Here is a 72,089-nt window from a genome sequence, read left to right as displayed (position 1 = left end):
CCTAACCAGAGCATCGCGTAAAATTCCAAATGTAATGTCATTGAATGAAAGAGCTAGATCATGTTAATAATGCTATTTATGAGCGATAATTAGATTGTAATGTTGTGACATATGTGTAGATATTGCATGCAAAATGTGTTACATTAGCATAAACAGATGAAACATATACCAAATTCAATCTATTATCTTCATCAATGTCAGTTCTCTTAAATTGCAACAAAAAAAAAAGACAAACTTTTGGCATGTAAAAAGAAATCATTCTCCAATATAACACTGTTACAGCTTCTACAACAGTATAAAAAACATTTTATTCATTTTGAATTGTCAATCGGTGAAAAGTTGCAACGTAAAATTGCTCATAACTAACTTTTTAAAATAACTGACAGTTTGAGTGTTTATGTTCAAAATCTTTGTTTCTGCATGTTTGTTTTTGCAGGTCTTAAGCAAAAATGACACATATGAAAAACATGGTGAGAAAAATAACACATGAATGAACTTTAACAACTGGCAAGTCAGAAAACGTGAATCATTGTGACATTTTCGATTGGACATTAATATTCACCAAAAAAACACCATCAATAAATAGAATTGTAGAAAAGGTATGCATCGTTTAAAGTGTTTATTTGAGATGCATTGGAAAGCAAAAGACATTTCGACGCCTTCTTCAAATGTATTTTTTTCAGATTTTTCAGGAAACACAAAAAAATCGAACCATTTGCATCCTGAGAAGGTGATTTAAAAACGTTTAAAAAATGACCTGTTTTAAGAGGTTGGCAATTTACATTGACTGTAAAGGGGAAATATGATTTATGTCATTTTTATGAATTTTTATTTCATTGAAAAAGAAAATGAAGTTGGCAGTTTTATTACATCATACATGTCAAATTCACAATAAAGAATGTTTATCAAGTGCATGACTGGCTTTCTATTTTTTTATGCTGCTCGGCTGCAGATTCACTCATCAGAAAGAAGCCCAATTATCTCGTCCATCTCTCCTCCTCCATTTACCGTCAAACTTTCTATTCCAAATGATATTACGTGAGTTTTGTACCTCAATCTGGCAGGATCAATACATTCAGAGCAAATTCATCTTCTGCTGTGTTTATATGAATTATAATGGCAGGCTGTCGGGGCGGCTTCCTGCATAAAAGCACTCAAAAGTGGCGACAAACACGAGTGAAAAAATGCAGCTTCTATAGACATTGTCTGATTGTCAAATTATTTCGAGTTTCAATTCAAATCCGACAGACAAAGTTTTGAGGAAAAGATGGAGGCCCATCTCTTGACAGCTGAAATAAAAAGACAAATTACCACAAGGAAACACTTGAGACAGATTGCAGCTATTTGCATGCATTTCTGCTGGTGGGACCAACACATTTTATTATCCGTTTTCTCCAATCCCTCGGAATTTGGGGGAAACATTGTGAAGCCTCGGGCTCAGCTGTTTCTAGACAAAAACAAAGAGATTTGATGAGAATGTAGAAATGCAAGTTTCCAACATCAGCAAGACAAATTGAGAATTCCAGGATCACAATCCCATGGCAGGAATTTAGCTTGCGGGATTTCATGAGACGATCAGTTCAGGTTGTGACACCGAAACATTTCATTAGGTCGCCACTACTATCTGCCGTCTGTTATTGTGCAGCCGGACATTTTGCAATTTTAAGAATAAATTGACTGAAGCGAGGCTGAGTCACATAACTACAAAAGCATGGAACTGCCAAAATGGAGTAAACATATTTGCCTGGCAAGTAACTTAAAAAATTGTTTGCATAAACCTTTCAAATCTATTTAAATACGTTCAAACATACCGGTACTTGTTTTTTTTTTTCCCTCATAATGCCAAGGGGTATTGAGTTGTGCATGCAACATTATGGGAAAAATGCTAAAGAAATAATGCACTGTAGACATAATAATAACAAATCATACAAATTACAAATAAACATTGTTTACTTACTTCATTTTCTAACTTATTGGTATAAAATAGGCCAAATACAAAAAAAAAAAGTTTATGTTTGCACAACTCAATACTCATTATGGGAGTTTTTAGCATTTAGCCTACAAGTACGTTCAAATGACTGATCTGTATATATGACTGGATAGCCGATTGCCCATATACGGTCGTGCAAACCGTTAAAGGCACAGGGCGGCCATCTTACCCCTCCCATCTCGCGAGCAGACTACGGTATAAACTATACATATACGTATAGATTAGACATATACAGCTCGTAGGCTTTTAGTACAGGGCCGGGGAGCGGGTGGTCACTATTTTTTAACAAGTGGACGGTATGTGCTACTTTGAAGACCCACTTTTTCTTTATTATTTTTATCAGTTCCCTAGACCCCAACATTAGATCTGGCAGAGGCATTTTTTGTTGAATTACAGGTGTAATTATTTAATAAAAAAATATACAAGTTTCCTTCTGTAAACATCATTAAGCAGATAATTTAAATATGTATGCAAGACAAGTTGTGAAATGTCTGAAGTCCTTTTTTTTATGTTTAACAAATTTAAAACATCAGAAATCATTCTGTTTCTACTAAGTACTGTCTCAAATGTTCTCCAATTTTGATACTGTAAATGTATAGGATCGTATGCCAGGAAACGTTTCTTGGGAGGAGTAATATGGCGGCCTCGCGGCTTCAAAAGTCTTGGCCTAGCGGCTATTCAATAATATATACAGATCAGTGGTTCAAATACGTTTGAACATATTTAAACATGTTTGAACGTACTTGTAGGCTAAATGCTAAAAACTTTTCCCATAATGCCACGGGGTACTGTGTTGCGGATGCACCATTATGGGAAAAAATAACAAACAAATAATGCAGTATATATATATATATATATATATATATATATATATATATATATATATATATATATATATATATATATATATATATATTAGGGGTGTTAAAAAAACGATTCGGCAATATATTGCAATGTTACAGCGCGCAATTCTCGAATCGATTCGATTTGTGGACGAATCGATGTTTAAACATACATTTTTAATGGAAATATTGAACAAAACGTCTTACATAGATTAGGGTTCACACGTTAAGCATGGAAGAATGTTGTTTTAAACGAACATTAAGCCTTAATATTTTATTTCAATGTTGTTCAAACATGAAACAGATTGCAACAGATTGTTTGTTAAATACAGTGGATCGCAGTTATAAGCCTAATCGGTATGGAATCGAATCGGATTAATCGGGATACGGATTGAATCGCCAGGTAATTCACACCTCTAATATATATATATATATATATATATATATGTATGTATGAAGTTTTTAACATTTTGCCTACAAGCACTTTAGAAGATAGGCCTAAATGCTAAGTAGTTAACATTTTTCACCATAATGCCACTGGGTATTGAAATGCACATTGAAAAAAATTTGAATTTCTGAACAGAAATAATGCACTGCAGACATAATAATAAATCATTAAAAATGACTGTAAATAAGTGCTTACTGACTTAATTTTTTAAACTTTTGTATAAACCAAATGCTAACAAAAAAAATACCTGAAGCGACTCAATACCACGTGGCATTATGGGGAAAATGCTAAGTTCTTAGCATTTAGCTTACAAGTACATTCAAGCGTACTTGCAAATGTGTTCAACGTATTTAAATATCCTCGGACATAGAGACCTATTTGTAAATTTGTTTAAGTATTTGCCAGTGAAAAACGTTTACTTCCGTACATGACACACTCATCACTAACGGCTTTTGTTTACCTGCCCTCGCTGCAGCCGCGCACCATTCATGCAGCCCACATAAGTCAAACAAGACACACAGGCTCAAAAGTGACTACAACATGCTTCTGCCATTTTACACTGATCTGACTCATCTTTTTTTTTTTCAATTGTGCAGAAAGTGCAGTGCCATTTGAAATATTGCTACTTAAAACCTACAATAGAACCCTGACCTACAATTTAACCCCCCCCCCTTATTTGCTATCTGTTGAACTTTTTTTTTTTTTCATTTCACTCGATCAAATAAATAAATGTTTTTCATCATCACTAGGACCTGACCATAAATTTAACAGTAACTTCATCAAGTAGAAGTGGCAACCACTAATAATGAACTCACTAATGCTATGAAAGCATTTTGCATTCACCTGCTAACAATTTTGTCAAAATGCAAGAACAATCCACATATTCTGTTTTTTGGGGGACCCTATTAGCATCATTTCTTCCATCAAGCCCGATTAATTGTGAATGAATGAAAACTCCTGGCGAAGAATAAGGTCTTCAAGAGGCCTGTCATATACTTTCTCCACTTTGGGAGGACCTTTAACCTACTTAGCAGAGGGACAGAACTGTTTCAAGTAGGCCAGCATGAATGATATGCACCTGCCTGCTTTTTACTCCCACATTGCTGGGCCGCTGGAGAGAAGAAAAAGCATTTGAGCTAAATAGGGCGATGTGCACATGTGGAATTTCCTCACCAAATGCGGTTTCTTCACAAATGTGACGTTTGGAATTTTGATTTGAGGATAACGTCAAAAATGTGTTTTTTTGCTTCACGATCAAATTTCAATGTTTTGTAATCTGTTTATCTGCTTCACGATGAACTCGGCAAGTTCGATCTTTCAAATGTTAGCGGATAAAAATAATTTTTTTTCATTTTTTCATTTTCATTTTTTGAAAATGAGCTCATTTCTTTTCAAATATTTGGCCTCGTCGAAAATGGTTATGGACATGTTAATGTCAAATATTTAGACGTACCTGCCATCTATAATTTAATCACATGACTGTAGGCTATTTGGCCTAGTAATATAAATGGATGATAATAATAATAATAATAATAAAATAAACAAATACAAAATGTTTTAGTTGATAGGCACAAAAAATATATATTTTTTGGTCTAGCTTTTAATAGGGCTAATCATTTAACTGTTTGATGCAAAATAAAATTCCGTTCGCATTTGATGGGTGAGAAGAAGTAGTCAAGAGTTAAGTTGGTGATTTGAGAGCTACAAGACAAAAAAAAAAAAAAAGAAGCCTTCCCGTTTTGTGGCACTTTTTGCACGCACGGCTGTTTGCGGCGAGGTGGCAGGTCGAGACCTCAGCTCTTCAGTCGTCTCTCAACATCTCTTACGGTATTGAAAAAAAACATCCAAGTGATGGTGGAAAGTACTTAGGGCGCTTTTGGTCCTTCTATACGTCCAGAATCTATAATCCAAATTACATTAATCTATTTTTGTTTAGTTGCATCAACACGGCACGGTGGATCGAAATCCCTTATATTATGATTATGATAGAAAGTATCCGTGCGCAAGATGCGCAAAAATTGATTTGGGTTTTGGGTCATAAATACATGTTTAAAAAATGTTGATGATGGTTATTTCCTTATGACAAAATAAAATGGACCTTATCATTATTGTCTCATATTGTCTGGCCCGTAAGCAGGTTTGCTTTATTTTGTTTAAAAAAAAAAGAATAAGTAACGAATAGGCTACTTTATTTTTTAAATCAGACCTTTAGCATGAAGTTGACTGCAAGCAATCGAAATATTACAGTTTTCAAGGCGTTTTAGTGTTTGAAAAGTGCCGTGTCGTGCATAATTGAGACGGAATACTATGGAAGCAGCAGGATGTGTTATTCAAACATAAACAGGCATACACAAAATATAGTCACTTTTTGTAAAACAACACAATCGCCATCTTTAAAAAATATATAATAATTTCGCTTTCATTTTCTTCGACAATTAAGATAGCACTCAACCAACCTTCAATGGGCCTTCTGGTTCCGTTAGTTCGTTCTGCTATAGCCTCCCGAGACACAGAATGCCTCCGAAATAAGAATATCTAGATTTAAAGGAACAATTGCTCTGAAACGCCTTGCACGTAACCAACCAGCTCCAGGTTTTTATGGGATCCTAATGTGGAGGGTCTGTGCAACCGGGTCCTGCTCTCTGACTTAGTAATCCACAAGGTTGAGAGGTTTGCCTCATTTGCATAAAGTTCGAGTTCTGAGACGATCGAGGACCTCGCTTTCTTCCACAGCAACACATGCAAGCAAGATGAAACAAAATCCAGGATTTCATACTTCTCTGACTTTTTTTCTTTTCTTTTAATTAAAGATGCTTTGTTTTGCGTTTCTGACAACTCCAGCTGTTGTAGTGTGTGTGTGTGTGTGTGTGTGTGTGTGTGTGCGTGTGTGCGTGTGTGAGTGTGTTCCCCCTCCCCCGCAATAGTAAAATCCAAACACTTGATGATATATCCGAGGAGGAAATGTGTCTGCAAGCAGGATGTGCTCCAATCAGGCTAACCGGAGATTGTTTAGTGTTTCTTCACTTGTCGCCTTAATTGATGGCCGACCATGACACGTCTTCATTTGTTCAATTAGGCTGGGTAGCTCCTTTAGCTGCCACGCCACGCTAAATTGCATTAATGCTTCGATGCAGACTGACTCCAATGAAGAAAGAGGCCCGCGCGTCTATAAAATAAGGTGAGAGCGAGGAGCGGCACAAAGCACCTGCTCCCATTATCACCCGCATTGAACATTGTAGCGAATGAAGATATCATGTCATCTGACGAGAAACGTTTAAGATGCATTCAATGATTTTAATTAGCAACGTTCGGTATACCTTCTGTGCTGTGACATCACCCCCCCCCCCCCCCCCTGCACGCCCTCACCCCCCCACCCCCTGATTCCTCCCCTGGCGCCTGTCAGTTTGCTGAGAGATTACAATGTCAAGTCAAGACTGCAACAAAAGTGTCATCAATGCATGCTGGCCAGGTTTGAGGGTTAGAGGATTATGATGTCTCCAGGTCGCATTAAGTCTCAAAGCAGTTTCAGAAAGTCTTCATAATGCAACTTTACAAGGTGTCGTTTTGCCTCAATAGGTGCACAATCATATGAGATCAAATTGAAGAGCTGTGTATAAAAAATGGCTGATTGACAATGTGAAAGAATGAGGCCTATTACATTAACATCATGTTTATTAGTGTGGTGTTCTTAATGTTTTAGTTTATAGGGCAAAAGTCTGCTGAAATGATAAATTACAGTTACTGGCCACAGTTCACCACCATTATCTATGCTTATTACAATATAGCCTGTGAGGTGATTCTAATATTTTAGCTACACGTTCTGCTGATACTCGACGGAACAAAAAAATCGCACCCAAAAAAATAAAAATTCAAAAAAATTCAAAGCTATATTGTATTATAGATATCGATTAGGATAATTTTGTGATTCTGTATTTTAACCATGCTTGTGAACCAGTTAGCGAGTCATCTCTGAAATGTGCTATATAAATAAAATCTATAAATTCACTGTTTGTGGAGCAATGATAATAAAGTTTTATTCTACACACTGTATTTTAAACGAAGTCGAAATATCAACAAAAGGCAGCGAAATGCGAATTCAAAAACAACAAACATAGCTATATATTGTGGCAAAAACAACATATATTTTCAGCTTTTGAACAGCTGTTGTTGAGGCCAGTGATTGTGTCCATATTGCCGCTTGTTATCAAAAAAGAAAGAAAAGAGAAACACTTTGAGAAGCATTAAGAAGCATGATATTGTACTTCATGCGCCACTTTGATGATATGCTGGTCCAGTATCTCTTCAAAGTGCTCTCAAAGTTTGCTTTAAAAAAAAAAAACAGCTAATGTGGGTCATTGTCAGGACAAAATAAAATATTTTCCTTTCTCTTTTACGTGATCCCCTTGTTGGTGCGAAGCCAAGTTTGTTTAGATGAATTCTGCGAGTAAAGTATCAATGAGCATTGTTTGCTGCCGAAGGCGCGTGGCTCCGCCCCCCGGTGTTTGTCATAAACCTGGCTCCTGGCTCCAATAAACCCGGGCTAAGAGCGCCCTGGGCTCGCCTCCTTCTCCAAGGCGATCAATAGGATCTCAGGCGCACTCCAAGCCCTCTCTTACGTAGACACCCAACAAGGAGAGAGCCGATACAACGACACGCTTGATCTGCTCCAACACCAAAAATCTACCTGCTTTCCGAATCATGTCGTTGAGCCCAAAGCACACAACGCCTTTTTCAGTGACAGACATTTTGAGTCCAATCGAGGAGACCTACAAGAAGTTTAGCGGCATGGACGGCGCGGGGAACCTGAGCTCTCCGTTGGGAGCCTACCGGCAGCCGCAGGTGTCTCAGGGCGGCATGCAGCAGCACTCCATGGGCCACAACGGCGGCGTGGCGGCCGCCTATCACATGCCGCACTCCGTGTCCCAGTTCTCCCACAGCGCCATGGGGGGATACTGCAATGGGAGCATTGGCAACATGGGCGAGCTGCCGTCCTACCAGGAGAGCATGAGGAATAGTGCTGCAGCAGCAACAGGCTGGTACAGCACCAACCCTGATCCCAGATACTCCACCAGTAAGTGCGCTCATGCCGCGGGACTTACTCGGCACATGCAAGCTTTTTTCTTCTTCTTTTTTTTCTTTTTTCTTTTCGCCCTCTTCTGCTCTCCTGTAATCGAAATAAGCACGGTGACTTTACCAGAATTAAGCACACAAGTGGATCTACAATATTTCGATTTATTGGATTCCCACGACACAATACGAATGATATTAATGGTCCTTATTGCAAGGCTGAATCAAATGTATTATTATTATTATTATTATTATTATTATTATTATTATTATTATTATTATTATTATTATGCACACGTTTTATTAATATATGTTTAACTAATCATGCAACATCAACTTCTGAAATGTATATTATTTGCAATAATCAATTGCGTCTGCTCTATTCTCGTTTTAAATAACACACAAATCCCTGGAAAATCCACCATTTTTCTTCATATCGTAATTATAGTATAGTCGCAATTAACATGTAAAGCCTTTTTTTTTTTTTTACATTTAAGGTGTTTAAACCATTTACGCATTACATTAAATAAAATAGCAGCGCATGAGGTATCATTTATTTTTTCTATTTTTATTTCGAACATATAGGCCTATGCCAAATAGATTTTTTTAAACATAATGTTAATATTGTTTATGTATCATAATGTACAATATAATGACTTTTAACCTTTTAAAATCCCCCAAAATAATTAGACGTCCATCATTATTGGCCTATATAATTATGAAGTTTTACGAACCGATCTCATTAATTTCTCAATTACAACTTTACTCTATATTTATCTCAGAGATAAATAATAAATAATAACACAAAAAGTGTTATTATTTACATCATTATCATAAATATAATTCCTATATTGACAGCTATAGTAATATTTTGTAATGATAAATCATCTTCACTTTAAACTTGCTGGGTCCAAAAGTAACCAATTATGGTAAAAAAAAAATAAACATTGACCCGACCCGCTGCTTGGCTCAATTTGGCCCAACTTATTTGTTCAAAACAACACTTTTTTTCTTTTTTCTTTTTATTCTTTCCAAAAACAACCACCAAAATTCGGTTGGGTCAAATTGACCCAAGTAGCGGGTGGGTCCTTCTTATATATATATATATATTTTTTTTTTAATACCAACATTTTGACCCATCCGCTTTAAGAATTGACTGTATATTTTTCCACTATTATATTTTACGCGATTTAACACAAACGTGAGGCAGAACGGTGACGTCTTGTGTTGATTGAACGCACGTACAGTATATGTATGTATATGTTTAAGTTTCTAGATTGATGGGACCTTCCACAGGTATGAACATGGCGGCCATGGGCGGTCTGACGGGAATGGCGGACCCCTCCAAGTCCATGCAGACCCTGCACGCTGCGCCAAGGAGGAAGCGGCGAGTCCTCTTCTCGCAGGCTCAAGTCTACGAGCTGGAGAGGAGGTTCAAGCAGCAGAAGTACCTGTCGGCGCCGGAGAGGGAGCACCTGGCCAGCATGATCCACCTGACGCCGACCCAGGTGAAGATCTGGTTCCAGAACCACCGCTACAAGATGAAGCGCCAGGCCAAGGACAAGGCGGCGCAGCAGATGCAACAACAACAACAGCAGCAACAACAACAACAACAGCAGGACGGGACCATGTGCCAACAGGCCCAATCCCCGAGGCGCGTAGCCGTGCCGGTTCTGGTCAAGGACGGTAAACCGTGTCAGAACGCCTCCAACACGCCGACGCCGAACCAACAAGCCGTGCAGCAGAACCAACAGAGCCAACAGCAGAACGGGGCCGGTGTGGTGCTCGGCCAACACCAGAACCAGCAGCAGGTGAACGATTTGGACCTGGAGGAGATGTCGCCCAGCCCCCCCTCGCTGCACAGCCAGCTCAGCTTGGCCCAAATAGACACTTCAGCTGTAGATTACACCAGTAACATGGTCAGCTCGAACCTCCTCTACGGCAGAACGTGGTAGGACCAAGCGCAGTCAATTTTTTCTATCAACCTGCGGATGTGAGCCCATTCAACACGCACATATAGACATAAAATACAGTATATGGGTTCGATAGAATACGACAAAAGTGAGGGCCCCGCAGTCCCCGGGCCCGCGCAGGCGAGAGTACCAGCTGATCAGGGCACATTTTCTTGACATCTCTCAAGAAGGGAGTCTATTTTTGAACATTACACACATGGCTGGCCCTTGAAAAGCAATCAAGACGCTTTGGACCCCTTTTGTAATCTTTTGGACCTCCCTCATGATGTTTTAATGTTAGTCTATGTTTGGAAAAAAAAAATGAGGGGGAGCGAAAGTCACCAAGCTGGATTTTTGTCATATTGTAAATGTATTCAATTAGAATTCTTAAACGAATTAGGGACTTGTACATTTGGCTAACACAAGAATACGTTAATTGTATAATAATCGTTATTTGCGTCCACTTTTATGTTTTCTTTATTCTTTTTGTAAGTTAAAACGATCAAATGGAGCTGCTGTATATGTTTCCAACCCAAGTGAACAATAAGAATAAATAACTTGAATTGTGAGAGCGATTTCTGAAGAAGTTTTTTTTTTTTTTTTTAAGGAATCTGTTTTGAAGTGCATTTTCATTATGCTGAGACTGTGACCAAATTGAGTAGAAAAGCAAGGTCGATGAGGGAGCCAGTATTGTTCAGGTGACATTTTAGAGGGCTGGCTTTTATACTGCATCTGCAAAAATACAAGACCGGAACATACGCCCTTATAAGACATTAGCAATCATTAACCAGCAAATACTGTCTAATGTATGTATATGTGTGTATATATAATTTTCATTTTAAACCCTTATCCAACCTTGTTTTAACAGGCCTTCCTTTGCTTCAATCGAATTGGAGTTGGATTGACTGCATGCGAACTCTGGTGCACAACAAATACAAAACTAGATCATTTAAATTACATTTTTAACAGGTAGTGTGTAAATTAAATATAGAAAGGTACATTTAAAAAAGTAAATATAAATTAATGTAGCCTATGTGAGCTACAATTTGAACATATATTAGATGCTGATATTAATAATAATAATTTATGTAGTTTTTTCAAGTGTTTTGTTTTACCTATATTCTGATTTTTTTTTATTCCAATGAATAAAAGAGTTACTGTATTATATGTATTTATTACTATCACCATTCATATGCAGGTAATACAGACGCTTAGTTTTCAGATTTGTCCCGCACACGCACACGCAGGGAGACACACGCATTTTTGCGATCAATCTCTTGAAAAGATAAATGATTTGTGCAAACCAACTCCAAAGTGTTTCAGCTCATCACTCCAAAAAGCAGCGGCCGATAATGGCGTCTAACATTTCATTTCCGGTGGTCATTTAAACATGTTTGGAAATGACTTGCGGAGCCCTTTGGGTGATGGCACCCCGCCACGATGATGATGGCTATCAGTGCGTCTCAATGGAGACCTCGGAGAGCCTCCATTTTGCGAGCCCTTCACATACCTGGCAGCTGTATGTATATGTGCTATCATCGCCACTCTCCAAGGGCGATCAGAGCCAATATGCACCTGACATTTGAAATTGGCCGCAACAAGTCTGTCTGGAGGGAGTTGGATAAGAGCATTAAACAACGCCAAATGCATTCCTGGATGCACTTTGATGCCGCAAGATGTTTCGGATAGATTCGCTCCCCAAATTGAGGGCATGAATGAGCTGTCAACAAAGCTTTTGATGGTGGACCATGAAATGAAAGTGGAGGTGAAGCCATTCTTTTCTTTTTTCAATAGCCATAGTTATGGCGCTCTAATAGGCTATGCTTGGTAATCACTGCCTATTGTGTCCGTTGCTTCTTTCACATTATTGTGAGGTGGACCTCTCTTTGTAAGGAAATATGAGTCTGACCGCGTACTGTAATTGCAGTTGGAAGCATCATTTCGGTTTGGAAAGTTTTGGGGTGACGGTATCACACAATATATCGCCATGAAAATTCATTCCTCACACGCACATTCACAACTCAATGATACATTTCATAAAATTGCCTCTATTATACAAAGCAGATATTTCCATAAAGGTCAGATGGACCCTATGCTACATTTAGGTTATTATAGAGTTTGATAAGACAAGGCTAGTTTTTTAGTTTTTTATTTTTATTTTGCACGTATCTATTCTTGCCAGGTAATTGCAGGTTGCACTCCATAATGTCGTCCCTGCAGCTCTACTCCCCCCTAAGACCCCCTCCCAACTCCCTTCCCTCCCTTTATTCTACTTAATATGTCAGAAGGTCTGATCACAGACGAACCTTTTCAAGTCCTATTGATGTGTTCCTCAATTGACCATGGCGACCTAGCAACCTAGTGAGCGCTAATTGGCAAGGGCTTAACATTATTGGCTCTATAGTTTACCTACCAACATACATCTTTGCTCATATTCGTTTTTTCCCCCCACCCTGTGCTTGATATGTGAAGAGAAATGTTTTGCGGTTTTGGTCTTGGTTTGACAAAGAGATTCAAATACTGTATTGAGGCCATCTTTCCCTCTAATGATTTTCTTTCAGGCAACTCCGTTTTTATTATTATTTCTATAAAAAGGAACATGCTGCATTAACTGGTGAATTAGCTGTTAATTATTCATTTCAAAAATGATAATTAAGATGGTTTAAGAATGTTTCAAAGGGAATGGGGGGTGTTTTCTTACAAGTATGCGAATGTTACATCAAGCCTTGCTAAATAGACTACATACTAATTTGATGAATTATTCCTCCTACTGGGGATAATTGTGCACAACTGAGGCCAACGGAGTGCACTGCTGGGTCTAGTCTCAACGAGTTTGTGGTTTGAAGGAGAATCAAATGATGGCAACTCGGGCCTCGAGTTCAAAATATTCCGAGAGAGATTCTTTCATCCATCGATTGAGGCGACTGCTATTAAGTGAATAGAGCGAATTTACAAAGGTGAAGTTAGCATCAATATTTCTTGAGCATTGTCTGAAGCAGTAAGTTGTAACGACTTGATTTTTTTCTTCATGTGGAGTGTATGTTTAATGTGAAGAGATTGAATTGAATCTCTCAACTCAATCTTTCCTTGTTGTAGTAAGTTTTTCCTTTAAAAAAAAATTTTGGCCATCAAAAGTTAATAAAAGGATCATTGATTTTTAAAGGGAAGTTAGCCCAAACATTTTCTTTACAATAATACATGCTATGCAGCCCCACTAGTCTAAACAAGGTATTTTGATTAATATTACATTTGTATTTTTTTATTCATCTCAGGGGGCGGCCATCACAGTTGCTCAGGGCCAACGATTGGAAAGTACTGACATTCTCTACTTGAGTAAAAGTACAATTAATTGTATAATATACCTCTTTGGTAAAAGTATTCACTCAAATAATTAATCCTAAAAAAAAAAAAGTACAGGCTCTGAAATATACTTGATGAGTAAAAGTAAAAAATAATGTCATATACATAATAATTAAAATAATATTAGCTAACGGAGCCAGATTTGCAATTTTGTTTTTTTAGACATCGCCAAGTTGACTCTCTGGCTTTTGGGTTCTGCGTCGAGTCCACAGTGTTGAGTATCACTCGCTCATGTTGCTGATCCAAACCTAGCTGACATGATTGAGTCAGTCTGCAGCGTTTGACTTATTAAGTTCAAATTTTCCTCTGTAGTAGCGGTGCCACCTTGCCCTCATATTTACAGGTTGTTCTAATCTAGCCAATTGCACGTCATGTCACGTCATTGCTTGAGGTAGTGCCAATCACAAGCAGGGATGTAGTGAACCCGTGTGTAAATGCTGCATATGATTTGCGGATCCAGGAAACATTGACGGCTGCTTTTTCTTCCAGGTTCATAGTTTGAATCATTTTCAGGCATTTAAAACAAAGGTAATAACGTTTTGAAAACGAATCGAGTAAAAAGTACAGATACTCATGTTAAAATGTAACAAGTAAAAGTCAAAAGTAGTCTAAAAAAGAAATACTCAGAAAAGTAAAAAGTACAAAAAAACTACTCAAGTACAGTAACAAAGTACAAGTATTTTGTAACTGTAGTATTAAGTACTTTGTTACTACAGTAAAAAAGTACTTGTACTTTGCTACTGTACTTGAGTAGTTTTGTTACTTCCCATCTCTTCCCATCTCTGCTCAGGTCCGGCCAATCATCATCAGCTTGCAAACGTCACATGACCAAACTCAAAAAACAGGTGAACCGTGATTGGTCGTTAGGCTTACCTAAGCCCTGAGCAACTGTGATATTGTTTTCAATCGACAACAAGTGACAAAATGGCCACCCCCTGAAAGATATGAAAACGGATGCATTTTGCTCTTTAATTCATATACTGTATTACACGCACAATATTAATTAGGGATGTTCGATTCCACTTTTTTTAGACCGATACAGATACTACATTTTTTAGTACTCAGTGATACCGATACCAAGTGCCGATACCATTAGTACTTATGATACATAAATACATTTAAAAAAACAATGACATATAAAATAAAAAAAAGACCTATATATCCCAATTATAGCAAATTTCCTTAAAATTGCTTGAAATTAATGGCAATTACATTCTTTCAATTTGCTCATGGAAGTCATTTTGCATAGAGAACACAATAAAATGAATTTCAAAAATAGATAAATAAAATGAAACAAATAGTCCACTGGCCAGGAAAAAAAAAAAGTCCAATCAAAATATGTGGTTGTACAACTGCCTTTTAAGAAATACAGTAGAGCTGCAACTATAGAGCATTTTAGTATTCGAATGCTCGACTGAAAATACTGTCGAGTACTCAAGTACTCGGATAAAATGTATTTTTGCTTGGATAAAGAGTAATTTAAAGTACACAACAAAAAAAATAAAGACATTTTCACTTAATAATGAAAAACAAGTTGATTTAATGGTTTCCATTTTATTTTAAATCAACTGTTTCTTTTTTCAAGTTGTACTCTTACATTATATGCACCAGGGTAGTAATTGTACATTTATAAATTTGGAGCAGTTGACCAGCAGGCCTAATAAGGCAAATTAAAGAGGGTATTTTTAAGGCATTTTATAATTTCGCGTTACCGGTTTAAAAAAAAAAAAAAAAAAAAAGCTTGTGATGAATCTGCAGACATGAAACACATTAGTTATTAGAGTATTGCCCTACAAGCCGCATCTTAAATCGGGAGCCAGTTGAAATGCAACGTGGATGCCTTGACATCACGCTAAAATAAAACCTTGTTCGTCATCGCCACCATTTCCGCATTCCGAACGTCCCTTCGATTTGTCTTTAATTCCTTCGTTCCCGCTGCTTGAATCAAACAAGTAACATCCGCTTCTTCTTCCTTCCCTTGCGTTGGTGATATAAGTGGCTAAATTAAAAGTAGCCCGTGCGTCCGCTACGCTAAAGCCTTAAATAAACAAGTACTCTAGGCAGGAAAAAAACCTCGGATTTTTCGTACTTGATGTACCTGTGGCAGAATAACAATTTAAGCCGTTAGTTCCTAACCGAAAAACGGCCACAAGAGCGGGACCGATACCAGTATCTATATCCATCGCGAGTACCGATACCATGAAATATGTCTGGTATCGGTACTCACCCATCCCTAATATTGATCGGAATGCCGTGCTAAGACTAGTTTGACCCCATGCAACATATTATTGTAAAGACAATTTTTGAGTTGACTTCCCCTTTAATGACAATCTCCGATTAGTGATTATTATATGAGAATTTTCTTGATTGAGGTTGACAGAGCTCATTAGATTGCGCAGTTGTGCCTAATGTTGTGACGGGTGATTGTATATTGACCTCATTAACGCAGAGTGTGCACCAGGGAATGGATTTTATGAGAGGCGGGCAAAATTATTAGCATACAAGTGAAGTTACTAAATTGGAAACTTCTGAGTGATTCGAGAGTGGAGAGACAATCTTTCTTGTGTTTCTGATGGATTTTTTTTGTTTGAGTCCTGCATGTCTTAAAACGGAAAGGAAATGAGGCGCACATAATGAAACAGATTAACGTTTCTCTTTGAAAAAGATTTGAATGAAAATAGATACTCAACGTTTGCACACTATCATAAATTCTAATGATTTTTCAATATGAGCACGAACCCCTGAACACTGTTGACTAGTATCTGTACTAGAAAGGTTCATTGGAAGAACTGTGTGTTTGGGATGTGGGGTTGAGGCGGGGGAGCATCCCTTATTAGAAAACCATGTCACATTCTCTCCTGACTGGCTGTAATGCCAATAATCCCCCCTCCAAGTCCCCATATGCATGTTTTTCACTTGGCCATAAGTATTTAAAGAAACTGTTTTCAGTTGCCACTAATAACAAGTGACCTTCAGTGACACGGGCCAACAATGGGTTTGTCAGGCCTCAAACGCACAACCAAAGAAGCTGATTAGGAACTCAAGTGGCTTGAAGCAAGAATCAATGGCCGCTCTGTCCTGCCGTGGCGCTTCCAGCATGGCGCCGATGATTGTGGGACTTCCATTAGTTCTGCTTCATTAAGTCGCACAAACTCTTCTTTAAGAAAATTAGTTCAGCCGATCCGACAAAAAAAAAAAAAAAATCTATTGGGGCTGTCCAGCAGCGGCTCCCGCTGAGAAGCACGTGTACTGAGTCTGAAAACAATAAGATGGGGGAAACTTTGCATTAGAATAGGAGCATTAAAATTATGCTGATGTTTTAGAATGAGGTGGCGAGTGTGTTCATTTTATTTTGATGGCGAATATTGATGGGCCAACCTGCACCACCAAGAATACAGTTTATGCTAACATTCATGTTTGTTAGTGAGTCTCATTGAGTGCTCAGATTTTTATTTATCTATTTATCATACAAACTCTACAGAATGGTTATACAGGTATACTAAAAATATCTAAGTATAGTACAGATTTAAGATATTGCCGGGCTAGCCTGATTAGCATTAGTCTCTATGCTAAAAGTGACTGTTCAATGTTCCTGTGAAGTGTTTAGACAAATATACAATGATTCAAGATATTGGTAGTCTAAATTGGTTAGCATTAGCCTCTATGCTAAAAGTGTTAGCACCGTAGGAAACGTGGGTTATTTGTGTTTGTCTTTTTGTGCTCCATTTTAATCATTTTAGTTAACCAGTCACAAACTGTTTGGACTATATTTGCCATTTTTCTTTATTGTTATTTTTGCTTTAAGTAAATTTAAGGCTACTTTTAGGTGTATAGTAAAGGTAGCTGCCATAAAGTGTGTCATTGATGTAAAGGTACCACCTTCATGATTTTGTGATCGGAAGGACGCAAATGAAATTAAAGTGCAAGTTTTTTGTTCAACCACAACGGCGTCGTTCTTTCGCTGTTGTCAGTGCTGGATTGAAAGGATCGACAAAAGGAAGGCACAAGTCAGTCATTTCATGCCCTGCTGATGTAGTGACAAAAATGGTATAAAAGCATAAGTAGCATATAGTACAGATTCAATATATTGGTGAGCTAGCCTGGTTAGCATTAGCCTTTATGCTAAAAGTGACTGTTCTGTGATCTGTGCAGCTTTTCTACAAGTATACAAGTGTTAATATCATACTGAGTCAAGATATCGGTTAACATTAGCCTGTTTAGCATTAGCCGCTATGCTAAAAAATGATCGTTCAGTGATCTGTGCAGGTTATACAAATACAAATCAAGCAAACATTTTCTTTACAATATTATGTTTTATGCGCACCCACTTGTCTTAAAAGGATATTCTGATTAATTCAGCAAAATCCACCTGTTATTATTAATCTTAGAGGGTGGCCATTTTTCCACTTGCTGTCAAATGAAAATGACAACACAGTGCCTAAGGTGCTTGTGAATGTCACATGACCAAACCCAGGAAACAGGTGACCTGTGATTGGTCGTTACCTGAGTGAGTCAGCCGCAATGCAATGTGATGTCATCAGTAAGTGGCAAAATGGCCGCCCCCTGAGATGGATAAAAATGGGTGGATTTTGTTGCTTAATTCATAATCCACAAACGCTATATTAATCATTATTTTTGACTTGACTTTCTCTTTAAACACGCAGAACAAAATATTAATATTTGAAATATTTAATCAACAGTCTATTTGTATTACAAATAGTGTCAATAAATTAGTTGGTTAATTATAATGTATTTCACAAAACACAAACAAACAATTGTTCCTCACTGTTTCTTTAGGACAGTTATAATTCCATAAAAATGTTGTTTTTTTTTTGACGTTACATTACCAGTTCAAATGAATGATTAACCCCATGGTGACAATTGTATTGTAAAGGCAGGTTTTGCTACATTAAAGTTTATCATTAGGTCTCCGTTGGAGGTTCAGAGCCTCTGCAAAGAAACTCGGCAAACGTTTAACCTCACGCTGTTTGAAGTCAAACTCATTTCAAGCAGGAATATTAACATGGCTTACATTTTTACAAATGAAAGCACATTCACCTGACAATTTCTCAAATATCTACAGCAGTTTTCAATCTGTCTTTAGACGTGTGGATGAAAAGTATGACAGAGTGAAATGGTTATTGACTGTGGCCATCACTTTTGCTGTATGAAGGACAAGTGTTTCCGCGAGAGAATTGTAATCCATTCAAGAACACCTCTTTATGGTGCACTGCGCATGATATAATTATACTCCATCCTTGGAATGGGTGCCAAGCTGTCCTAAACAATACATTGAAAATGTGAATTAAAGACTTTTAAATACCAACTCAGATTACTGAAGTTTTTCTATCAGAAATATGGGGGGAGTTTAACACCGTCCTCCACAACACTTCCTTTTTTTTTTTTTGTACTTTTGAACCAGAATGCAGTTACCCCCCCCCCCCACCCCACACACTTACGGTTGCCTCGGTAATGGCCAGCTGCCAGTCTGCAGATTACTGGTTAATAGGGCCGGGCCTGGAGAGCAATGCAATGGATACAATCAGCGTGTTTAGCTTGAAAAAAACACAAACTTTTTCCTCATTCAATTGACAGTTGCAGTCATGAAAACAGCATTGTATTCAAATATAAACGATAAACTATAAATAAAACATTTTCGCAACTCGTGACTGAGGGGATTTGACAGCAAACAGTCAGAAATAGAAGCACACAAGGATTTTAACATGAATGTCAACAGACAACAGCGAGAGCAACCTTTCAATAGCTACGCCTGTCAAATTAAGCCCAGAAGGACATAATCATTTCTTCAAATATAACATTTGCCCCATTCAAAACAAGCTGGAGTCTCAATCGAACTGTCCCGGAGGGCTAGCGGGCCAAAGAGGACCACCCACTTTCTTTTCAATTATCATCTTGCGGCAACCTGTCTCCACTCCAGCATTCAGCAGGAGACACTGACTGCTCTCCAGAGGGAATTACAATTAGACTGCTTCCTTCGAATAAACTTCCAGACTGTAGCAAAGCATGTGACCCCGAACACAAACAGGATTACATCCAAATCCCACGTTTCTTTACTCCTTACTCTCTTCCTCTTGAGAAGCTGCAGTCAGGGGTCGCCCCGGTCAGAGGCAGTGAGGTGAGAAATGCTGAACGCCCATTGAAATCGGCAAATATATAAATGACTTGAAGACGAAACCACGAGTGTGTGCGGCTTTTCAGTTGCATAGCTTGCAGTTAGTAGATTTTATGAAAAATATAGAGTATATATCCAACAAAAAAGGAAGACTTTTTTCAGGGATATAGGATGAGTTTGCTAATATTATTTTTGGAACATTTGAGATTATGTTGTGTATAAAATTTGGGAATGGACGAGTACCGATACCAGGTATCAGTATTGGGCTGACATCTGACAAAAAATTGCTGTAATAAATTAAATCCACGAAGTAGCTAGCTTTAGGTTTTGTATTTATTATAAATCTTTTAATGCTCTAAAACCCCTCACCAGACAGTTTATACATTTTTCTCATTAAGGCATTTAAATTTCTCACATTTCTTTCTAGCTTAAACATTCTCAATGTTCAAACCTTTATACAATTTATAAAATAGGTACATTACTGTAAAAACAAACAAAAAAACACGCAAAATTGCACAAAAAAAATCCGCGAAAAATGAACCGCGTTATAGTGAGGGAACACTGCAATTACCGGTAGATTCGGAAAAAAAGCAATATTATGATAATTTTTAAAAATCATCAAGTGCAGCTTTATTCCTGGAACATTGTAACTTTATTCTAATTAACTATCTGTTTAGGTCCAGACACAAACAAGCCAGATACACAATCTCAAAAAAGAAATATTCAAAAATACAAGCACACCAACGTAAGAAACATCATAAAAAAAGACAGCAATATCATTGTTTCCAGAAATAGGACTGGTATCGTGTCAATGTTTGATTAGTGTGCAATGATTTTATTATTTGAGTAATTTAGCCGGCAAATAAATCCAAACACAATATGGTTAACTAATGATTTTCCAATCATGCAACCAGTCCTGCAGGCCCTCAAACACCAAACGGTGCTGCGACCCCCCCCCCCCCCTTTACTTGCATTGTTTGATGGCCATACCAGTATACCCGGATCCTTGTCAAATATTTAGGCACTCCTCTTTGATCCCATTATTAAAATAACTTCCTATGGTTAATATGGTTGAAAGCTTTGAAAACATCTAAGAAGAACAGAAGAATTCTTTATTTTATATTGGTTGACCATTCCTTTCAAAGTACCTTTACATCCAAATTGATTGTCTGCCGTATTTAAAAAGTATTTTAGCCAGAGCAACCATTTTTTCCCCCCAAGTACTTTGGACAGTACACTAATGCTAATGGTATCAGCCTATAATAATTATTACCACTAACACAAGTTTACTAAAATCAAACCGGCATTGTTGTAATAATAGAAGTTCATCTTACCATTTAAACAATTTAATACAATGGACTAAAACTATTCTCGTAAATCTAGCCTTATGATAACAAAAGTACAATTTTCATGCAGCAAGAAATACTGTAGAACAATTTAGGGTCCCTCTATAGGTGCTATAAATCCCCCAATTATTATTATCCTTTCATTCATTTTTATCTATTCATTCATTTCAGGCAGCGGTCAACATAAACAAGACAACGAAAAACATAAATTACGAACAAGTACTTGATTAAACCTGGTCTGAAAACATTAAGCTTAGGGGGGAAAAGTATTTAGCTACTACCTGTAAGCTAATAAAATTAATACAAAATAAATAAATAAATAATTTAAAATTAGAATTTATTATTGTTATTATTATTTTTATTATTATTATTATTAAATTATTCTTTCTCATTAAATTATGATTGGTGTTTCTTTTCAGTTTACATTTAAAAAAAAATTCAAAACCACATTGGTTAGACAAGCACAAAACATGTTGGAAGTTTCCAATACATTAGAAAAGCTCGTTTGAGGAAGGGAGAAGGGTAATCTACACAATTTAATGTAAATATTCAAAATTAAATCTTAATTGACTTTAGTTGCATAGTTAGATGCTTTGATAGGGCAACGGTAAGCTTTGGATTCTTGAGAGGACCGTTAAAAAGCTAAAGGCATGTTTTGGAGATTTGGAGTTCCTGCTAATCTTCTTACAAGCCAACATTGGTGTTGTATTTACTTGTAATTTGTATTTTCTCTCCATTAAAACCTCATCAGTGAAAACAACAACTTGTCTCGGCCACACCAATTAGAGTCCAATCCACATGGGAACAAAAGCTCTGTTCCAGTTGGGAATCATATAGCAGCCAGTAGATCTGGAGTGTTTATTTGGCCCTGTGTAGCCAGCTGGTCATACGAAGGCACAGAAAGGGTACATTGACTCCACCCCACAGGGGGTAGTGGCACAGCCAAAGAGAAATTGGACTCTTTTTCAGCTCGCCTTTCCACAATGCAGCAGACCCAATCAAAGCTGCAGATCCTTTTGTGGGGGTGGTAGTGAGTGGACAAGAGAGGGTGAGGGTGGGAGTGAGTTTAGGCTGGCTGCCCCCAACCCTCTCTCTCCTCCACCTCCACCGCCTCCTCCTCCTCCTCCTGCCACTGTCCTGTCTGTGCGGCCAACCACACTTCACAGCTAATTAGCGGTCAGATCCACTGGGCCCTAATCAGGCCTAATCCTGGTTTAGTGGCTCACACACACACCGCTGTCACCGCTCTACGTACTCAGCTGTATTGATTAAGGCATCACTTGGAGGTTTGCTGGTCAATACATTAAAAGTGTGTGGTGGGTTATAGATGGCCTTTGGACTCTGTTTGACTCCTGTTCATCGATGGGGAGGGAACATCCAGTGAATTTTATGTACATTTAGTAGGGCTGTCAAAATGAGTGTGTTAATTTGGAGTTAATTTAAAGTTCCTTAAACTGCACTATTTGTTTTAAATGCGCGATCAACGGCCGCACCTTATAGGGGGGGATTCCAGTCGCAACGCAGCAGACACGTCCATGTCATTTAGCAGTAATAAATGTAATAATAATGCAAATATTTGTGGAGACTTGAGTCAAGTTTTATTTCCCAATTTAAAAAATGTGCAGACTTTCACAAGTTCCTTCATGTTAAAGATTAGATAGCTCTTAATATGAAAAGAAAAACGCACTGGGCTGTCACCAACATCTTTCAAATGCAATTATGCCATCTAGTGGCAGAAAAATGACCTCAATGCAAATCAATATTACACTCGTTTTTTTTTTTTTTTTTACAGTACAGTACATCTTTTTAATCTTAACTCAATGTTATGAATTATTATGAAATGACTGTAACAATGACTAAAAGATGCAGCCCATTAGTTTAACATTTTATTCCCACTTTTATGGCAAGAGTATGGAACGTTAGAAAACAATATTTTTATTGTACATTTAGAACATATATAAAATTTACAATTAATCATGAGTTAACTATTGAAGTCATGCTTTTAATTATGATTTTTTTTTGTAATGTAATCGCCTGACACCCCTAATATATAATTTTATGTGTGTTAGATTAAATGTGTTTTAGTAATGTGAGAAGGGTAAATCTTTAAAAAAAAAAAAAAAAAGTTTTTTAAGGTCTTTCGATCATGCTCTTTTCACCTACTGCAGGTGAGTCTAAAAAGTATCCCTTGTGATAAATTAGATTCACATTTTCTTTCTTCGTTATTTGGTATCAGCAATCTCAGTTTCAAGATGAATATTTTACTGCACTTGTTTACTAATGAGCTCCCAAATAATAACTTTTGCTGCTAAGTATTCTGACATATAAATTAGATCAGTCTTTTGTCAGTTAATTGCTTTTTAATGTTAATTAGGTTTTAATGCAGAGACACTCTAAGATGGGTATGAATATTAAGGTGTTCTTATTCATGCAGATTATTCTGTGGCCGTCAATGAGTAATGAGCCTGTTTGAGCCAACCGGCACACTTTGAGTGTAATAAACCGAGCGAGTGCTACTTTAAAGTATATTCAGAATATTTGTATTAAGGCATTTCTGCAACATCTCATGTCAAATTACATCTGTGCACGCTGGTCAGCTATTCCTTTTGATTCCATTCATTTAAAGATTAGTTAGGGATGTTGATAAAAAAAAAAGAAGAAATAAAATAAATGGTTGTCAACATTGACAGCCTGAACCAATTTGAATCCAAGTGCTATACAGTGGAGAATGGATTAGGTAATTACCATACTTTTCAGCAATATAAGGCGATAAATTAAAATCTTCAACAACTTCTTAAGTGACAACTTATCTAATCAGGGGCACAATCATAAAGAGGCCTTGCTGTTTACTGATTGCTCCAATCAAAAATGGCTTCTTCAAACACAGCTAATTGGTTAGTTTGCTCACTGTGCAGCGAGGCAAATGCTGAGGGGCTACTGTTGTGATTTGAAGGACCCAAATATCTCCCATTTGCATTGAGTGCCACCAGAATACACTTGACTCCCACAAGTTATCAGCAAGCCAGACAATTATTCATCAGGCACAAATTGGCACATCAAAGTCAAATCAGAGAATTACCATCAGGAAGACCCAAAAGCAAAGGCGGAGAGAAGACAGGCGGCCTTTGATTGACCGCGCTGCCCTTCACGCCTGCTCAAGCTCTCAAGTCCTTCAAAAGTTCGACACACTACAGTAACACACACACAATTAGCAATGAGAGGGAAAAAATAGATAAGAAGATGATGGCAAAAATGTACTTTTTTATATTTATTTTCAAAGACCCCATATTAGACATGAATATGTGATTATAATTGCTCGGGAAACCCAACCAGTAGCGGAACCCAATCTGACAATGAAACTTGGACAAACCACATTATTCTAACCCAAACTGCAGATCTACCATATGGAGGAAACGGGGAGGCTCCTCCCTTGTATATGAAAAGGAAAATAATAATAATAATAATAGTAAATTATTGCCCTGCGATTGGCTAGCAACCAGTTCAGGGTGCACCCCGCCTACTGCCCAAAGCCAGCTGGGATAGGCTCCAGCGCCCCCCGCGACCCTTGTGAGGAAAAGCGGTTAAGAAAATGGATGGATGGATAGTAAATTATTCTAAAATGTCAACAATTTCATCAAAATAGTCACATTTGTGTATTTGTGTGCCCTACAGAAGTGACAGTGCAGTTTGTCTTCATATAATCAATAAACGTGTCTGACGTTCAAAAGTCTGTGTAATGTAATTCATAAATTTGTGCAACATATTTAGTTTTTCTGATCGGCCAGAAAAGCGAGATGTGAAACGTCTGGAAAATAAAAGAACAATAAACCTCTACATAAGTGATTTCTTTAATAATAATAATAATAATGATAATAACGGTAATAACAAGAATAATAATGATGATTGCCACATTTGCCACATTTGCCACATTTTTGTTCATGTCGTCCAATCTCAATTACATCATGATTTTTCTTCACATTGATTTTAAATTTATATATATATTTTTTTTTTTTTTGCGTCTGTACTGAAAAGTAAAACTAGAATGTATTTCAGCATTTTATTAACATATGAAATTTTCAAAACAAAATTAAAAAAAATGAACATAGAAAAATATCCACAGTACAACAAATATAGCATTATGTTAAAGTGAACTATTAGTGGCGTTTACATCCCGCCTGGCTATTGACAAATCCACAATATCAGTTTTTTTCATATTCAAGTGTGTTATTGTTTTTAATTGATTCCAATGACATTCACTAATCTCAGAAAAACTCAATTTCAGTGAATTATACCTCTGTGGTGTATACCAGTGATGCCATCAAGAAGTAACATGTTACTCCAAATGTGCACAACTCTTTTGACTAAGTTGACTTAGTTCTTCAATTTAAGTAATCAGGCTAGTTACTCTTCTAATATGATAGGGCGCACTTTCAGTTTATGTTGACATGCAGGTGAGATCAGTAATTTCTGATAGAGCAGGGGTGCTCATGTTCGGTCCTCGAGAGCCCCTATCAGCCTGTTTTCCATGTTTCCCTAATGCAGCACAGCTGAATCTAATGATCAGCTAATCAGCAAGCTTTGCAGAAGCCCAATAACGATCCTGATCATGAATCAGGTGTGTTAGTGGAGAGAAACATGGAAAACAGGCTGGATAGGGGCTCTCGAGGAACGAACTTGAGCACCCGTGATTGAGGCACCTTTCACCACCACAGGCAGTGTAGCTAACAGTCTGTGGGAGGCAGTAGTGAGAAATAATTGACAATACTTAAAACAGCGCATACTTCTCAGCCATGGTGCGTCCCTCTAGCACATATTGTCAAACTAATCATTAATGAATAATAAAATACAGGAGGAGGAGTTTGCGACCCATTGACATCACCAGACTGTTTCTTCCTTCAGGATGTAAAATGCAGGCTCTATTAGGGTTTTCATTCATTCTTCTGCTACCACCACGAATAAAGACTTGTAATGAAGAAAAAGATCTTTTAAAAATGATGCACAAGAAAGCCCGTAAACAGTTTGTTGAAGACAAGCAGCCAAACGACATGGATTACTGCAACCATGTGCTGTGGTCTGATGAGACCAAAATCCAATTATTTGGTTCAGATGGTGTCAAGTGTGTGTGTTGTGTGGTATTTTGAGTTACTTTTGGGGGGAGTTATTTATATAAGCTGTACACTGTACATCTTCAGTGTTGTCCCATGAAAATATATAATTAAATATCTGCAGAAATGTGAGGAGTGTACTCACTGTTGTGAGATACTGTATATAAGAAGTAAATGTAAAAACAAAAACAATCTAAACATAAACGTTTAAAGACATGAGTGGCACATCAATACAAATAGAAGCATGTCAATTTGTCTGAAAGTCTCAACAGACTCATCTTGTTTAAGGTCTCTACAAAGTAGATTAACCCTGAAGTGTGTTTAGTGTACCACAGAGAGAAAATCAGAAAATGTGTTTCAGGTCTTGTTAAAGGAAGTTAAATCGGAATGTATGTTAAGTGGTCCACAGGAAGGTAGAACATTCAACAAACAAACTCACCATTTCCTTGATGAATTTGAACAGAGAGAGGCGCTTTGTGCATTTGTACCTGGTAAAGATGTTTGTGCTTTCCCTCCCTAAAATGAGACGGAAGATGAAATTTTAATCCGTTGCGTTAAATGGTCAAAACAAACGCGATGATGAAAGATGCCGCATTGTCCAATCAGCTCGAAGTATTGTACAGCAAGTCCCTTCTTTCCAGAACAGATCTGCTGAGTGAAGTCCCAGATTGATAATGTGAAGAACTCCCTCGAGTGAATCACAATTATTAATCTGGCTTGTGAGGTTAATGGGTAGGTATACCTGATCCTACCTTAAAAGATCATTGGAGCCGGACAAAAATAATAATCCTTCATAGGTATTTTTCAGTTCTGGGATCTCTTTCTTTGGCCTTGTCTACACATAGCCGGCCGGGTATTTATAATTATATATATTTCCATCCTCCTTGTGTAGAAAAAAAGTCTGTCCACATTGCCTCGTTTGTTTAAAAAAAAAAAAAAACACAGCCACAAAAATACACACAAACGGAGAAATGCGTTTTTAAGCTCATTTACATGCATGCCAAGCCTCTAGCGACAATTACTGCTCGTCTCTTGATGCCTCTTCCACATTACGTCACACAAGCAAGAAATGTATTTATGAAAATAAATTTCCTGGAGTTGTTATTGACTATAAATGATGTCACACATAGAAAATGACAAAAGAAAAATGTAAAAAAATATATAGGGATACTCTCTAAAACAAAAGATGTCCTAAATAAGAAATCATTATACACATTATATTGTTCATTATTATTACCATATCTGACCTATTGTGCGGACATCTGGGGAAACACATATAAAACAAATACCAACACGGTTTTCAAACTGCAAAAAAGAGCCATAAGAATTATTAATCAATCAAAATATGCAGAACCAACACGTACACTAATTATTAAATTAGATACAGTGACATTTTATGACTTAGTTGTGTTTAAAATAGCACAAATAATGTACAAAGCATACAACAATCTACTCTGTTACAGTACTCAAAAGCTGTTTGAAATTAGAGAGAGTCCTTATGACATAAGGGGTACAAGTGTTTACAAAAAAATTAAAACAAGAACAACCTTTTCCGGCCCACGGAGCGAGCTCCCACGAAGCGGGGCCGAGAGCAACGCCACTCGCATCCCAGCTGGAGCGTTTACCAGGTAAAAATTGATCACTTTCCCGCTTCCATGGGTGACTTCCAGGAGCACATACAACCACTGAGAGCGGCCAGTTGATTTCCCAGAATACCTGGTTCGCCGCCCGGGTACGAGGAGGCAGCCCTCGGCCTCCTGGACTCATCCTGGAGAACCTCCAGGAGACAGAGGATTTCCAAGAATGTATCCGGGAGGCGGTGGTTCCTCTCCTGGGTAAATTGTGGGACCATGTCGGCCCTTTATCTCCGGAGCGGAATGTCGTGGAGCGACGGTACCAACATCCTTGGAAAGCTCTCGGGGAGCTACTGAGGAGCACGGACTCCACCACTACCACAATGCCTTCTGGAATAGAAACAAACGACTTGGACAACTTTGCTCACTCGCCCAGCACTTCGATCTCGTCCAACGTGGAGCCGTGTATTTTTTTTTCTTTTTCTGGAGAGCTCAGTATTGTTCGTTCGGTAATTTTACCGATTTGACATGTCATCATCATTGCTCTCTTTTTTTTTGGTATGTGGGTGAGAATGTGTATGTGCGTGTGTGCGTGCGTGTGTGCGTATTCAGTATCCACCTAAAACCTATTAAAAAATCCCATACCGTTCACCTAAACCGAACACTTCCAGCCAGAGTCGTGAGGCCGTCAGGAGACCCGAGGAAGGACCAAAGAAAAGAAAGGAAAGTGAAATCTAAAACAATGGCTAGAGTTGCTTGAGGTAGGGTGTGTAGCGATGACATAAAATTCAGTTTACTACTGTTATACGTGAACGCGCATCAGGAGAAATACACCAATCTTCACTTTGGCCGGAGTTTTTTTTTTAAACTTTCGTTATTAATGAAAAAAACAACAACTTCTCTGTCACTGCAGTGTGCATGTGTTATTTAGCAGGATGAAAAAAATGTGCTAGCCCTATTTTTAGCTTATGTGAATATGAACAGCCCTCCATACACTGCTGTAGAGGGAGCCAATTTTTATTGTGCTAATTGTCAAAATACCTCTTCTCGCACAAGCACCGCAAGACTTGAGGGCACTTGTTAGCCTCTTGTGCTTGGATGATGCAATAACACCAAACAAGTTTACAACCTCGGTGCGATAGCTCTCATTGTGTGATTTCACTCTTCCTTTTATCACTGAGAGCCAACGTGCAAACCTCTCAGCCATACAGCTGCGATCTAATGGGAACTTGCTCTCATTCTGTATATGTCACAACTCATTCACTGCCTGCCTGCCTATCTATCTATCTATCTATCTATCTATCTATCTATCTATCTATCTATCTATCTATCTATCTATCTATCTATCTATCTATCTATCTATCTATCTATCCATCCATCCGTCCATCCATCCATCCATCCATCCATCCATCCATCCATCCATCCAGTATATATAAAGGGTGTCAAAATGAATGCGTTAATTCTGAGTTAATCTAAAGTTCCTTTAACGCCAATACATTTTTAAACGCACGATTAATGACTGCCCCTCACATATCAACAATATTGTATGTTTATTCTTGTGGCTGCAGCTTTAGCGCAAATAGAACTAATTCCAGGTAGCATGTTTACCAAACGTTTGGGTGAAACCTTTTGTGTTGACTTTCTCTAAAATAGAAAAGTGTGAGCATTCGGTTCAGTTCCAAGAGCTGACCTGAATTACTTCCATTGAGTCTGAGTACGCTCACCTTGAGCTAAGCGCATGCACGACCACAACAAAAAGACATCAATTGAGTCCTAATATGCCAATTCACCATGGCAACAGAGAGAAATATGTTAAGTTACTTACCTCCCCCTTGGAATTAGAGGTGTTAATGCAGTTGTATAGTGAGTATGAAAATATATTCCGCAAAAAACAATGACAACAACGTGGCTTGGGCAGCAAAGGACTGATGAGCAGTCAGAGAGCAAATTTACGCATAGGCCAATGTGGAAGTTCAAATGCACTACTATTTGATGCTCTTACTTAACATTTAGTGGCACTTATCACAGTATTTAGATATATACAGCATATTTTGTCGAGTGGAAACCTTGCATGTCCAAATATGTTCAAATTATCTATATATATATATATATATATATATATATATATATATATATATACTGTATATCGTCTGTTGTCTGTATGCATTATTAATTCAAAATGTTGAGGATAGCTTGAGAAGAAATCTCTTAACTCTCAAAAAGAATAAAAGTATAGATGAGGTTTAAAAATACAAATTTGTATCAAGTACCTGTGTAAAGATAGTCCTCTAGTTACGAACAGCCGACTAATGAACATTCGCGGATACGAACAAAGGCTGACTGATGTCCATAAATGCCATATTTCGCTCGCAAGTTACGCACACCCAATCTTGGCGCCACACTGTGAGTACATTTCAGAAGCTCTCCAGGAAGATATTCATGAGAAGCAGCCCTCAGTCGTCTTCTTTATCAACGTAGTAGTAAAACATATAATATCTCTTCAGCTTCAAAATCAATTTAATCGGACTCAGCGGTCGCCATCTTGACTCGTCATACGCGCCAATCACATTCATGTGCACTTCATGGACAGTCGGAAAATGATTTCCTGAGAACGTTACAACCAGCAATGTCTTCCACTTCAGCAGCCTCACATGAACTCAACTCAATAACTCCTCCATATTTATTTTGTTTTTATGGCAGTGCACTGTGTAAAAATGTAATTTATTGTGAGGAAAAGTGGTTCAGATAATGGGTGGATGATGTAATTTAATGTTTTTTTTAAAATTGAATTTACGTCGTGTATAGAAAGTATATACTGCTTACAATTTAATTTGTTTCCGTTTAAAAAACATATTATTTTATTTAAAAATAATTAAAAAAATTTTTTTAAACAAAATGTAATGCCATTCAACTTACAAATTCAACTTACAACCTCTCACACAATGGGTTGTATTTGTAAGTTGATAAAATACTATTTTTGGTTTAGTAATTATAGTTGTATTTCACAATAAATTCATTAACCAGTTATTTAATTCGCTAAAGTAAATTATTCATTCTCATTAATGTTACTAAGACAGAATGATAGAGTTTGATGAAAAGCAATAATGATTGAGCAAAAGTCAATCTGGGAATGCCAGGATGTCGTTTTAGTTGTTTTGTAGTTGTGTCCGAGTATCGATGGAATTGCAGCAAAATGGAAAAGCCAAATTTGTTTCAGATTGGAGGAGACCTGTATAATTTTAGACTACAATGTGACTGACTCGAAATTACTCATAGACATCTCTCCGGGCTGGATAATTCCGACTTCAGACAGTGGATGGTATGATAAACAATGACTTCTCAGCCATGTTTTCTTGCTATGGTGCGAAAAAAAAGGATATCATTTAGATTGACTGCAAGAATCAACTGGGCGGGGCTGTCGCCATTAACCAATGGTGTAGCTCTACATGATAAGAGGGCAAGGTATGGGTCAGTAGCTTTTTTTTTCCCAACATGTTTTTCACAGTAATAAATTTGCGCATTGGGTATAACTAGCCGTGGCTTACATTGGTTTGTTTGCCTTGTGACGTTAGTGAGGGTAGTAGCTGGGCTGCCTCAGGTCACATGCTTTACACTGATTATTTTACAAAACAGTGTATAAGTTCCCTTCATGTGGTTCTACAAAACAAAACAAAAACACACACACAAAGATTAGCACAGTTCTTTTTATGTTATTTCAAAGAAGAACCCCGACAATAAACAAATCATGGCAGGCAGTTAGTGGGTTGATGTTGATCCCTTGAATCAATGCTAATGGCTGACCCTGTATTCCCAAGTGAGTGCGCTACATCCCAGATAACAGGCAGTGTTAATGACTGGGGGTCCAACCATTCCCCCAGCTGTGTCTTGGGCTAATATGCTTTGATCACCTTTTGTTAACATCTCTATCATCGACAGATTGCATCCATCAACAGTGCATTACATTAATGTCACTTGCTGTGACTCAGCTGCACAAAGCATGGATTTGTTTTCTCCTGAGAGGGAAAAGGAAGAAGGGAAATTGTGTAAAAGCAATAAAATGGGTTTTGTCATGTGCATAGAGCAGATGATCACCACATCTCTACACAGATGCTGCAACCACTCCTTCATGTCATTTAGCCTTCTTTCTGCACTCGGGGAAAGATGCAGAGCAGGAAATATGTGGATGCGTTGCAGACGGCACAGGCACGTCTCTAGTGGCTGTGGGAGAGTGAACCATGAATAAATTGTGGCGGTGTCTCATTCAATCGCACTCAATCACAATGCATAAGGTGTCAATGTTGCATCCTGTGTGCATGCAACATGGAATTATCCTCCAACATTGCTGACTTGGGGCTGTTAAGAATGGGGATCAGACTAAGGCCAAAGGAGTGCTAAATAAACTGGCCAAAATCAGAAGTCAGGCCCCAGCTTCAATATAAACCCAGTAGGGGTTTGAGGTATGCAGATTTGTGTCAATTAGTGGTGCCCAGAGTTCAAAGCAAACACGGTGAAGCTGCATTTAGTTGTTATGCTGCATGCAAATGGAATGAGCTGCCAAATGGAAGTGAAGTCAGCCCAGTGTAAAAACTCTTAAAAACTTTGCTTTTCTCCCATAATGTTTAATAATGCCTTTTAAACATTTTAAGATATTTTTTATTAGTAATTTTAGAAACCTATACTTTTATATCTTTATTTTTAAATGTTTGAACGTTGTATGTTTTGTTCTTTCAGTAATTTTGCTGTTTGGAGATGCTTTTAAGTGATCTCTCTTTCTTTGTTTGAAGCCTTGTGTAAGAAATCGGCTATATACAGTATGTCATCAATTGTGTTTTTGTGTAGATTGCATGTAGTTTCGTGTCATGTTTTCTTGTGAGTTGTTCCTGTTCTGGCGCCGTCCTACGGCCGCCAACTGACCTTACTTCGGCATTGCATGCCTTGCGGCCACCACCTTTCCTTGTTCCAGCGGCACACACCCTGCTGCCGCCACAAGACCCTGATCCAGCGACGCAAGTCCTGCGGCCGCCCCCCGACCCTGCTTCGGCAACACACAACCTGCGGCCGTCCTCCGATCGTGCTCCGGCTTAGCGCATATCCAGCGGCCGTCCTCAGCCTACTCCAGCCCGCCTCACATCTGGACCCCTGTATGCAGACCCATGTGCTTGGCTTTTGGGCTGACAAGCCGAGCCAAGTACCTCACATCTAGCATTCTGAATGCTCGCTGAAGTGGACTTGTAGGTTTCCCTGACTTCCCCTATCCCTTTGCTCTCCTGCGTCCTTTGGATCAACCTTTCCCAACCATAACAATATAAATAAAGCTGCCTTGCCTAGTCCAACTGAGAACTGTCCAAGCTATATGTGGGACCAAAGGAGCTCCATTGTCCTCTAATTAGAATGCCTACACTTCCTAATGTGGTCCATTTCGCAGTGTAGTGGTTCACATAGCTGACTTTCATGTAGCTGTTGTAGGATCAATTCCCACTCTATCAGCCATTCACACGACTGACTGACTGACGACCAGTCCAGGGTTTAGTTTGCTTTTGGCTCCAATGTTCCTTTCTCAATGCACAGCATCCACGTGGTTTTAGAATTGACACATTGCGATGTAATGTCAACCACTGTTGAATTTGTTGGTTGAGCAGATTTGTCCATGTCATATTCTTGCACCTTTTGAGGTCATATGGCTAGAATTTACACACACACACAAAAAAGAAACTCTAATGTTAGCGTACCCACTTTTGTTCCCGAGCTTCGAATGCTGCAGTAGTATAGATCACTGTCCCCACTTTGTTGCGGCATTCACATCTCAGATAAAATTTGTCAGCAATAGTTTAAATTTAGGAGACATTCATTATTGTTTGTTTACCCAACTCTTTCCAAAACCCTAGGTTAGGATCCAGCATCTGCAGTGACCCTGAAGAGATTAAAGGTTGGATGACGAGAAGTCAACGTTTACTCGGACACTTTCTGTCACAACAAACAACTAAACTGAGCAGTAACGGACCCACATACAAATAGTAAACCATGTTCTCAACTCAATTAAATGCTTATAACCTTTATAATGTGTTTTGAAACGCCTAAGCTGCAATCTTCTGCAATAAAACCACCTCAATGTGGCTTGTGAGCCAGTCTATATGACATATCCGGTTCGGTACTAGCTGAAATATTAACATGTCAATTTACATTCATTTTCCAAGGCAGCTAAAAGCAAAAAGGCCATTTGTCCATTTACAATAATAGGTGTTTTTTGTGAGGCCTGGTTGATTGACAAAAACATGCAAGTGCATTAAAGCAATTGTTTATTGCAAGTGAATCATGATACAAATAATGTATACATAAATTCTGAAAACATGAGCCTGGCAGATGATCCTTCCATTATAGTGTTTTCTCGCTCATAGGCAGGGTTAAAGAATTCTAATGTAGCCCATTGCATTTAGCAGGTCACAGAAATTGATTTACTTTGGCTAAGGTTCTTTTTATTTGTATTTTTTAAAAGCTCCGCTGTGGTGGCATTCTGCTCATATAATCAGGAATGAGCCTTTGCCTGTCTACCTAATCTACAACCGTGTCCCAGTGGGGAAAAATGACTTGCAACAGGAAAACCTGCATGAATACTAATTTGTCTACTTGGCTTTAACAGCTTTTGCATGCCTGTCTCATAGGAATATGTAGAACACGATGTCTTTCCATCTTTTCATATTAATTATCCCAAATGAAAACTGGGACATCAAAAGATGAGTGTGTGTGTGCGTGCATGTAAAAGAGAGTGAGAGAGAATCATGGGAATAACTCTAAACAGGGACTCTTGGCTCTCCCTCCTAAATGTGGTTAATGAAAATGCGATTTGAAGCATCTCAAGCAGGAATCTGGCAATCTACATTTTGGAGCTCTCTGGTCACAGCTTCAGTTTGACTCTCTTCATTAAGGCTTAGCCTTGTTGCCCCCCTCACAGCCTATCAGCCTGCACGGCCATGGAAAATGACCAAATACTTTACGCGCTTTACGTGCTTCACACGATCAGGATTTTTTAGGCCGAAAGAAAAAGATTTCAGATCACAGATCCGATCATAAGATGGCGCAATATGTTTATTTAAATAACTTGTTTATTTACTGTTTATTTAAAAATAAATATAAAAAAGGCTTTACACGTTCAGGATTTTTTTGGGACGTCTTCCTGCTGGTTGCAGCTGTGATTGGCTGAATGTGCATGGCCGGCCCGGGAGTGATCGTTACTTATGCTGAATGATGATATTAAAGAGATGAAAATAAAATTAAATAAATAACACACATACTGTAGTTCTTTTATTTGACGTAAATACAATGGTTTTCTGACTTTTTACCAGTAAAAATAAATAAATAAAATAAAAGCACTTGGATGGTTGAGGACGCCAAGGCCGCATCCGCTCCCGCAGCCCGCAAGGGAGCTAAAAATAAATGAGCTTTCGGGCATCCATATACACTAGCACAGAACAACTTCGGAGTGAACGAGGTTGCTTTTGCTGTAATGCCCTATTTTGCAGATCCGATCTATGACGTCATTGACCGAATGGGCAAATTATGACCTTACAAGGCGATCACCGATCATGCATAAAATGACAAAAATCGCCCGATCAAGATGGGCGTAAAGTCTAGTGACACGACTACCAATGGATTGTCCAGCTCATGAAAACATTTATATTTTTGTTCAGTGTACATAAATTGTACTGACACATGCTGGCGACGAGTCCAGCTTGTGAACATCACATGACCAATACCCACCAAACAGGTGAGATGTAAAGGCCGTTACCTGGGCCCTTAGGCACTGTAATGTCATTTTCAGTTGATAGCAAGTGGCAAAATGGCCGCCCCCATTTCACTACTTCATTCATTTTCCGCAAACACAGTATTAATCAGAATACTGGATTTAGACTAGTGGGCCCACGCAGAACACATTATTGTAAATAACTTTTTTTTAACTTCACCTAAAAGAAGGCGCTTTCAACCATTACAACAACCAAGAACATAAAAAGGACATTTTGCTGGCAAATAGTGTTGCCACCTTAAGCTCTATTTATAATTTTGAGGACTTTGGTATGAACCATGAAACATCTGCAATACCATAGTGGCATTAAAAAAAAATTATACCAAGATTTTAACGAAAGAAGCTTTCCATCTGTAGACAGTGAACCTCATTCCCTTTGTATAGGTCCACACTAACCCTTCCTATAGCATCTCCATAATAAGGCTCCATGCTGAACACATTTTCTCCTGGCCTTTTGTATGCCAGAATCTCACCTGTTTTTTAGAGCGGGGGCAGAGGAGAGCCAACCTTCACGGGCAGACTAAGGAGACACAGCCGTTGTCTGTAACCCACTCTCATTCATGGACATCATTCATATGGAAATCACCCTTGGACCTATTGTTCACCCGCTGCACTTTCAAATACTTGCTGAATCAAGTGATAAATGCAGTGGCACCCTAGGAGATGTTCTCCACGTAATGACTAATATACAATACGTTCCAAATTATTATGCAAATAGGATTTAAGTTAATTAAACATTGGAGTTGTTTTCTTTCTGGGAAAGTTTTTGTACTCTATGACTCTCTGTTTAGACACTGATATCAATCTCAGGTTTTATAATTAGTTTCCCAGATGAGCCTAATTCAAGGTAAATTCCTCAAGGAGGATGTTTCAGACTGTTTAGCAAGTCAGCAAGGCCTTTTGGATGGCACTCGCTCAGTGTGCAAGGGTTGCTTGGCAGGGTGGAAAGATGACAAAACGCCCATATTTGGAAGTGCTGACGTTAGCAGTCAATCCAGGAAGTAAGAAGGGAGACTTTTGTTGCTGGTTTCCAACAAGACCACTTTGAGGTACATGAGAAATAGTGTATGTCTGTGTGTATGTGTAGTTGTTAGTGTGTGTGTCTATATACATATATAATAGACATCGAAGTTTGTTACCTTGAAACACTGACTTCATTTTTTTTACAATATGTAAATCACATTGAATTACGAAAATGAACAAAAACTGCAGTTGTTGGAGTCTAGCCAAAGCTTTTCAACAGTGTCTCATTAACCATGATTCCTCACATTAGACTATATCTACGCTGCGTGTATTTGTCCTAAGTTTCAGAATTTTTTCTTGCAAATTTGCCACTTAATAAAGTGAAAAAGTGAAAAAACAAACACAAATTTGCCACTTTATAAAGCGGCAATTTGCGACTTATAAAGTGTCAAATTTGTGACGTTCTTAAGTGGCAAATTTGCGAGAAAAAAAACTCAGAAACTAATGACAATTACACAAAGCGTCGTTAGTTATAGTCTAATGTGAGAATTTGTTGGTGGTTAATGGGACACTGTTTATCACTTTATAAAGTCACAAATTTGCCAAAGTGGCAAGTTTTTTTCTCAGAATATTACCCACACCCTCTAAAACAAAATATATATTTATACGTGGCCCTAATACGCCGTTGTACAATAGGAGAGATTTTTGAAAGAGAAAAAAGATATTTACCAAATTGTGAGGTTTCAGCCCGACGCCAGCGATATTGTTTATTTTATTTAATGATGTTTATTTTTATGGTTGCAGGTTTTGCAGTTGTGTATCTGCACATCACCTAAGAAAATTGTATTTCTATTTTGGTTATCTTATTGTAGTTTACCTACATGAGGGAAGTTACAGTATTATAAAGATTTCTCACTGAAGCATTGTCATTGTATACATAATTGCTAGCAATACAGATTGCTTCGAATGAAAGCATAGTATATGATAGAACAGCTGAAAATATTTGAGTTAAGCTGCACTGAATAATTAACTGTTGTTTCAACCCTTAAGGATAAAAAGGATTTTTTTTTTTTAATAATTGTGCTAATCGGTGGGAAGAATTGTTTAAGTTAAGTAAAACTAAAGTATGTAATTATGACTTATCTGTGGAAAAGAAGCCCAAGCTTGCATAATTAAAAGCACAGCCTTTTGTCTCTGAAGCACACATACCAAAGAAGCTGCTGAAGAGACCACATCAGAATGAATGCATTTATAATTAAGGCGGGAGATACAAATGACCTTGATTGAAATGATTACTTAGAAATAGAAAATAAAAGAAAGGTACAGGTAGAACGGAAGGCGCATACAGTTCAGTACCTCCGTTTGTCCCGATAACCGAAACATCAAACTTGAGCGCAAAAAAAAGCCAAGGCATTGTTTTGACAGTGTTTAGTTGTACGGTTTTACCGTTTGCTTTCATCTCAGTCGCCTCGCCGCTTAATCTACTATCAAATTAATTGCACACAAATCAAAACGGCAGAGTATCTTTCCTCAAAGCACATACGACACATTTTCAAGCCAATGTATTACAAAATGTTGATTATTCCATGTTCCCTCGTGCAACAAATTCATGATTTAAAAGTTACCTGGATCCTTTGGCTCACCTGTCTGCACAGAGGAGTTGAAGTACGAAAAGCATTAGAAACAGCTTAGAGTGTGATGCAGTACGTTGCTACACCCGTGTCAACTACAACCACAGTAATGGGCTACAAATATTGTTAAATTATTACCTCAAGTAAGTTTTTTTTTACTTCTTCCGACTCCCTTTTGAACATGTAAGCTGTGCTTAATGATGACCATGTATGTAAAAAAAAAAGTTTTTTCTTTGAAATCATTTTATTTTAATTGTAGTATTTCTGTTGCTAGTTTATATGTTTAATAAACAAAAACAAAAACCTCTGAAGTCGCTAATGCTTTCGTTGTTCACTTACCTCACTAACAGTTTCCACTTGGTGAGAGTGCGAAGGAGCACAGGTGCAATGGTCCGTCTTATACACAGACAGATGTGCCCGGTGATTGAGCGGGAACCAGTCCAGGTGCAGTCCACCTTTCGTCCAAAGTCCATGCGACCCTCAATACGATAAGCGATATTAAAAACTGATTTATGATTAATAAAAAATAAATTAAAAAAACTCCTAACGTGAGTGAAAAACGAGCATTATCAACCTTTGTCTTCTGCAGTCACCAAGTTACAGGTCTTAATGTGATTTCAAGATGACACACTCGTTTTGTAATAAATGAAGTTGCTTTTATTAAATAGTCATTTTCGTTTTACACTTGTATGACGGATAGGAATATTAATATATTGTAACTCAATCATTTCCACGCCATCTTTCTCTAAGCAAAATTCTGCACAAGATCACTTCAAGACATATCAATAAATTTGCTGAATGGCATTCATTGTATCATTTAAGTCAATTCATTGTCAACTGCCAGGAAGGATTAAGGCTTCAAGCTGTTTGTTTGATATTAGTTACCCTTGGGGTTTGTAAACTTGTGAGCACAACTATAAATGTACAAAAAACTAAACGTTGCTCGATGACACAAAAATGCTATGAATTGTCACCAAAATTCATATGCACATCTCCACTCATGTCAACTTTAACCTCTAAAAATATCAAAACAATTGCCACAGTATGTTGGATTTTCCTTTTTCCCTCCGTACAGCGCGCTCATAAGTTTACATATCCCCTGGGTATGTAAACTTACAAGTGACGTTACCTTGGTGGCTAGTGATGTAATATTATTCATGGTTTGCATGTAAACATGGCCTATAAGATGGGATAAAATAACAATCCATCATCAAATACATACATCAAATCTCATTCACAGGAAATGCAAAAATAATTAAGAATGCTGTTGTACTTACTAGAAGTCTGACACAAAGGCATACGGCATTGCTTGGCAGTAGTGCCTCTTGTTTGCTGGAACTTGAAAAAATTGTTATCTTTAGGAAAAAAAGAAGATTGCTGCAATACACAACGTGAATTTAAGAAAACAAATTGTTCATTCATTATATTGTCATATTTTTATGGCCACGCTTCAGTTCCTTGGGATTAACCATTTTTTTCTTTTTTCTAAAGGTGACTTCAAATTAGAACGATGTACTATCACTTCCAACATGCGCTATCTGTTGCTCTCAAGTATCTGTTGACATGCTCCTTAACATGGACGTTACAGTATGGGAGGTAGCAGCCTTTTAGCAAACTCCAAATGATTGTGCCACAGTCACTTTTTCTGTGGTAGGTCAGGGCTGTCTGTTGCCATTACGGATAATGAATATGCTGTTTTGATATTTAGGGTCACCTGAAGCTTACTAATGGAATTCTGCTGATATTAAATGCCAACGGCTTTTACCACATCCCAGGATGACACTTTGGAGGTTCACACTATATATAAATGTAAACTTAGACAGACTGCTTCCAACATGGCATTACTACACCAGTACAAATCAGCATCATTACAATATCCATTAGAGATAGATTGATGGTTTTTTTTTTTTATCAGGGACGATAAAAAATACAAATGCCAGTCTTTGTTGTAATGTCTTGAAGCATGTTTATTGAACAATGTATTTATTGAATAACAATCCGACTTTTCAAAATGTAGAAGTTTTTTTTTTTTTCAATCTTAGACAATAGACAAGACATCCTTTTAAATTTTTAAGAATGTTCAGGGAGCTTCCAAGGTCATTAGTACGTCTTAAAAGTAAAATGGAAACAAACAAGTAAATAACATAACTCTCTATAGTTTTCTACAGTAAATATTTTTCCCCCCAAATTTGAAAATTCCTGAAATGTTAAACTATAACGTTTCTTTGTTTTAATGTAAAACAAAAACAAAAGCTTCAGAATGTTTCCAGGGTCAGCAGTATCTCTTATAGAAGTAACTGAAAATTTGAATAAATAGTTCCCTGAGATGTAAAACGGTTTTCATATTTACCTTTTATCGGCCGTCAGATTTTTAGAAAAGGCTGACACCGATATTCATTAAAATGAATAAAATAAAATAAAAAAATTAATAAAAAAGAGAGCAATGATGATGACATGTCAAATCGGTCTCCCCCCCAAAAAAAAATAAAAAATAAAAAATAATAATAATAATAAATTAAAAAAAATATATATATATATATAAAATAAAAAATAAATAAAAAATAATAAAATGCCCAATAATAGCATCCTGGCCGATTATCGGTCTATCCCTAATCGCCATACACCATACAAATGTGCCGTACCTAATAGTGGAATCTGATCATTTTCTTCTTTCTTTATGCAAGGGTGTTAAATGCCCGACTATGTAACGTCCTATATTATTGTCCTATTTACGTCTGAGCTGTAGTGAGTGGATGTGTCCTGATAATTGGGTCCAAATACCAAAAAGTCATTTGAGTCCATGGAAAAACTTTATGTGTGGTGTTGAAATTATCGGAGCACATCTCACACACATTTTTAAATACCTGACTTTTTCTTTTATGTACGGGGTCTGTCACATATTTAAACAAATATTACAATTTGTGTACAAGGTCTAACATGGACAAGCAAAATGCTGATATTACCTGTACTTGCTCTGCATTACTCAAGATCCAGTGTGAGTCACACGCTGACGAATTAGGAGGAGGTGGCGCCAAGTATCTCACATTTGCAAGGCTTGCAAAGATGCATGCGCTACTAAGTTCCACACAAGACAAGACAAAGTACAGATGTCATTATGTATTTGTTAAAATTAAAAGTTAAACTCTAAGGGCACATTTGGACCATACTAACACTTTGTACCCTGGGGGGGGTGGTACGGGGCGGAGGGCCGCTGCTCTTAAGATGGTTCACAGGTCGCGTGGCAGAGTGCCGAGAAGCCATTGTGCGTTGTCATTTAACAGGTGACTCACATCACTACACTCGAGCTTGCCGGAGGCAGAGCACTCGGAGATGCTCGCGGCATTCAAAATGCATGATTTTCAGCCCGGTGCAAACAAATCGCTTTAAAAGATCAGTTTAATCTATTTCGAGCTGCTATTATGAGCTGGGAGAGTTGTTCACATAAAGAGACTGAAGCAGGGTTAACAGCAGAGTGTTGGGCAACTCTTCACATACTTTACACAGTGTAAGAGTTGCCAACTTTATTTGTTTTTACAACAATTGGGCTACGTTTACAAGGCAGAACACTAAATTAGTGGTAGTCAGGCTATAAAATAACATAATAACAGGTCCTTATATATAAATGTAGAACTTTTAATAACGCAACACCAGAGTGGCATCAGTCATAAAACTCATCTGTGTCACTGTCGTTTGTGTTGACAGGTGGTGGACGTAAGGCTGCTTCAATCTCTGAGTTGCTGTCATCTGACTCCCAGAGCTCTACAACACAGTGGGAAGAAAGAAATATTACTCTACATTCAAATGCTTACCATTGTATGACGCTTACGATCATCTACATGAATTTGTTAACCTGCTAAATTGACACTTCATAAGCATAAGAATTTGAATGCGCTGAAGCTGAAATGAACCTTGAAATACCATAATGGCAATCTTATTGCGCTGCCTTTCCTGCAGTCTTGTATATTTATTTATATTTTGATTATCACTGTTACGAATAAACGTGTTATAATGTAGCAGCATTAAAATGAGCTCCAAGTCTGGAAGGTGAATGAGTTGCTACTCAATAGGAAATGAGATCAGTCATGACACCAGTTGGTGGATTAAAGTAAAAATATAAACTCACAAGCCACAACAATTCAATATAAAATGAAAAAAAAATCTTGTACATGTTATTCTTTGACAAAAAAATAATGCTCAGGCGCTTTTATGCTGTCAAAGAAGATTAAAGGACTACTGTTGTCAAAATGGCCCATTTTTCAGTAGGAAGCTTACTATAAGGCCTGAGCAATAATTCAATATCAATCATGATAGAAACATGATAGACAGCAATACAAAATGCGTTTGATAGCAGAAAAAAAATCAGGATATAAAAGAGTTAATTTTATTAGTTTGTTGTTGTTTGTTAGTTTAAATTAGTTTGCTATATTTACATTGTATGAACAAAAAATACTTTAGGTTATCGAGTCTTCCATAACTAAGCACTGCTGGAGCAGCATAGATGATTATATCTTAAATCAATTGAATTGTTTTTTCTTATTTTAAAAAGGTAAAAAAAAAAAACTATATATTTCATTAGACTGATATGTACATCGTGATTCGTCAAGCCCTACTAAGCACGTTGTTTAAAAAGGTGTTTAATTTATCTTTATACTGATGAGTTAATTTGACTTTTCACAATTGTGTTGAGCTGTGGAATGACGCTGTTCTTTTGTGCCTATCGGGCAATACAAATATTAAAAACAAAAATAATAATGATAATTGAGTTGAACTCTTATTAACGGTTAAATATTATATTTTAAAACAAAATTATACAGCATTTAAAACATCCATCCATCCATTTTCTTGACCGCTTTTCCTCACAAGGGTCGCGGGGGTGCTGGAGCCTATCCCAGCTGGCTTCGGGCAGTAGGCAGGGTACACCCTGAACTGGTTGCCATTTGCATTTAATGCATTTAAAACATTATTTATTTATTTTTTTAATGAGCATTTTCCTCCCTCCAGGTCTTGTTTTGAATAGAAAAAAAAATCAATAATTATCGACCAATATAAAATACTTCTTCTTATATCGCAATACCCAAGTTTTAAGCGTACATTTGGTAGTGGAACCAGCTCATAAGCTTGGAAGGAAATAATGATGCAACACTGTATCCAGCATTTATTTACTTGGAGTTAAAATTGTTGGTTGCTGTCCGATTGTTGGCCCATTTAACATTTTCTGAGTCTCTTCATAATTCCATAATATCAAGTAACGCTGCTGGTGCGGTCAAGCTATTTGCGGGCTGTTGTGAGGTCAACTACTATGAAGAGGCAAGCTTTAGTTTGAATAACTGGAAGGGCTTCCATTTCAGTTAAAAAATAGCCTCTTAAATGGACAAGTGACATTCACTCATATACACAAATGAAACATTTTTACGCAGCCTAGAGAGACGCACACAACTGAAATTGTGTGCTTATATATTCCAGTTCACATCTCATACACACTACTGAAATCCTTTCAAACATTTACTGAAATGTGGTTATATAATGTACTGAAATACACATTTCGGTAGTGTGTGACAGTATTTCACAAGAACAAGATAAGCAGTGTAGAGAATGGATAATGACTGTACGTCTGCGAACGTGCAGATACTGTAGATCTTTAGCCTTGTATGTATAAAAGCAGGCTTTTTAAGAAATTGTAAATCAAATCAAGAAATTGTGCAGGGGTACGTACTCCGTAGGGTTACTGCGTCAACGAGTGCATGAAGCAAATAAAATCCTAATGGTGGCAATTTGGTGCCATTCAAAAATCAGCAAAGCTCCATAAGCAGGGGATGATTATTTAAAGATGCTTATTTATATTTAACCACAAATGCAAGAGATTACCTAAAATCGGGCCAATTATGTTTCTGATTAGTGTTTAAAAAAAACAACAACCTTACAGTATGAACATGCTACTTTTCAGTAATGGGATTTACTTTCAAGGTCTAATTCTGTTTTACAAGTTCTCTGAAAGGGATTTAGCTTCAAGGACGATTTCTGGTTTACAAGTCCTCAAAAAGCATCGGCGCTTTGAGAGAAAATTTCAATTTTATAGGCTGGTGTTCACATGAAGCTTAAAATTCACAGTAATATACATCTTTGTCTTTATATGCCAGTCCTATACAATTAACCTCTTTTGACACAGTCTTTACAAACAATTGAAGCGTCTCTGACGGATGTGTCACACTCAAGTGCAGGCACTGGCCAAGTGGAACAAATGCATACACACAAAACCATAATTTGTTCCTGCTTTTGTACCTTTAAACCTGCATTGCACTCTGCTCCTAATTAATCTCCAAATAGAGAGATGGAGAAAATAGAAATAATGAAAATTTTACATTTCATTTTTAATGAAAAGGGAAAATGATGGGGGTATATCAATATAATACTTATAGTGCAATGTAATGCTAATGATCAACACTTTAGAACAATTTACCAGTTATTTTTGTGCCTAGAAGAGGTGTTAGTGGTAGCTAGTGATGTAGTGATGAACATAATAATCATCAATATACTGTCTCTGAAAATTCTAGCAATAAGATGTGTTTTCTGCACTTATTTATAGTTGTTGCAGTTTTTTGTGTCACTTCCCTGATCCAGGATTAGATCCACTGTAGTTGGTGTTTTGTATGTAAATAAATTAAATAAAAAATATATATATTCAAGTTTGTGCTTTGTTAAAAAAAATGCTTTGACCTCTGAGTTAAGCACTTGGCAAGAGCACTTTAGCAAGTGTGATCCTTTTTACATTATGTATTCTATAAAATTTTCAAGTGAGCTAAAACCACAGTAATGGTAGTTGTCTCCTTCCACCTACTATGTGGTTTTGTGTACGCTACTTACCATTTGACTGCAGAGCAGAATAAATCTTTGGGTTCACCTCGTTTTTCCTAGGAACACAAAGCCAATTATTAGTTTTTGTTTTTTGAAATAGCAGAATGTATATAACAGTGGCAATTGTGACAACTCAAAACACATTGCTGACAATGGATTTCCAAACTGTATGCTACACAATTATCTTTAAAATACAGTGAGGTTTTTATGATGACTGCACCACCACAATACATTCTTGGGGTGCTAAGGTGTATGTGGCATTTAACGGTGAGATATAATATCACCCATCGATCCTTCAGTGATTTGAACATGAGAAACGACATAAACACTTCCCCCAAAAAACGAAAACTTGTATTGAAACGGACAGTGTGAACAATTTAGTGACATCAAGTTTTGTACTAATAAAATACAACAATCTAAGTTTGAAGCATGTGCATTTTGAAACACACGCACTAGAGTGACTCAGAGAGATCACACTTTGCATGCCTATCACCAATTAGTACATTCACAAACTTCTTCTCCTTCGGGTATCCGTAGCAGATGATGGCGAAACATGTCAGCCTCCTTTAACCCATTAAGGCCTAAAGCGCCTAGAAAAACATGCCTCTGGAACCTATGGGTGACTTTAGAATCACCCCTGAGATTCAATACAAATTATTTGATATCTCAGCCCCTGAAGCATATAAGAACATAATTCCCAAAAATATTTGAGAACTTGCACCTGTGGCTTTCACATAACCCTAAGTTTGTTATTATAAAGCTTCAATATATTTTTAAGAAAAAAAAAATCAACAAACGTCAACGAAATCCCAAAACAAAATAATGTGGTAATAATGCAGACTTTTCATACATTTTTTTGTTTAAGTTATTGTATATTATTTTATTTCATTTTTCAAGTTTGATGATTTACAAAACTATCATAATTTTTTATTTTTATTTTTGCACATTAAAAAAATTAAGTGTTTTTCTAACTAATCTGCTCCCAAAAACGTATAAAAACGTTCTATTTTAAATATTGCCATGGCCCCAAAAACATATATTTATACTTTTTTTTTTTAAACGAGTATACAGAAGGCTTTGATGCAGCCTCTGACTTGAACAGGTCGCTTAAAACAATGGTAGCTATTTCAAAAAAATGGCAAGCAGGTGGCAGCAGAGTATAAGCGATCAACCAGGGCCATGTTGCAAGAAAAGCTCTTTCCCCCAGTGGTTTAAACAGATTTGTGAATAATGATGAAACTTAAGATATATTCTAATGCTAATTGCTGCAAAACACACAAATACAAATATACTTTTTTTCCTGATGAAAGAAGAGACTCTTTTGGTAGGTTCTGTGTTTTATAGCATTAGAACACAATATTCTCTGGGCCTTGCAAAATCAGTCAAAATCCAGTAATACAGCCGGGAGTAAAGGGGGTTGCTTCAGTGAAAATGACTGGGAATGAATGAGCTAATGATGTATGTTTTATGTTATGTGTTCTGTAAAGCACTTTGTGACAGCTGCGGATGTTTGAAAACGCTAAATAAAGAGGACTTGACTTATGAACATTGAAAAATCCAAATGTTCTACATAAAATGATTGTGTTTCCTCACATGCAAATGTGTCATATTTTTGTGACCCTCTGAAAATAAAGCTGAATGTCCACACTTGAATCACATCATGTTTTATTCCAAAAACCCATCCTGGTGATTGGTAGATGGACTATCCTAACTGATCAAACTGTATGACGACAGCTGCCAACAGTTATGGATTGTCCACATTTTGTTTGGGAAATCGCTGAACGCTACCTTATTACTACGCCCATAACACTTAAGGATTTAAAAAATATATATTACTGCTCATCAAACACATTGCTCACACAGGTTGAAAACGAGCAAAAATACTTAATTGATAATTGGTAGATAATTACGCTCAGACGTGGCGTTCTTTTGTTGGTGGCTCCAGGGATGTAATTTTTTTCTTTTTTTTGAGAACTAATTCTCATTTACAAACATGACCTGAAAACATGACCTGAAAACATGACATAACGTTCACTCATGGGCAGTGGAAGCTAACCGACGAGTCACCCAACGACTTGAGGGTCAACCCCGATTGCCGCTCGCCTTAATAGATTCATGTGTGTCCAAACGGCAACCTTATTCATCATAGAACAAACGTCATGACACTTTTTTACATTATGTCGTTACTGTCAGCGTCATAACACTTGTTGGAATACGCCAAATGACCATGGTTCTTTGAAGCGTAGCTAATTGTGAGTGATATTTGTAGTCATTTGTTTTTATTTTAGTCCTTGAAAATACAGCGCCCTCTATAATTATTGGCAACCTTGGTAAAGATGTGTTAAAAGCCTTAAAATAAATTAAATTCTGGGGCGGTGTAATCAGTGGTGACTAATATGAAAATTCAGTTAAGTTGTTCTGTAAGTGAATTTCTCTACGATAGAGATAAGATTACTGGCAAAATTTTAATAGTAAAGCAAGGGAGAACATCCCTGACTCCTGTTCTAATAAGCCAAGTGCGCGTCTCGACTGCACGGTGCATTATGGGTAGCGGCGTGGTGCATTGTGGGTAGGCTAAACTACTATACGGTCATTGAAAATTAATTGGATCCAATGGAATGAGCCTTGATTTCTAACATTTCAACCGCCGATTGAATATATTTTTAATATGCATAGCATGTGGTTTACTGACTTCGGGGGTTGACTTGCAAGCTTTAAGGTGTACAGTTACGCAAAGACACAACTCTAATCTCTAATCTTAGTTGGTAGCCTAGCTTTTTTTCCACACATGCGCAAACGTAATGCACACTTCGCTTAATGCACCAAAATGACTTCTACAAGGCCCTCCATTGAAAAACAGCCCAAATCCCGGGTTGCCAGGTTCCCATAGCTCTGCTGATATCGCTATGTAAATGTATGACCTCCAAAAGGGCTTTGATCTAACTCAATGCATATGCAATAAGGTCCCCGGTTCCACTTTAGAAGGCCTGCTCTTTAAATTTACATCATCACATAGCCCATTCACATTCTCAATCTAACTTCATTATCTCCCAGGTTAGCATACATATACTGTATAGCCATATGGCATATTTGTGTGATTATTCATCTATGCTGTGGTGTTCTGTTTCCCAGGTAGAGGAGGAAAAGCAGGAGGAAGATTAAGGTTTTCAACTAGTTGTGTGTTACTTCATTGCACATTGCTAATTTCCTGATAGTGGGACTAAAAAAGGTTATCATATGGAGCTATTCAAACACAACCTTTTTTTGCTCGTGTTGTCTGACCAGCGACTGTCGACCGCAGTTGTTAGTAGGACTACATTTCCCAGGATTCTTAGATGTGAAAGCTGGACGTAGTTGTAGTTCTGGTCACCGCCTGCTACGCGCCGGGCATATGTTAGTCCATGCTGCTACGTAAGTCTGTTCTGCTACGCAAGTCCGCCCTTCTAACGATTAGATGTGTATGCGAATGACAGTGCAAATGTGAACTTGGAAGTAAATAGGAAGGAATTAAATAGTTAAATTCCCTTTTAATTCATTTGCTCCCAAAAACATATAAATACGTTCTATTATAAATGTTTTTAAGTGAAAAACTTTCTACGTTTTTTTATGCTAGAGCAGATGCAGCCTCTCAACTGCAAAGAGCAGTTGAAGAAATTGTATTTATTACACAAACGGCCAGCAGGTGGCAGCAGAGCAAAAGAGATCAATCAGCTATAGTCTAATGCTAATTGCTGCAAAACGGAAACAGAAATATACTTTTTTGTCCTGATGAAAGGAGAGACTATAATCTTTCTTTTGGTAGGTTCCATGTTTTTATAGCAATAGAACACAACTGTTTTTTTTAAAGTATGAACTATGAACTGAAAAATTCATTTTAAAATTTGTGAGCTAGTTTGTGTAGAAAACACACTTTCCCAACACTGTAACCCACCATTTAGTTGTAATCTGCCTCAATTTTGGCAATAGACATATATTAATGTTTATAACTACCCAGTATGGCTTTATTGAAGTAAAGATATTAGCTAGGCTTTCCAAAGTTATGGAATTGTATACATAATGTTAGTCTCTCTTCTTCCATTCGCAAGAAAAATGTATGTTGAAAGTCTCATTCTTACAGTTATGTGATGAGGATGATTTTTTTTCAAATTGCAACAAATTCAATTGTACCTCCTGCAATTCAAATCCAATTCAACATCCTGTGGGGTGGAGTCAATTCAAATTTGAATTATAATTCATCAATTGAATTGAATATAATTCTGAAATTCTTAATTCTATCCCGCCCTACTCTCTATCTACACAGTAAATTCTGTAGAGTGAATTTCACTTTAAACTGAGTCTATTAGCTTCCACTCTAAATAGAGTAAAAATTGCACTTGGAAGAGAGTAAAATACAAAGTTAAAAACAAACAAAAAAAGTCACTCAAGGGTTGAGGAACAAACCCACAACTTCAGGTTGAGAGACAGCCATTCTACTCCCTGAGCCACGCAGCTCCTGCTGTGTGTTAGTATATTGCTTTGCTCGTATCAACTGGAATCATCGTAACTCCAAGAGACCAAAAAACAATGTTTTTTTTTTGTCCTCTTGGATATAAGCAAACAGTAGGAGTAGCATAGATCAGTGTGGAAGTTTGCTAAGCTGAAGGTTGTCAGTTTGTTCCTCAACCCTTGAGTGACTTTTATTTATTGCCCAATTCTTTATTTTCCTCTCTTCCAAGTGCAAATTTTACTCTAAAACTGAGTCTATTTGGTCCCACTCTGAATAGAGTAAAATTTACTCAGAAATTTACTACAGAATGTGCTATCTGTCTGTCTGTCATTTTCTTTGTAATCTTCTCAAACTACTCCCCTTCACATGGCCCATGTTTAGTGTGGTAAACACAATCTCCCCCAACATCACGTTGGCTCCTTGACACCTTTTAAATAGGACAACTGAATGATTACATGTTTAACGACACCTGTAATGCTAATTAGAGGGCACACCTTGGTTAAGCACGTCCCTATGGTTAAATTATTTTCAATAATTTCTACAGGTACCGTCATGTTTGTCCAGGCCTGATTCTATTAAAATACAATTTAAAAAACAATGTCTTATTTCCACTGATTAATTTTAATTGCATTTTTATTTATTATTGCTTATGTCAGATTCGTTATTTCTGTAACCATTGTAGGTTTTTCTTTCATTAAGGGTACCAACAATTTTGTCCATGTGTGTAATATAACGTATAGCATGAAAAAGGTCCAAATAAGAGTTAGGCTATGATCCATTGATTATACATCAATGCATTAGAAAACATAAGGTTTGGCAGAAATAATGCTTACAAAGCATTTACAACTGGTTTGCAAACACCGACTGAGTGGCAGAAAAATGCTTTTGTTTACCCTCTTTTTTTAATCTCTTTCCACCCACACACAAATGTTAATAGCTCAACAGCACTTTTGCACAGCGGAGCTTGTCTAAAGGTAAAGGTAGACCCATCACCTCATCATTCCCATCAACTCCTACTCCCATCCCAGCTGTGACCCCCGCACAAACAATGTTTAGGCTAAGCATGGATGTACTCTAACAGGCCTGAATGGCAGCAGGATGTCACCCTTAGTGGGGGCAAACAACAAGAGGCAAATGTGAGTGCATCCTGAGTGGGCACACTCTAACATGTGAGTGCTCTCTGCTGGTAACAGGTTTGTACTGCAACTGAGTGGAAGCAGCCATGATCACAACAGCCTCTTGGATGGTGCGCCTGTGACTGCTAGTGGGACCAATGGTAAATTACAATTATAAATAATAAAATGACAATTTTAATCAATCCTGCCCAATCTAATGAGAAAAAACAAAAACAAGTTAAAAACAAACAAACCCAAATTCCAATGAAGTTGGAATGCTGTGTGCAACATAATTAAAAACAGAATACAATTTGCAAATCCTTTTCGACCTATATTCAGTTAAAACATATTTAATGTTCCTACTGATAAACCTGACAGTTGTTGAACATATTCACACATCACATTCAAAATGAGAGAATATTTGTGTCAGTTGAATATAGGTTGAACAGGAATCACAAATCATTGTAATGTTTTTATGTACAATTTACACAACTTTCCAACTTCATTGGAACTGTGGTTTGCATTTTAAAAGTATTCTATTTTCATGAGACTGTCAATGACTTATTCCAGTACTAAGCAATATATCATTAATGCATCTTTTAACGCTGAATCCTTCTAGTGAGGATTTCATTATATTGTGCAAGTGTATTTAAATATGTGACCTTCTGAGTACTTGTATGCAACATGAAAAATCAAAACAATAAAATTTAAAGACTTACATCATCACTGTTTGTCATGTTTCCTTAAGGGTCTAAAAAAATAGTATATTTCAGTGTGAAAAAACAACTTAATAATAAAATTAATTTTAAAAGAGTGAAATTATTATTTTTCTTTAGTGCATGTACAGTAGTAACATAATGTTACTCTCTTTATCTGTGACCAAATTCCGTTCCCCTCTCTATCTGCGGACCTCCCCTTCCCTCAGTTTCATTCCCTCTCCCGTCCTTCCCTCCTCCCAGCGAGCCCTCAGAGATCCACACATCGCCTACCCACAAGAGAAAGAGAGCGCTTCTGATTTTGACACTGAGTGATTTGAGGTCGAATGCTTGAGCACATCCTGTTGTCCATGGCAAAGCTGTAAACCACTAATTGTTGTGTCAAGGTTTTTGTCAAGCAGGCACTAGGCACAACAATAACACCGGCTGATGGTGAGAGGATCTTTTTCTTATGTGCGAGTGTGTGTGGTCATGTGCTGACGATTAAAAACGGGAATTTAAAAAAAAAAAGGTATTTGAAATTGCTAAATAAAAATAAGGAAGGTGTGGTCTCCGAAATCTCCATGAGCAAAAGGATACAATGTTTCTTTGCACTAGAGGAAGCAGTGGCATGCACTTGCATACAAAGGGGAACAAGTGGTCTTTACATGGAGTGCAGCTGCTTATTAAGACTCACTCCTTCGTGCATTATTCCTTTCATCCCCACTCAACCACAAAGTGATTTTACTTCAGCATTCAAAAAGAGAGCAAAAGATTTGTAATGGACAAATCCATAATAAATGTTGCAGATCAGTTGCTTCCCTAGCAGTTTTAATGCAATACACACATTTTATATAAAAAGACTATTCTCTCAAACCCAATAATAGTGAAATGAACACACATAAATGTGTTAAGAGTATCTCTTTGCATCTTGTATAGACTGCATGTATTTAATCTGTAAAGCTTATTAAGGCTCCGGTCATTGCTATGCAAAGCAGCACCCAGTGCTTTTCTCTCGCTTTTCATCCAAGTGCAGTGTTTGGCCAATAGGACTGGCCCCCCCGCCTCTCATTCTGCATTCATAACATGCAACATTTGCACAATGTATCTCTCAAAGGCCCTGAATAGAAGGCCTTAATACTCATGTAAACAACTGCAAACCAATTACTTAATGAATCAGGCCCACACATAATGAGGGGCCTCACAAAGAGTTATAAATGCATATTTTTTTTTGCGCCAAAGCCTCTGCTTTAAACTACAATCCCCTCTGCTGCTCTAAGCTTAACAGACAAATCATAATTATTGTCTAAGACAACACAGAGGAGGACATTTTTGTATTTGGAGTCCAGCTTCATCCTCCTTTTGATGTCACTCATCAGCTTGCTGACAAAAAAAATAAAGCAAATAATGAAGAGGGAAGGAGTTGGCGAAGAGAAAAAAAATCCCCCAGGAAGGATGAAGACGAAAAAGAAAGAGATGGAGAAAGGGCAAAGTGCGACAAAGTGAAACAGAGAGAAGCAGGGCAGAGCATCCTGCAGTGTTATGCTTCTGCTTGAGTGCAGGGCTTCTGGACCACTTGTGGGTGCATTTAAGTGCAAGGAGTGACTGTAATAAGTGGGCCGCTTACATCTAACATCCAGGAGAAGATGAGAAAGGAAAACTTGTGACCAGAAGGTGAATTTAGGGTGACTATCACACTTGGCACTGTTTCTAACCATATGAACATGCATACATCACCATTTGATCAATGCCATCAACTTGTATACATAATCCGAATCCGCATGACTACAGTTTTGCAGAATTCTCTTTTACTGTTCTGTGAGTTTTGTCTAATCACATGTATTTTGGGCTTCCAATGCAAATTAATAACATGGAGACAGGCAACATCGAAGAGGGTCCGGGTCTGAAATTGGCTCATGTTTATTAAAGAGGGTGGTCCATGCACTGTGGCTGGCAGAGGCAGGCATCAACAGCTATGAGGACCACAATAGAGTCAGCCCATTAGCCCTTCCCTGGGCTAATAGGCAGACTGCTGCGCCTGCTTGCCAGGCCAGGGACATACAGCCTTCAGCCCTCGGATCAACGTGCCGCCCAGTAATCACATGAAATCAGAGAAGATTATTCCTCATAACGTTTATGCAGCCATTACAGGAGCCCAAATGGGTTTTGTGGCGAAGAGGTGCTCTGAGGACCTGGTAGTCAATTGCAGATTTGATGAAGTTGTGTTGATATTCAAATGTAAGCGCAATGCCGTTATATTCCACGAGGCTGTTTATCATTAAATGTTCTTGAACCAGCCCACTTAGGGCTCTGATTTGAGCAGCTTCAATGCATTTGATAGGGAAAAATGAAAGGACACTAGTCTTTGTCAACACATCTTTAAAAGTAGCTACCCATCATCATTCTTCTTGACATGATGTGTTTGCATTCTTGCAGCAAGACTGAGGGCAGTCATATTGTGACCGATTTAGCTTTGGGGTTGCTGTTTTGATGTCTAAAATGGGTTTTGAACACTGTCAACAGAGTGAATGGGGGCTTTAGGGGCCTTTTGTCTTTGTGAGCAAGTTAATGGGTGGTGCTCCTTGATCTTATGGAAATGAACAGGGAATTATTAGAGTGGCCATGCAAATGTACATCAGCCACTTTGGTTCCTGGTGGCCCATTTCCTGTGGTCTGCTGAATAACAACAATGTTCTTACCGAGGGTAAGGGTCTTGAGGTGATGAGCATTTGGTCCTACCAAAGTCCACGTCAGGGTCATGATTTTTTCCTTAAAAGAAGACCAGATGAAACAATTTCATTTGAGTATACTCATACTCAGGATGTTCTTTTCAAAACTTTGAAATAAATACACCCCTTTCAAGTGGTTACAGGTACTGGGTAATTTTTCTAAACTCAATTTAAAAACACAAACAATGACTTTCAAGAAATACAAAATGCATCAAATTTCTGTTCAGTTCAGTTTTGGTACAAAATCACATCATAAGAACAGAGTCTCAATTTGTTACTGTGGATCACATTTCTTACCTGAGGGGTCATCCTCCTCTCCCTCTTTCTCTTCAGAACTCGACAGGTCTGCTTGCATGGCTGATCGCTTAAGTAACTGATACGCTTTTGTCTCTGTTCAGACAAGCATACAACACACACACATACACACAGCCAGTCAAATATTTGCTTAAAAGACAGATTTCCTACTTTCAGAGGTTTCTGTATTTGATGAGCCAACATGCTCCAGTAGCTGAGTCTTAAAATCTCACTTAAAAGCGTGGGCGAATACATCAGTTTAACCGTTGATTCAAGGCAAAGTAGCAATCTCTGTGTCTCTTCTCCACAAGACGGTATTCAGCAGTCATGTTTTTACAGCAACCCCTACCAGAAGGTCGATAACTAATTTCCCATTTTGAAAAATTCTTAATTAAATTTTCATTGCGCAAAATACAGCGGATCGAGAAAAAATCTACAGCATTAATTTGACCTATAACCTGTATAAATCAAATGGAGGAAAAAAACTGTATAGAGGTGATGACGTCAACTGAAAATAACTGAGATAATGTAGTCGCACAAGTGCACTCATCCTTTTATTACTGGGCATATAGCTGTGTTAAGAATTAACCCGCAAAAAGTTAAACCTTGGTTTCATCGGACCATAGAACATTTTACCCACATGTTTTTTGGGAGATTCCAAGTGTGTTCTTGTAAAATGCAGCCAGGCTTGCAGGTTTTATCTTGCCACGCTGCCCCACAGCTCAGAAATGGAGTCTGGTTCATAAATATTGTGACATTGACACCCATTGGCATCATTTTGACTCTAAGATGTCCTTTACCTGCAGACCATTGTGTCACACAGGAATACCGACCCCCAATAAATAAATAAATGAATAAATTAATGAAAATATTTCCAAACTTAAAAAATAAATAAAATAGTTTGTGATGGAAGAAAGCTGGGCGTACACTGAGCAAGAGGATTAGAAACATGAACAAATAAAATTCATTTAGAACAAAGTACGATTAATTTGTGATTAATCACAAGTTAACTATGGAAATCATGGTATTAATAACGATTAAAAAAATTTTTTATTCAATATAAAATACATAAATGAGGTTACATTAATGGTGGCAAAAGTTTTTAAATTATTTATCTTGGTATCATTTATATCATAAAAACAAGGTATTTAAAATGGGCTTGTAGCCTTTTTAGATCTACTGCAGGTATGATATTGAAAAAAAGCAAATAGACATCAATGGTAAATGATCCCACAGATCCTAAAAAAGCACCCGTATCACACATTTTATTAAGTATAGGAAAACAAACACCCAAAAAACAAAACAAATTGTGACAATGTGATGTTGAGTAATATTCTCATTTACTATGTTTCCCCTTATTTTTGGGAGGTCTCTTTTGATTAGGCAGAACAAACTGACTCATTATGCTGGCTATGCACTGTAGGGATGCTCATACATGAAAACACTCAATGGGAAATCTGGTAACCGAGCATAGTATAAACTCACTTTACATTTCAGAGCAGCAGAGGGATGGGCAAAGCAACTGCTGCAGGATGTCTTCACAGTTAGTATTCTTCTAAGTCCAGCCGCCTTGCCACACTATTGTTAGATAGATAATGAGCACCTCTGACAGATCTCTTGCACTAACAACTCTGGCAGCCGGACAATTAAGGCAGAGTACATTGTTCCTGAATAATAAATGATAATTTTTTCTAGCATACCTCAGACTAGGGTGAAAATATGGCTAGTATTTTCTATGAGCTAATTAGAGAGAACTAGCACCGCTCTTCAGGTGGGACTTTGACCCTGGTTTCACCTTGATCATGCTTGCCACCGCCACTGCGTAAAAGGGCCTATTATTCAATGCAGTAGGAAGCAAACAAACCAGCACATAAGGAAAGTGTGAATGCTGGGACACAGGCGATGCCTTTTTACCTCTAATAGGAACACTTTCCACAGGGCTTTCGTCGTGGCTCTCCTCTTCAGCACTTTGTAGTTCTGTAAGGAATGGAAGTGCATAGAGAGATGCATTGGCAGGGGGAAAAGGAGAGTGGGGATGGAAATGGGAATGTAGGGTCTTTATTTAGCTCTGAATAGAATAAAGAGCTGTATGAAAACCAGGCAGCAAGGGATTCATAAAAAAAAAAAAAAGAGGCTCAATGGTAAAATTGATTTCTTTCACAAAAAAAAATGGAACTTTTAGTGCTCTGCAGTGGTAGTTTTCAATATATATGAGCAGTAAAATTTGTCCGTCATAATAGTTTACATTGCAGTAAAACAACAGGATTGTTGGAGGATACTTGATCGTCTTTTAATTGGTAAATAAAACAAATGTCACATCTTTTTGTGAACTTTTCAGTCACATACAGAATTTGAATCACTTTTCCTGACCTTGGATCTGCTGCTTTTGGATTCCACTGGCAGGCTTCGCATCTCCATCATGAGCTGGGAGAGGAGGAGGGCCACAAGAACAAGTAGAGTCACTCTCCTCATTTGATGAGGGCCACTCCTCACTGGACCGGGAAAGCAGTGTCGTCAGCAGCACTTTGGCCTGCGAGCAGCACAAATTAAATCCAAACCATTAATTGTTCCTTTTCAGTGAAGGAAGTGTTAAATTAAACTCAGACCGATTAGGCATTTCATTTATTTGGGCCATGGCTGCTCGCACAGAGGTGCGGCTGCAGTTCGTGTATAATTAACACCAAGAGAAAACAACGCCAAAATCTCTCAGTCATTTAAACTGAAAGATTATTTTGCACTTTTGCTTCCACTCTCCCTCTATCCCATTTTTTTCTTCACACCCTCTCTTCTCATCCATGAGATTAGTCAAACACCCAAAGAATGCAATCATCCTGGCGTTAATGTGCAACACGTTCCGCATATCTCCCCTCTTGGCACAGAGCATTGAGACAAACTACTCTCTTCCTCCCTCTCCAGATCAGATTTCTATCATCTCTGGGGAGATGAGGGCATACAATTAAGAGGAGCTGTTTCAGGAGATGCCACACATTGATTTCCTTCCTCTCCTTTTGCCCAAATCCAGCCATCACTACTGTTCCTCTTTTGTCATCAAAGACATCCCCATTTGCTACTTTTTAATGAGCACGGATGTCGAGCAAGGATAAGGACAACGATCAAGACGATTCCAACCATGATGAACCAAACGTTCTTATCAGTAGAGAGATTGACAAATGTACATTCTTTCATTTTCTGAGAGGCTAAGGCACAAAATACACATAACAGTTTGCCACTTAGTATTTGATGCTACTGCACAATAAAACTTGATCTATGCCCCTGATATCACACTTTGTTCCGTTTTTACTCAAATTGTGTTAAATGTACTGTGGGCTGAGGGCTGTTTCGGACCCAGAGCATTTTAAACATCAATGATTTTAACGGTTAGCACTTGAATATTCAAAGAGCTTCTTTGAGTGTGTGCATGCGAGCTGCAGGCTCCCATTTTCCAGAGTGTCTGTGCTGTGTGCTAAGAAGAGAATGGAAAATTGTAGTTGCTCTCATTTGTGAAAAGTAAGCAGTTGTAAGAGACTACAGAGGAGCAAAAAAAAAGGAGGAATAAAGATGGAGGGAGTGCATAAAGTGAGAGATAAAGCAGCGAGGAACATTTCCGCTCAGCTTTTCGCCGATGCACTGGGATTCAATGAAGATGGCAGTGACTCTCTTACGTTTGTTGGTTAATATTTTCAAGTGGCTCTACAGTTTCTCTCTTTGCCTCTTTTCATTGTGTCCAGACATTCAAGTGACATCTTGATGCCACAAGGACCTCAGTAATATTGTGTACAAAACTCAATGACAAAAGGCAGACATGTATATTAAAGCACTTCCATGGGACAAAAAAAGGTACATTTTGTGGAAAATGTAGGACTGGAATTCTATCAAACAAACTGTGCTGATATAAAACTTATTGTTGTCTATCTTTCAGACGAGGAACCTTATTTGTAACGTCATTGGCGTTTCAGACTACGATGGATGTGGTAAATCGATGGATTAAGAAAAAATAGGATGACGACGGAAGGTGTAAAATGTAGCCTAACTAAAATCCAGTCCATTATTTTTGTTTAATTTCTATGGATAGAAATGGATACGCAACAAAGTGATAATTGAGTATGCATGATGAGAACAGTCAATGACATTAACATGAAAAAAAATGGGTCTCCTATGAATCTGGACCAGCTAACTGCTTCACTTTTGGGAAAGATACCAAATTAAGAAAAAGAATGAGTGCTTGTCAGATGAATATGCCACATGAGATGAAAGAAGACAAGCAGAGGGTGTAATTTGCCATTAGCACATGGGTCAGGGTTTCCCTTTCGTCTGGGTCAATGTGTGGAGCAATCTGATGAGGAGGCAGCCAGGCATTGGCATCAAACACCAGACACAAAGAGGGCTCCCTTACAACAGCACTAAACATGCAAATAAATAGCGCACACACACACACGCGCGTATCTGCTACATTGTGCAGACAACACTTCCAATGTAGCCAGAATAATGCAAATCACACATTTATCACTAGGAGGGTTTAAAAAGTGCCACTTCAGAGTGCAGAAAACTCAGTAAAAACAACTATTTTACTTAACCCACACTTGTTTGCTGTTCAAGTGCCTCGCAGTAGACACTGTATTGCTAGCATTTTCAAGTCATGGACAATAAATAAGTTAAGGACAATAAAGAAAATGTATTGTTGAAAAAAATGACACTGAAATAATGTATGTAACAATAAAAATAATAATTCTTTTTTATTTTTTTTTTTTAAGTAAAGGATCTTTGTGCAGTTTGTCACTTTTTTATTATTTTTTTTATTTTTTATTTTTACTCGCGACTGCCACCTCTGGCCCAAAGTGTAACTGCAGCATGTGTGTCAGGCTCGTTCATGGTGCATGTGCGAGTATTTTAAATGAGGTATGAAAAACTCCGCCCCGGCCCTCCCCAAAGAAACTGTGGAGTATGTTGGTCCGCACACTCTACTATAAAGGGACGGTAAAAGCTGATAGGTACAGAATAAAACACGTTTAAAAATCAAAAAATTAAAACGTTTTTTTAATGCTAGAGCATACAAAAGGCTTTGATGCAGCCTCTAACCTGAAGAGGTCGCTTAAAGCAATGGTAGTTATTACAAAAGACGGTGGCAGCAGAGCATAAGATATCAACCAGGGCCGTGTTGCAAAAAGTTATTTTCCCCAGTGTTTTCAACAGATTTGTGAATAATGATGAAACTTAGCTATATTCTAATGTTAATTGCTGCAAAAAGTAAACATAGAAATATATATATTTTTACCTGATGAAAGAAGAGACTCTAATCTTTCTTTTGGTAGGTTTTCAAGTTTTTAAAGCAATAGAACAAAATATTCTGTGTCCCCTACAAAAGCAGTCAAAGTCCAGTAAAACAGCCAGGAGCGAAAAGGGTTGCTTCAGTGAAAATGGCTGTGAGTGAATGAGTTAAGATTAATGGGGCTCATCTTTTGCATTTTCTTTGTGAAGACAAGCCAAAATGTCCTCACAAGTAAAAACATCCTGAGCAAAATTTGTTTGTCAGGGGTTGGTCCACACGAGAACAGAAATAGCAAAAGCATGCACGCACACTCATGCACAAACACGCATACGCACACAAACAATCCAGTGTCACATCCCACGTGTGCACTCTCAAAGTGTGTGACTCCAACGCTACCTGGTGGTGGTATGTTGCATGACGCTCTACCAGCAATGGCGTGAACAGCTCGACCAAGCGCTCAGTGCTAAGGACACGGCTCTCCTTGAGCAGGAGGGCGTGCTTGAACCAGCGATCCCAAAGCTGAGCCGCATCAGGAGGGAGGCTGTGGGGGAGGCTTTGGTGAGTGTGAGGGGGTTGGTCGGATATTTTACACATATAGATAATTGCTATAGTTGTATTCCATTTAAGCACTTTAAATATATGCATCAATTACTAGTTCCAGTAAATGATGAACCATCACACATGAAAATAAGGTCTGTGGTTTAAATAGAGAATTAAATTAGATAATAGTATATAAAATGTGAAAAAGACATCTTCACTTCCAAGGAGGACAATGATAGACCGCTTTCTTTAGATAGGATAAAATAGCAGGAACGGTCTAAGTAAAATCAATAGGGTAGGAATGCAGAGCATGGATTTGGCTCAGTGTATAACTACTGATTATCCAAAGGACTGCAAGTTGTAGATAGGGCATTTTAATTTACTCGTGACATTCACCCATGCTGTGTTCCAGGAGGAAGTGTCACCAAAAATGACCTTTACATTTGTGGAGGTAGACTATTGAATGGTTGTGTCTGCTGAAATTGTGTATCTCTTCCCTATGGTCTAAAAAAAAGAAAGAAGAAAAAACACCATATTCCCCCCAGCTATACTGCTGTCTACAGTGAAAATGAAATCAAGAGATGTTTTTTAATACAATCCAAAATCAATTAATCATAATAAATACAATTCTATACTGCCCTCTTAAGCTTCTCATGAGTTTTTGAGAAAAACAAAAATGCACACATATCAAACTAAACCTATTCTGATTGTGATCTTTTGCAAAATATCACAAATAATTAAACAACAACAAATATTTGAAAACATCTTGGTGTTGGGTGCAGGACCCTTACCTGACTGCCATATGCTCAGTGCTTGGCTGGTGTGCACTCACTAGCTCCTGTGGTAGCAGGCAGCCTTTCTCTGTACTCAATGACAACCTCTGGAGTTCATGAAGCACCACTGCGCCGCATGCTTCAAGGTCCTCCTCATTCAAGCCCGCTTCACTGTCACAAATGCTGTCCAATACAGAGCAGCCATTGCCGGGGACCGTGGGTCAGGCGTACATGGAGTAAATCCGACAGCTGTTAACACCTCTCTCTCTCTCACACACACACGCGCGCACGCACACACACACGAGCGCTAGACATGCTATGCACCAAAAACATCCATGCAGGTTTTCACACGTATTACAGTGAAGCATAACTGAAAGCTGTGACACAAGACAGCCACTTGATGACTAGAAATGCGGATATCAACACAAAATAGGAGAAGTAATTGCCTGTATTGGTGTTAACACAGACACATCACACCTGACTTTGATATGCTTCACAATTTTATCTATGGAAAAGGAACAGAAATAAACGGAGCCCTAATATGCAAGTCATCAGTATGGAATATAAAGCGCTTTGAAGGCCTTGTAAGGTGGAAAAGCGCTATATAAATGAAGTACCATTTACCAGTACCATTAAGTCATTTTGTCAGATTTTTCTGGAAACACAAAAAATGTAACCATTTGCATCATGAGATGATTTAGACCCAAAAATATTTTTTTGCAAAAAAAAAAAAAAGACTTAGGCAATTATTTTAAGAGGGTGACGATATGTGACGTGATTTATGTGTTGTCTTTATGTTGTGTTAATATGTTGATTGATTTTTTTTTATGTAGCCCCTCTAAAATGAGATGACTCTTCTAAAGGAGTAACTTACAATAAAAGTAGAAAAAAAAGACATTTACCTGATAATTCGAACGAGTTGTCTTTCATCAATTGAACAATTCCCATAGATTCTCGTCTGTTCACCATGGAGTCGTCCTTCAATGAATTCTAAAAGTTTAAAAAGTCCTTCAAGGGAGAGTCTGGAAAAAATATAAACATTGTAGGTATTAAGTTTCATGCGATATGGACTAAAACCACTTTCCCGATAAAAGGTAATTTTATATCCCGATAACGATATATATGCCGATACATTATTTTCCCTTTAAAATATACTAAATGAATGACAATTTTATGGGTAAATTTCTCCATTTATTTATAAAATGCATATTTCATTATAGACCACACAAGAGAAGTTTTAAAAAAAACAATAACAATAAAATAAAACACAAATATCTAATGGTCAAATAAATACCAGTAAAATAGCTGGTAGGATATCAGCTTTTGAAGGAATGCAGCAAAGCGCAAATAACAACAAATAATTAAAAAAATACAACACTGAGTTTCAATTAACTTTCAACTATTCCTACATTAATCCAGTAAAAGTGCCAATAAATTAAGTGTTTCCGAGGTTGAGTTTTAGGAACATAAGATTGTCAGCTTGTTCTGAAGTTCGACTGTGATGGCTCAGTCTGACCATTAAGGTAAAAGGAGTACGTAGATAAAAGATGTAGACAAGACATGAAGGAATATAATCATGCGGATAGATATACTATTTATAAGTAAAGATGGATGCCATGTTGTCTCTGTGTACTGAGCTGTAAATGAAGTGAATGGAAATATAAAAAAAATCCATATGGCACAAGCACATTACTTAGCATTGGAAAAGAAACTACAGCATTCCCTCGGTAGCGATCTAATGATCTATTCTGATCCATTGTACTATGATATAATCTAATGATAGATGTACTACAGATTTGGTACAAACATCTCCTCAATTACAATTATTAATTGGATGTTCGCATTGTCCATAAACAAAAAATAATAATTCAATATACCTTTATATCATATGATGGACATTTTATATCATATCTACAATATTTATATTGTTATATCACAAAACTCTAATAGATATATGTGTTTAACAAACATTGCATTTTCTTTGTTACATAAAGTATCACAACCTCGTATTCTAGTATCTTTAAAAATATTGCTACAAAAGGTGCCCTGTTTATTTTGGTGGCCACATTACAATTATTATCATGTGTAATAAAATAGGACTATGATAAATGTAAGCAATTTGGGGTGGCACTGGGGTGGGGCGTGAGGGGCTGAGAGATTTTGCACTTAATCTGGTTTTGTGTCAGATTGCAAATTGAGAGATGGATGCTTAATGCATGTGGATATTGGGAATCCATCTCTTTTTTTAAGAATCGAGCTCTGGGTGGCCCTTTTTGAATTCTTCCAGAAATCCCAAGCCGAGAGAGTCTCAGGCCACCAGAATAAAATGGGCCAAAAAGAATTTATGACAATTCGTAATGGGCTCTGGGTTAAGAGGTCATTGAACAATTGTGCCCTACTTTTCACAGGTTGCTTCCCGGTAACATTCTGGTTAATCTGGCATCTTCAGTATATATATGACATTCTTTTGGATGCAATCTACCTCCGTTATGAATCTTATTTAGCTTATCATCAGTGCGAGCCTTAAAATTTGTTATCTTTCTCTGCTCCACTTTGTCGGTGTTCTTCAGAACGAGAGTTATAAAGTGAATTAGCGTATTTATTTATTTTCCAGCAAAGCCCTTGCTCTTATTGTTAACAGCTATGTCAAGGTCTTCAACTTCATATTTAATGCGTCTGTTTACTACTATCGTGACATTATCAGCAGTTAGCTTGGAAGGTGCGGTCAGGTTCTGTGTTATTACAATATTGCTGTACAGTGTACAGTACACATTTTGATGTGATAAAAATCCTGACGAAAAGACCATACGTTTTCAAATGGCGACCCGTTGCCTGGAAACCTTCTTTTTTCTGGCCCAACAAGCATCACCCAAATGTAAATCCAATCTAACTGGCGAAGCGCAAGTTTGTGTAGTAATTCCTTTGCAATGGCAGGAGGCACTAGTGAGGCATATTGGTCAAGAAGCAGCACAATCTTTTACACTCTCTTCTTCACCCTGTTCTTCAGCAGAGGGCGCACATTCACAAGAACATGGTGAAATCAAAGAAAAGAAGAAGTAAAGAAAAACTAACTGCATTTGAAAAGCAATGAATATTTCGCGTCGGATATCAACAACAGAATGCTTCACTTTCCCACTCTTCAATCAAGACTTTTTTAATTTCATTGTCAAGTCTAAGAAGTGCAATTTTCAAGTTGCAAGTTTCCCAGGTGTTTAGTTGTTCAGGTGTGTTGGATTCGCCATAGCCAATGGTAATAAGCTACAAAGAAGGTGGCATTTTGTTTTAAAGAAGTATGACCATTTTTTTTGATATTCATACTAATGTTCACTTAACATGAAATACTGCATTGTTGCACATTTGCATACATATTTTTGTTTGTACTTTACATACACCAAAAATAGTCAGCTTTCTATCCAATTGTTTCAAACATTTTAAGCAAATTTACAGAAAATGGGCAAAATAGACATGTGACTTATGCCCGTTTACATCTGTTCTTGTTTTGCGAATATTGAGAGGGGACTCTGCCGCTGTAGGTGGCGGTATACACCATAGAGATGTGATCCACCAGTAATTTAAAAGAAGAAGAAGACCAGGAAGTGACTGCGCCGTGCGATGACATCAGAAGAGTTTTCTTTTGTAATTAACCTCTAGCGTTTCTTTGCTGTTTTCCCATCTAAAATAGCATTAATATTCGCTTCTTTAATTTATTCCAAAAAGATTTCTATTTCGTCAACCACCCAAGCATACCTTACTTTATCGTTGTGGGGCGTAATATCAGGTCAGAACGTGCGACGTGTATCTGGTCTTGCCAGTTATTTGCAAAACCTGTTTCCATAGCCCAAATTCGCATTTTCCTTTTTTCGATACGCTTCAAAATCCACCCCTTCTAAGCATAAAAACTTTTTTGCAAATTTTGGGGCCTTTTTCGAATTCCTACCGTTTCCATTCAGTTTTATTTTTGCACTTCTTGAAAACTCAAATAAAAATGGGTGGATGGAAACTCAACTAGTAGTAAAAGTAGTTTGATTACATTTTTTTTTTTTACCTCAGCTGCAGCTTTGATACAATATGTTTGTTAAATACACTTTTGTGTCCATTTTAAATACAGACATGGCTTCTTTTTTTAAACTGCCTAACTTCAATGTCTTTGGCTGCGCTATGATGCGCGAAAGTCATTTAAAATGATAATAAAAAACATTCAAAATGTGTCATAATAAAGGGGTAGCATATGTTCAGCCCTTTGCCCAGTACAACTGTGGCCCTTTTATTATTTTGTTTAATAGTACTAGAGTGATTAGTGTCGGGGAGGAATCTTGCAGCATATACAAATATGCCACTAGTGGTGATGTGAGAATAGAGTTACTAGAGCTGGGTAAAAATCAGTATAAGTAAAGGGGGGATTTGACATTTTCAAATAAAATATGCAGCACCAGAATAAATATTATTAAATTGTTTCACATGCTGTCAGCAATGGAGCAAACTCATCATACAGTTCAGGGCCAGTAAGTAGATGAACAGATTGACCATTATGTTTCTTGAAGAAACCTGGAGGATATTTCGGGCATACACCCTCACTCACCCTGGCCATGCAAGAGAAAAAATATAATGGAATAATCTAATGAAATGCCCTGGCTTGTTTTTCCCTGACTGCCGGTTCAATGGAGGGAGCGATATAAACTCTAACCTCAGAGAACAAGAAAGAAAAGAGGGAGAGGATGGAGACTGGATGCTCTCGGAGCTTTACATCAAAGCCTCCGGTTTTCTCCTCATACACACAAGCCCTTAGTGTTAACAATGAAAGCTGCGGCCCCCACCATCGTCACCCCTGCACAGGCGAACCGTGGCGCCTTTTGAGGTTGCGCTATAAACAGTACAGCAGACCGCACAGAAACCACCACGCACAAAAATCTACACTTTCCAAAAGGTGCAATTTTGTTTAAAATGAAGCAACAGTAAAGATGCACAATTATGGAGGGGAAGAAACAAAACAAAGCCCACCGGCAGCATGAATAGAGGGGAAACTAATATAGCTAATAAATTTACTTTTTGGTTTTATTTTACTTTTTGAAGGGCACAAGATGCACTGAATGAATAATTTGTATGTACATCATAAGAAAAAAAAATCCTGCTCTGGGAGAGAACATCGGCTTGGCAGGCATCATGGATGGGGCTACGTATGTATTCAATTTTAATTGGCTGAAGGAATGATGAGTCCTAACTAACTGTTCTGGATGGTATCTTTGGGGTAGTAGCTGCAGGTACCTAATGGGAGGGTCTAGACACTATTCACACTGTTGATTGGTCAAAAAAGAACAGCAATATACATGTGACAATGGAAATGTACAGTAATTGGAAGGATATAAAACGCTCTTGTTTTTAAACTTGTTTTTTTTCTCCATAGAATTTGGGAGCTTATACAGTTTTATGCTGGTATGATGTCACACTATTTAGTAGTGTTGTCACTATCGAATATTATATATTATAATAAATATATTTAGAATCGATTAATCTATTGATTATTCAATCGATTAATCAACTATTCAGATTCATTTAAATTTTGCATTAAAGTATATTACAAAAGCATTTAAAATAATTGTCGATTCATTTTGACAGCTCTACTATTTAAGTAATTGCTATCGCTATCTGGTCGAGTGCAAGTCAGAAGTTTTATTCTTCCAAACCGCGAGTTAAAGTGAACTGTACTGGTCAGTGGAGACGTGGGTTTATTCACATCGGACTATGTGGTTTTAAACCTATCCAAAATGATCCTTCAACTAGGGGCCATCATCACACTAAGGGTTTGTGGCTGTAAGTGCTGGCCACATACCAACCCTCCAGAACACTCTGTGGTGCCACAAATTTCCTCCTCCAATGGGGAGTTCCTGAGGTCTCTCAAGCAGAAAATTGCTCTGTTAGGGCATTATCATGGATTACGCCAATATGGCTGGCGGCAGGTCCTGAGCTCTCTCTCTGTAAGATGCGTCACTGCCACCACTGTTGCTGAGCTACACAGTGCATGGCTGCCTATCTACCATGACTCCTACAATCCTCTTTGACAGCCTCGGATGAAATAGTGTGCTCCTATCATCAACAGCCCACTGTATTATGCATGGAGAACGATATCCCAGCCCCTTGTTTTTTTACCTGCTAAATTGTAAATAACACTGTACTGAACTATGCCAGAATGTAGGACAATCTAAATATTTGTTTCATTTCGTATAAGGCCACAAAACCAAATATTACATACAAGTGAGGTGTGTCTTTGAGGGTTGAGACGGGACTGTGCCGACTTCCACTAGATCCAGTATTGCTTGCAGCTGCTTCATCCTCAGGCTCATCATCCTCGGACTCAGATTGTGACAGAGTAATGGTCAGGTCACTCACACTGCTTTCCAGCAAATGCTCATCAGAGCTAGAGTCGAAACTTTCAGATCTGCCTGAATAAAGCAAAGAGGAAAGTTACAAGAAGTCCTATTTTAAATCTTCACAATGCAAAAATAAATGCGAGCTGGAGCAGCAAATACCCAAAAGTACACAACATGATAACGGAAAAGCACATTTTCAAACCTGAGATATCTTCAGATTTTCTTGCAGAGGACGTTTCAGGCATCAAATGGCTAAAACCTCCCCCTGATTTTTCCATTAAGGGTGTCTGAGGAGCAATCTCTGTGGAGTTAACGTGTTCAGCAGGGAGATTCTGGAGCCCTATTGGGTTATTTCTGCTGCCTAGAGATGGATTCCTCTTGGAACTCTTCAAGGTCACCTGAGTTTCGGGTTCTTGTTCATCGTCATTTGCAAAAGGCACGGGCGCAGTCTGATCAAACTGCAGCGCCGTGGCCCTTTTCCCGTGTTTGTCAGTCAAATTACGGCCGTCGAGAGAATTGTCTGGAGCTGAAATGTCATCTGATAAAAGTGCTCGGTTGGCGGCGGTGTCCTCTCTGACAACTGTGAAGTCCTTCAAAGGGCCACTTGGTAGTCGTTTGCAGGAGTACATGCTACGATTGGGCGAACGGTCCAATGCTTGGTGTGAGAGTACACTTGTGATCCCAGTTGCATGGCAGGCCCCTCTGGAGGTTTGGCGGCCAATTGAGATGACCGCAGGTGCATTTGTAAAATCCTCTGCTTTGTGAGAGACAGAGCTGTCCTCGCAATCGCCTTGTACAGATTTCAACTGTAAATACGAACATATAACTTGCATTAACCCACACTGTCGTATTAAATGTGTATTTGTCAAGATTAAAACACAACAGTTGAAAACATCACTTAAAACTGAAGTTAATGAAGCCTATTTTGAGAGTTTTTCATCTCAAGTACGCTAAATATCCACTTTATAATTTGAATGAGTGTAGTGTGTTTGGGCCAAGGTCAGAATTCTCTCTACTATATCTCTCAAAAGAATGTCTCGGGATCAATGTTTTAACTTTTAATCGTATAAGAAATCCCTTACACAAGTTTTGATTCATGTCAATGTCACCAAGGGGTGAGTGATGGAGGCAAAAAAAACCTCCCTCCGAACACAATAACAAAAAAACATAGCTTCTGTTTCTTTTCTGATAAGCGTCTTAAATACCAAACAGTTAGCTGCTTAATAACATTCACTGTAAACCATGCAGCCCACCCAGCAGATCCACAAAGTAAGTATAAAAAAAGAGGGAAAGTTAATTTCTTGGCTGAGTGATTCCATCGGTAGCTGCAGGGCAAAGTAGAAAGTGACTCACTAAAGTAGCAATTGATTCTTCTATCAATCTGCAGCACGCGTGTGCTCTTCCAAGGAAAGTATTAAATATGAAAATCATATCCCGTTATCATCTGTCTCCAGCTTTCAGCCCGGTAAGCTTCCCTTAATGAATGCTGCAGCCTGAGGGACATGCACACTGCCAGCCAATGGCTTGTATGCATAATGGAGGAACGGTACCATTTTGCTCATTACAATATCGACAGACTGAGGGGGGCGGGGCGGGGGGGAGAAGGGAGGTGTACACAGTTACAAGTGACTGCTCTAGACAGCATGCTCCAAATTATTATGAGATGTCTTAGACATTTCATCTAAAAGAGCTTTAACTGCTTTAAGTGAAAGGGGAAAGCAGCTATGGGCTTGAACTACACTGCTTGTACAGATGCACTGGCTAGGATTAGACACCTGTGATACTACAGACACACAGTTTAAATGTGGCAGATTTACCCTGCATTAAATGGTATATGTTATAAACCCAAACACACACACACACACACACACACACGCATACACTTACACAAACAAAGCAGCTTGATAAAAGAGAGAATCAGACGACCTTGGAAACATTACAAAAGAATGTGTGCGCATAAAAAAGCAATATCTGAGCGACAAAGCCAAAAGACATGTTATTCTTAATTCACGCTGATATTCTATTAATCACATTTAGTCGCAATCAGTGAGAATGAAATGTTGCAAAATTAATTATACCTTTGTGTTCCATGTTGCTTTCATTGCTTCCATAAATCTGTAAATTTTATCTGAAAATTCAGCCTATAAGATAGACAGACATAGAACAGAGAGATAATACCTACTTCAAAACAACATTTCTATTGTCAGATTTAAGACAGACTTTCAGACAAAACAACAATAGTTGTATTTGATGAAGGAATCTGCGAAAACAAAACAAAGTGCATACCAAATAACAAATGTGGTGCTTATAAAACATCAAGAGGAAATAAACCAACTGCTTGAGGGGAGAGAAGGACTAAACCTCTGGCGCACTTCACAGTCTGTATATTGGCCAATTAACTCTGTGAGTCATAATTAGCCAATTTTGTTAATTTGATATTAAATTGTCAAGCACTGTTGTTGAGTTTTAAGCGATAATCTGACTGGTCCATTGTTCATTTGGTTGTTGTGATAAATTGCACGTTTTGAGTGTTTACTATCACATTGCTGTTGCAAATAATGGTGCAAATATTACAACTCCCTGTTAAAATGACACAAAGGCTATTGTGTGAGAAATTGTTTTTATGTTGACAATATGACAGGAGAAAAAAATGGCATCTTTAAAACTTACTTACAAATGTAATATATCAAGTACGAGTTTCAAAAGACACATTTCTTAACGTAAAGCTTTAAAAACAGCAAATGTTGAACCACATTAAAAAAAAACTGCAAAATCTAAAGGATCAAATCTGTTAGTCCATATTGACAAAAATATGTTGTGCGAGTGTGTGTGATTACCTTGTGTTGTTGCAAAGCAAAAAGGTTAGGATTGTATTGTTGCATGCTAATTTGAAGACACTCCACATCTCTCAAAAGCTCAAGGTTTCTCATTTTCGCTTGTGCCTCCCTGACACAGATTTGCTTGAGATAACTGTGCAGTTTGGAACCTTTTGTCTGAGAACTAGAAGCACAGGAGAGCTATTATTACAAAGAAATTATTATCAAGGATTCTTGTAAAAAAAAAAAAAAGAAAAGAAGAAAAATAAATAAGAGCAAGGCTTGGAAAAAAAACAAGGTTAAGCACACGTTGTAAATTCAAATATTATTTTCTACCCATCTTTAGTTGGCACCTAGCGTCTTAACCATGAGAGTCACTTTACTATTATAACAGCTTATTTAACAGTACATCCATTACAGTGTAATGTGGATAGAATACATATTTTACACATATATTTCCAAAATAAGATGTCATTTATTAGAAATATCGCGGCAAATGAAAATGGTAGATTGCCAAAATATTTCAAAACACATTTTAGCTTACATCGTTCGTTTATTAGGTCTGGCGTAAACAAACAGCTCCTTTTCCAACTGCAACCTCTGTGTCTCTCTGCAAGCACACGCACGCACGCGCGCAAGCAAAAGCACGCGCACGTACAAGAACAAACACGCATAAGCATCAGCCGTCAGAGGAACTGACTGGACAGAAGACTTTCTGAAATATACACTTAACTTATTGTACCACCTCGCCACAACTGCTATGTCAAAGGTTGTGCAAGATAACAATTCTGTGAACCCCCAAATGTACAAATTGTATAATTACACGCCAGTTTGAGCATGCTTGGTGCTATTTTAGCGACTAGCTAGCTAGCTAGCTAATTAGCTAGCCTGTCAGAGTAAAACAGGCGATGTCATAAAAACGCGAAAGTCTTCTTACCGTTGATGGATGTTGTATTGAATGGCCGTTACCCTTTCTAAATATTTGTCCTGCGCCCGAGCCATAATGGCCATTTTCCTCTCCTTTGCCGCTGAGGCAGAGCGGCGACGAACAACAGGAGAGACGTGAATATTTACAATGGTTGCCATGAGCAACCACTTCCCAGAAGCCCTTCACCATAAACATGGCGATCACGTGAGGCTAGCTGGATGACGGCAGGCGCGAGATTTAACAATGTCACAACTACTCAGTCAGTTTAGGTAAGAAACCAACAGTTATTTTAATCTCTGTACCAATAAACACATTTACTTATCTGCCATATACTTTAGTTCACATTTATGTATATTGTTAATTTGTGACTGCACATTAGACAGTTCACCCTTCAGGGAGAAAAGTAAATAGCATTCTGAGGGACACTGCAATTTCTTGAGGATTTGTTTTCAATAGTCGTATCTAGTGAATTCCCAAGTGTAGAACACAGGAAAGATTAGTTAAGAAATATATAACAATTTTAATAATTTAGATTTTGACAGTTCTAATACAGTATGGACAATTCTTAATTGGTGAATACAAGCTCTACGCTCATTGAAAAGCATTGGACTTTGGATCGTTGTAATATCATATGTATGGATTTTTTTTAAATTTCAAAATGTGATTAAATGTATATATACATGCAGATGCAAAAATGTGATATGAACAAAAATGGGACATAATTGGGCTAACATTAGATGAATGTATTTACTAACAGCCATGAGGCACTGTTTTATACAATATACATTATTACATTATTAAAAATGAAAGAAGCAAAACCACACATGTATACAATTTATTTCTTAGGCAATTTAAATATTGTACATTGTAATGTAAAAACTGTCCCATATGGCATGCAAGCTACATGTCATGGCACGTTAGCTAGCATGGAGCTTTGGTGGTTTGATCTCAGGTTGAGTTAGCCTGGCCAACCAGTCTACACTTTTAATATTTTGTACAAAGAGGAGGACATTTGCATCAA

At 37.8% G+C, this 72,089-nt stretch overlaps 2 protein-coding genes and 1 long non-coding RNA gene across 6 annotated transcripts in view; 1 reads left to right on the top strand and 2 right to left on the bottom strand.

Moving 5' to 3' along the window:
* LOC144041188 (uncharacterized) overlaps window positions 1–5,895 on the bottom strand; it is a 6,369-nt gene extending 474 nt beyond the window's left edge. The window contains exons 1-2 of the long non-coding RNA XR_013290035.1: window positions 5,737–5,895; window positions 1,312–1,447 (exon numbers count right to left, since the gene is read on the bottom strand). This is a non-coding gene — a long non-coding RNA (uncharacterized LOC144041188). The remainder of the gene's footprint in view (window positions 1–1,311; window positions 1,448–5,736) is intronic.
* An 843-nt stretch (window positions 5,896–6,738) lies between these two features.
* On the top strand, window positions 6,739–10,868 carry nkx2.4a (NK2 homeobox 4a). Of its 2 annotated transcripts, none has more exons than XM_077576851.1 (2): window positions 6,739–8,351; window positions 9,617–10,868. In XM_077576851.1, exons 1-2 carry the CDS (start codon window positions 7,979–7,981, stop codon window positions 10,300–10,302), a joined length of 1,059 nt encoding a protein of 352 aa, XP_077432977.1. In that variant the 5' UTR covers window positions 6,739–7,978; the 3' UTR covers window positions 10,303–10,868. The 2 variants fall into 2 exon arrangements, with proteins under 2 accessions (XP_077432977.1, XP_077432986.1); XM_077576860.1 differs by having other exon boundaries at window positions 6,742–8,351; window positions 9,644–10,868.
* Window positions 10,869–41,670: 30,802 nt separating this feature from the next.
* On the bottom strand, window positions 41,671–71,229 carry kiz (kizuna centrosomal protein). 3 transcript variants are annotated; one of them, XM_077547653.1, is made up of 15 exons: window positions 71,078–71,229; window positions 70,685–70,750; window positions 70,162–70,324; window positions 69,403–69,465; window positions 67,527–68,130; window positions 67,207–67,396; window positions 61,862–61,981; window positions 60,978–61,142; window positions 60,043–60,187; window positions 56,751–56,910; window positions 56,295–56,357; window positions 54,384–54,476; window positions 54,057–54,126; window positions 45,071–45,117; window positions 41,671–41,968 (listed from the first exon to the last, which is right to left on the bottom strand). In XM_077547653.1, the coding sequence occupies exons 1-15, from the start codon at window positions 71,224–71,226 to the stop codon at window positions 41,868–41,870; spliced, it is 2,199 nt and encodes a 732-aa protein (XP_077403779.1). In that variant the 5' UTR covers window positions 71,227–71,229; the 3' UTR covers window positions 41,671–41,867. The 3 variants fall into 3 exon arrangements, with proteins under 3 accessions (XP_077403779.1, XP_077403857.1, XP_077403917.1); XM_077547731.1 differs by lacking the exon at window positions 69,403–69,465; XM_077547791.1 differs by lacking the exon at window positions 70,685–70,750.
* Between the last annotated feature and the right edge of the window lie 860 nt (window positions 71,230–72,089).

This window comes from Vanacampus margaritifer, chromosome 1 (genome assembly GCF_051991255.1).
Source record: "Vanacampus margaritifer isolate UIUO_Vmar chromosome 1, RoL_Vmar_1.0, whole genome shotgun sequence".
Taxonomy (NCBI): Eukaryota; Metazoa; Chordata; class Actinopteri; order Syngnathiformes; family Syngnathidae; genus Vanacampus; species Vanacampus margaritifer.
The sequence above is the reverse complement of the archived record's forward strand: the minus strand, read 5'-3'. Positions and strand labels throughout refer to the sequence as shown.

Coding starts and splice junctions, on each gene's coding strand:
- nkx2.4a (XM_077576851.1), top strand. CDS start 7,979: ATGTCGTTGAGCCCAAAGCACACAACGCCTTTTTCAGTGACAGACATT. Junction 8,352..9,616: donor TGATCCCAGATACTCCACCA/GTAAGTGCGCTC, acceptor TATATGTTTAAG/TTTCTAGATTGATGGGACCT.
- kiz (XM_077547653.1), bottom strand. CDS start 71,226: ATGGCAACCATTGTAAATATTCACGTCTCTCCTGTTGTTCGTCGCCGC. Junction 67,397..67,526: donor AAAATCTGAAGATATCTCAG/GTTTGAAAATGT, acceptor TGCTTTATTCAG/GCAGATCTGAAAGTTTCGAC. Junction 45,118..54,056: donor CCTCAAGACCCTTACCCTCG/GTAAGAACATTG, acceptor TTGTGTTCCTAG/GAAAAACGAGGTGAACCCAA.